Below are 72,089 nucleotides of genomic sequence, written 5' to 3'. Positions count from 1 at the left end.
CTCAAGTCCGCAATAGCGTCCCCGCCATCACTGAAGACTCCCAGATTACGTCACCATGTCCCTCTACCTCGACTTCCACAAGAAGACTACAAGATCGTGTTCCGCCCCGGCGGTGGCCTCGACCTCCGCACCACTACCAATGGGGCCCTCCTGACCTCACTTTGTGCCATCGCCAAAGTTGACTATGCCACCGCCCGTGCCAAGGATCGCGTACGTATCAACCCATACAACAACTCATTCACTGTTAGTTCACCCTCAGACCAACGCACCCGGTTATATGTCCAAACCTCTGAGCTGCGTCTCGCAACCAATTCGTACCCCCTGCGCGCTTATGTTGCCGCTCCTGACAACGCTCTCCGCGGTGTAATCTACAACGCCGTGGACCAACAAAGCCAAGAGGAGATCATAGCAGACCTTCAAGCTATGAACCCCAGCAATACCTACGCCATTGCCGATGCAAGACAGATGGGGCGTACGCGGTCCATCCTGATCACCTTCGTCGGCACAAAAGAACTACCCCGCACCGTGATATTCAACTGCGGCCTTTTTATCTGCCACCCTTTCCGCCGCAAGGCCGAAGCCTGCACCAATTGTTGGAGCTACGGCCATCGCTCCGACGTATGCACCCAGCCCAGATCCGGACGCTGCACTCGCTGCGGAGCCGTGCACGAGATTCGGGAGCCCCCCGACTGCACACCTAAATGCATCTTGTGCCAAGGCACACATGTCACGGGATCCCGCCCGTGTGGACTTCGCTACGCGCGGACCGGTCCCTCTCCAACCAACTCCAGCCTTAAGTCAACGTTATCCACCCCACCGCCATCAAAACCGTCCACCGAAGACTCCCGCCCATCTAGACCCAGCCAGCGGTCCAACTCCGGGACCCGCCAAGGACGCAGCCCCCGCCGCCGCTCCGTCTCTTTTCCGCCACTGCCGAGTCAAGACACCTCATCGACTTCTTCCCAGGTGAGCCGGCCTTTGCAGCCTCCCACCCCCGACCCCGAAAAAGAAGAGCTCAAAGCTCAAGTCGCTGCCCAAAACAGGGAGATTACCCTGCTAAAACAACAGCTGCAGGCGTTGTTGGGGCACCTCCAACTCCCCAGCCCTTCTTCACAATGCCCCCCACCACCTGTCACTCAAAAGCCCCAGCCGCCCCTACCCGCCCCCATGTCCATCTCCTCCAATGCTTCCTCCCGCGCCACCTCCCCTTCCCGCACCCCTCCACAAAAGAGGCGATCCACCAACCAGCCCACATCCATCCCGGAGGTGGAGGCCGTCATCCACCACACAGCCTCGTTTCTTGAAGCCCATGAGCAACGCCTCATGGCCGCAATTTCTACGCTGCGTACCGACACGCAGAAATGGATGGAACAAATTAACGAACGCGTAGCCAGAATTGAGGCCCGCCAGAGTGCCCACGAAGCCGAACTTGCCCAGACGACCCTAATGGTGTCATCCCTCCTCCCCTCCTCCTCATCTCCCAATCCCCCTGCACCAGCAGGGGCACCCAGGCCTCGTGATGGCCAGACACCCCTCACGCCTTAATTTCTGGCAGTGGAACTGCCGTGGTTTCCGCGGAAAGCGGAACGCGCTGCAGCTCCACCTCCAGAACATCCCTCCCTCCGAGCTCCCCGCTTTAATCGCTCTCCAAGAAACTTTCTCCCCAGTTAAGCTGCGCGACTTCACTGCTTTCCATCCTTCTTCCTCATCCCCCCCGAACATTGCCACTCTGGTTCACCGCAACTACACGGCGATAGAGCATCCTCTCGACGTTCCAGAGTGCACGCACCTTTTCCTAGAACTCCTCCCCCGGCGGCGACAGGATGCCAGTCTCTTTGTTCTTAATGTCTACAGCCCTCCTCGCACACCTTCAGCTCCTCTCCTCCTCCTTCTACGCAAAGCCCTTTCTCGCGCACATCGCAACGCGCTCCTCATTCTTGGGGATTTCAATGCACATCACGTCAGCTGGGGTTATCCCGGGAACAGTAGGAAAGGTCTCGCGCTGTGGACATTCATCCAGAACGAACAGTTATCCGTCCTTAATGATTTTTCTGACCCAACCCGCATCGGCTCCAGCGTCCAACGCAACACTAATCCGGACCTTTCCATCTGCAAAAACGTCGTGGATGCAGCGTGGACGAACACCTGGGTCTTTCTCGGCAGCGACCACTATATCCTGTCCATCTCTTTCTCTCTTCCTAGCCTATCCTCCCGCCAGCGTCTGAGCCAGGTAGTCGATTGGGATCGGTTCCGCCACTCACGGCAACATGCCCCCACCTCCATCTCAGACCTTTCTCAATGGACTGCCACCTTGCTCAAAGATGTTTCATCCGCCACCTCTACCGTCCCTACCCCTCCTCACTCCTCCACGGCTGACAGCCGCCTCCTTCACCTATGGGAGGCGCATCATTCCCTGCACCGCCGCTGGCTTTCACAAAAACACAATCGCTCACTACGCCTCCGCCTTGCCCGCCTGGGTATGGAAATTGAGGAGCACTGCTCATACCTCACCAGGCAGCAGTGGGGCCAGACATGCGACCGCATGGCCGGTAATCTCGGGCTGAGGGATACGTGGGCGCTCCTACGTGCCCTCCTTGACCCGTCGCATGTCAAGGCCACGCAACGCAGGGATGTGACGCGCCTCCTGCAATCCTCACCGCTATCCGATTCCGATTTCCTTCTTGCACTCCGAGATCGCTATCTTTGCACTTCCCCTCCGTCCCCCCTCCCTTCTTACTTCGGCACCATTAATTCTGCGCTTGACGCAGATATAACTTTGGGGGAGGTTTGTGCGGCGCTACATAAGCTCCGCACCACTTCCGCACCAGGAGCAGACCAAATTTCTAATAAGGCCCTCCGTAACCTGGACACATCATCCCTAGAGGCCATTACGGACCTCTTTAACAAACATTGGCACGAAGGCACCCTGCCTTCTGAGTGGACCCACGCTAAGGTGACCTTCATCCCCAAGCCCGGCAAACCCATAGACATTCAAAATCTCCGTCCTATTTCCCTCACCTCTTGTCTCGGTAAGCTCTTTGAGCACGTCGTTCTAGACCGCTTACAGAGCTTCCTCGAGGACAACCATCTCTTCCCCGATTCGATGTTCGGCTTTCGCCCATCCCTCTCTACACAGGATGTCATGCTCCAGCTCTCCGAAGAGGTCCTTCACCCTCTTCACGCCAAGCGCACTCGCGCGATCATGGCACTGGACTTGACAAAAGCATTTGATAATGTCTTCCATACTGCCATCCTAGACGCCCTTTCTACCCTTAACGTGGGCTCCCGAATCCATAGTTACATCAAGGCTTTTCTTGCCCATCGCACGGCTGAGATCTCATTCGGCGCCCTCTCCTCTCCTACTTTCCCTCTTGGAAATCGAGGTACCCCCCAGGGTTCTGTTCTCTCTCCCCTTCTCTTCAACATCACCCTTTTTCCGATGGCACGTGCTCTAGCTAGCATTCCTAACCTCTCCCATGCTTTCTACGCTGATGATATCACCCTCTGGGTGACTACCGGCAATCTTGGTGAGATGGAAGCCGCTCTCCAGGCAGGCGCTAAAACGGTCGCCGATTATGCTCGCACGGTCGGGCTAGCTTGTTCCCCGTCCAAGTCGGAGCTCCTGCTCCTCCTGGCTCGAGGCATAGCTCCAACCTCATCTCCTAACCTTAACGTCACTATCGACGGACATCCCATCCCTTCTGTCTCTTGCATCCGTATTCTCGGTCTCTTTCTGCAATCCAATGGCAAACACACTACTGTCCTTTCCCGCCTTACTACCACCGTCCAGCAGACGGTACGGCTGATCCGACGGGTTGCTAACCGACACTACGGCATGCGCGAGCACGACCTCCGTCGTCTTGTTCAGGCCTTTGTGCTAAGCCGCCTCGTCTACTCCCTCCCCTACCTCTTTCTGTCTCGTACCGAGGAAGACAAGGTCAACTGTCTCATCCGCCAAACTTATAAGTCGGCTCTCGGGCTTCCCACTTCCACCCCCACTTCTCGTCTACTGGCGATGGGCGTCCACAATACTCTTTCAGAACTTGTGGATGCCCATCGCGTGGCACAACTCGATCGTTTATCTCGCACCACCCCTGGTAGAGCCCTTCTTACTTCCCTTCGCTTGACCCCTGTCTCCCCTATCTCTGTCACCCATCCCTTGCCCAGCTCCCTCTTCTCCATGCTCACTGTCAAGCCCCTTCCCAAGAACATGCACCCTGAGCATCATGCCGCTCGCCGATCTGCCCGCGCCTCCACCCTCTGGTGCCAGTACGGTACACGGTCTGACGCCGTGTATGTTGATGCGGCACCCTACCTCTCGCATCCCGCCTATGCCCTGGCCACTGTCTCTAATACACGAGCCCCCCTCTCCGTCGCCACTATCCATGCTCTCACTTCCACTGCCGCAGAGGAAGCAGCCATCGCCCTCGCCATTGCCAGCACACCAGCCATTTTCATATTTAGCGACTCTAAGACCGCAGTCCGCAACTTTGCAAAGGGTAGAATCTCTTCCTCTGCGCTCAATATCCTTAAGCACTCCTCCCCCCCTTCCCGATCTATCCAACTATTTTGGGTTCCGGCTCACGCGGGGCACCCTGGAAATGAGGCGGCAAATTCTATCGCTTGCGAAATGACCGACCGAGCTGGCCCCCTCCACCCCGGGATGGACACGCGTGACTCCCTCCTCACCTTCCATGACATCACCCTCCACTACCGCAACTCCCGATTATCCCTCCCTCCCCCTCACAAGTCCCTATCTAAAATCGAACAGAATACGTGGCGCCATTTACAGGCCCACACTTTCCTCTCCCCTGCACGCCTTGCCCTTATTCACCCTGGTGCCTTCTCGCCCCAATGCACGCTTTGCAGCTCTCCCCGAGCAGACTATGCTCATATTCTTTACTCTTGTCCGGCGCACTTTCCCCCCGTCTCCTGGCAAATAAACAGCCCGCAGCTGTGGGAGGCTGCTTTGGCCAGCTCGGAGCCGCATATTCAACAGCGGCTTACGACCTGGGCAGCGGAAGTCGCCGCCAGGCGTGACCTGGAGGCCACGACCAGCAGCCGGAAGGCCACCCACGGAACGGCGGCAACATAATTTTACTTTTTTTTTTAATTTTTTGGCCTTCAATGAATAAAGTTTGTACCACCACCACCGAAGAGGCGACCATGTGCTGTGAGATGTCAGTGCACGTTAAAGATCTCCAGGTGGTCAAACTTACGAAAGACCACTCCACTACGACACCCCTTTCACTCTTTCCACTCTCACTCCCATTTTCTTTCCTTTTTTACTGCGCGGTTAAGGTGTCCACAGAGCAGGTGCGACAAACATTGCGCCTTTCTTTTTTATGAATCGAATATTACTGTTATTGGCTCTAAATAATTAACTAATTAAACCACGTCAACCATTTTATCCCTCGCATACGTTTCCGTGACGCTCTGTGCTATGGTACCATTATTTTTCCGATATGCCAACTAGCTCCTCGTTTACAGCGCCGACAAAGTCATGCGCACCTTTCCTTGATGCTGTATCCTATGGTATCATGGTATGGTATCAGGTGGTCGAAATTTCCGGAGTCCTCCACTACAGCGTCTCTCATAGCCTTAGTCGCTTTGGGACGTTAAACCCCACAAATCAAACCAAACCATTATCTTTAAGGTGAAAGCCTTTATTGCATCATGCGGTGTCCGACGTATGGCGTCCTGTCCCACTATAGCTGTCAATCATCCTGACAGACACGCCAGGCATGTCAGAAACGTCTAGCGTCATATCAGCGCCTTTGCCATTGATACCATCCCTGCTAGTTAGCGGTAGATAGTAATCGATAACGTTAGCTTTTGGTACCCTATTGCAAAAACCAGTGCCACTGGGTGCCAGCGCTCCAGCGCCATACCTGATTATGGTCGCAGTATGACGCTGGAAACTGGGCGCACTGGGACGCGGCATACTGGGACGCTCCGCACTGGCGGCGCTGTTCGCCCGGAGAAAAAAAAAGGCGTGGGAGAAAAATGAAAAAGTAAAAAGTAACGAAACAAGTTAGGTACATAAAAAAAGTTAAAAAAACAAAAAAAAATTTAGTGCACCAAGCGTGCCTCGAACTACGTCCCTAGGTACTTATCAATCACTAGCTCAGCACGCTAACCACGCGGCCACGCCGAGAATTTTTTTTTCTTTATTGCATGGAAAAACTTCCGTAAAAAGGAACAACTCCACTTACTTAAACATGTCCATGTCTAAAGTTACCGGGCTGCTTAATATGAGCCCGTCAAATCCTCAGTCCGACAATGCACAATCATCAGATCATCAAAAGTCTGGGAGACAAACACATGCGTCTAGATACGGCATCCAGTTTGGAGGTTCTTCACGTGCAGCATATACACTTCTCACCAAAGCACATTGCTCCCGAAACACGGATTTGGACGATCTTGTGGCTCTGCATGCCTGTCGTTCATGCGGCTTTTCCAAAGGCTGAACAGTCCCATCGACACAAATAGATCGTAAGGCACGACAGAGTTTTTGTCAGGAGGCAAAAATCTAATTGTATAAGGCGTAATTTCAATGTCCTTTTTAAGAGTTCTTTGTAGTATTGTAGCATGCGTTGACGACAAAGAAGCGCAGAAGTGTGAGAGGAAGAAGTGTGCTAACCTCGAGCCTGAACTCTGACGCTGTTCGTAGAACCTTTGCCACGTCTTGGACCTCGGACGCAACTGTAAAGGTCGCTGTTTACGCGACATCTGGTGGAGGTGCGGGGTACGATTTTCATGAGCCGGACGCCCCCTACAAGCCCAGGACGCACCCCTAAGGTGGAGACCCCAGTACACCAGAGCAGCCGCCGACTGCAAGGTCTGCCTCCCGAGTGTGGTCCTCTCCCTGACCACAGACCAACAAAGAGCGTTTCTCTCAGCGCGATGAATCCCCCGGTATTGACAACTCCTGTCCTGCTCAACCACCAGCGGGATCCACCACATTTCCACGGCCTGCCGCATGAGGATGCTGAAGACTGGCTGGAGCAGTTCGACCGGGTGGCTGCCGTCAACGCCTGGAACGCTGACTCGAAGCTTCGCCATGTCTACTTCGCACTGGAGGATTCTGCGAGGACATGGTTCGAAAATCAAGAAGCCGGACTCCGAACGTGGGATACATTCAAGGCAGAATTCTTGTGTATGTTTACCAACACGCTTCGCAAGGAAAAAGCGCAATTGCTTTTAAATAGCCGTATACAACATCCGAATGAAACTGTTACGGCCTACGCCGAAGAGATGAAGCGACTCTTTCGACGCGCGGACCCAACCATTTCGGAAGAGAAAAAAGTGCGCTTTTTGATGCAAGGTGTTAAAGAGCAGTTATTTGCAGGCCTGGTGCGAAGTCCACCAACAACTGTCGCCGAATTCATAAGTGAGGCGTCTACCATCGAGAAGGCACTTGACATGCGCGCCCGGCAATACCAGCGCACTACAGTGTCTATGAACGCCGCGAGTGCAGGTGAAGCCGTACAGTTTTCGTCAGAATCGCTGCGTGATACGATCCGGGCGATAGTCCGGGAAGAGGTGGCCAAATACCTGCGGATTCCTCCACAGCCACAGGTTGCCACAGTTTCCGATATCATCCGTGAGGAAGTACAACAGGCGCTGGGTGTTCCCGCACCCGTCACCGTGCACGCACCCGTCACTGGGCCCGCACCCGTCGCCGCGCCTGAACCCGTCGTAGCTACACCGCTGCCCCAGACCCTGAGCTACGCCGCGGTCACCAGCCGCTACCTGCCGCCTTCGACAGCATCCTACGAGCCTCGCGCACCGGTCGCCCATGTGTCTTCACGGCCGAGCGTACGCCGCCGAAGGACCGATATCTGGCGAACGCCCGATCACCAACCGTTGTGCTACCATTGCGGCGAAGCTGGACACCTGTGTCGCCGCTGCCCCTACAGGGAACTCGGCCTCCGTGGGTTTTCTTTTGATGCCCGTCGTCCGTTGCCTGGTCAGCAGCCACGCGAAATCGCAGAATACATTTCGCGTTCCAACACAGGCCCAAGCCGCCTCCGATCGCCGTGGCCTCGCCGTTACAGCTCTCCTGGACGCCAGGAGCAACTCCAAAGTCCCCATAGGGGAAACTAGATGCAGCAGCCTCTGGAGGTGCGGCTGCTACAGTGCGAAAATTTCAAGATCCTCCACAGACCCACGACAGTTCTTCACTGCAAACTACAGTTCGTTACATACGGCCACCAGCAGAATCGACGCCGCTACGAAATTCCGCTGATCCTCAACGTAACCACGACGCCGACAGTCGCCCCACCACTCCTTCAGAGCATCGAAGTCGAGACCGAACCCCACGAAGCTGTCGCCGCCCGACACAACAAACTGCCGACCTGCAGATCTCCGTTGATGGCGTAGACGTCAGTGCTCTAGTCGACACTGGCGCTGATTATTCAATTCTAAGCGCACACTTCGCCAAAGCTCTCAGAAAGGTCACAACATCATGGGGTGGCCCGCAAATACGCACAGCTGGCGGACATTTAATTATGCCCACGGGAGTGTGCACGTCGAGGATCACTGTACAAGGGCAAACTTTTCTGGCGACGTTCATCGTATTGGCTCAGTGTTCCCGTGACGTCATCCTCGGTATGGACTTTTTAACCGAAAATGGCGCCATTATCGATCTGCAGAATAAGTCTGTGAGATTTTCAGTTGAGAATGCTATCGAATCCAACAGCCTGCTCCCCGCTGCACTCCACATTATTGATGACCATGTTAGTGTGCCCCCACGTTCAAGCATTATGGTCTCCGTGGGTTCCCTCCCAATCCAAGATACAGAAGGCGTCGTCGAGACAAAACAGAAACTGCTTATTGAAAGAGGCATCGCCGTTGCCAGGGCAGTTGTTTTTGTTGAAAATGGCAAAGTTGATGTTCTTCTCACGAACTTCAGCAATGAACATCAACATCTGAACAGAGGGACAACTGTCGCATATCTCGACGCCATAACTGACACTAGTTATGAATGCAATTTCACCAGCGCTTCAGCAACAGAACCCTCCGACAACACTGAACCTCTGTACGATATAAACCCGGCCTTACCTCGAAAGTATCGAGAGAAACTACGGCACCTCCTCCGTCGCTACTCTAATGCATTTGCCAAATCATCACGCGTCGGTCGAACCCACCTTGCAAAGCACCGCGTCATTACAGACGAAACTGTTCGACCACTCCGCCAGTCGCCTTATCGAGTTTCCCCTAAAGAACGTACTGCCATCCGAGACCAAGTGAAGGAAATGCTCGATAACGATGTCATTCGCCCTTCCCGCAGCCCCTGGGCTGCACCTGTGGTACTTGTGAAGAAAAAAGATGGCACACTTCGTTTCTGCGTAGACTATCGCCGACTGAACAACGTTACGAAAAAAGATGTTTACCCTTTGTCCAGAATAGATGACGCCTTAGATCGTCTGTGCAACACAAGATACTTCTCCTCTATGGATCTCAAGTCTGGATACTGGCAGATAGAGGTCGATGAAAGGGACCGCGAAATGACTGCTTTCATTACACCTGACGGGCTATACGAATTCCAAGTCATGCCCTTCGGCCTTTGCTCCGCGCCCGCAACCTTTCAGAGACTCATGGACAGCGTTCTTGGAGTACTGAAGTGGACGACATGTCTTGTATACTTGGACGACGTAATTGTGTTTGCCCCGAATTTCGAGGAGCACCTCCCTCGCCTAGACGCAGTACTAGACGCCATCCAAACGTCGGGCCTCACTCTGAAAGCCGAAAAATGCTATTTTGCTTATGAAGAGCTGAAGTTTTTGGGAAGTCCCAAAAGAACATAGAAAGAACATAGCCGAGAACTGACTTTTCTTGAAACATTTCTGTATTTTATGTCATGACCCCCATTTATAAGGTTGAAGACCACGTTTCGCAGTCTAAAGGCCATTGCTACCGCTCTAACAATTGCAGCTTCTTGATCATTTTAGCTTGCTGTCTGCTCTCACGACTTGCAAATAATGTTCTGGGTGCCTATGCACCCTATTTTGTGCACTGGAATCATTTTAACATGTGGAGTTTGACATCGCTGTCAATTTTATCAACGCCGGCTCTTGGGTGGTTGGTTGGTTGGTTGGTTCATGGGAAGGGAAAGGCGCAGTATCTGTCACACTTGCTCTGTGGACACCTGAACCGCGCCGTAAGGGAAGGGATAAAGGTGGGAGTGAAAGTGGATAGAGAGAAAGGGGGGCCGTAGTGGAGGGCTACGGAGTAATTTCGACCACCTGGGGATCTTTAACGTGCGCTGACATCGCACAGCACACGGACGCCACTTCGTTTCGCCTCCATCAAAACGCAGCCGCCGAGGCCGGGATTCGATCCCGGGAACTCCGGCACAGTAGTCGGGCGTCTTACCACTGCACCACCCCGGCGGGGCAGGCTCTTGGGTGGTGCTGTGGTGCTCTGCTATCGTGGGAGTAATTTTCGCTGAACACGGAGCTTTAGTAGAAGCCTTCAAGGAAAAAAGTGCGACCGAGCTTCAATACCGGCAAGCGCCGCAGCGATGACCCTAATTGCGTGTAACTAAACCTTATTTGTACGTAAACATTGCGGGAAGCGTTGCGATGACCTAGGGCTCGGCTGCTTAATACGCAGAGTAAGAAGGAGCGCAAAAGCTTGAGAAACACGCCAAATATTATGTATTACAAGCGCTGTATGTTGTTGTTTTTTCTCTCATGGGCCCATCGCTCGGTAAACTGCTCTCTTCCTGGTTTTAGTTTTTCTTTCTGCTGTTATATACTGGGCCGTGGTGCAGGCTACGCTCGTCTGCGATTGAGCCCGTATTGAACATTTTGGCAGTAATCATTGTGTTAGAGTGCCCTTAAGATCAGCTGTGAAGTTGGTTATGCATGGTAGCCCACATTATTCAATCCCAGCTTTAGTTGCGCGTTAATTGCAGGTGTGTCATGAGATCGAGGCGCGGCGGTCGTTGTCTCTCTCGAAACGCTCGAAACGAACTATGGAGACATGGAAACTCTAGAAAAAAGATACTGCCTTTGTTTTCTTACAAATGCGCAACGACTTCGCAGCAAAAAGTGCTTGCTTGAACCATGTTTTTCATATGCCCCCCGATGGTCGATTGAAAGTACGCTGTTGCCCTGTTGGCCCCTGAGGGATGCTACTCCGGCTGACGGCGCAGGCCGCACTGGCTATACTGGGGCACTGGAAGCAGTGCGGCCCCAGCGCACATACAGCGCTTCTCCCAGTGCATCGCGGATGCCAGCGACACACCCAGCGTCAAAAGTCTAATTCCAGCGTTTTTCTCCCATCGCACCAGTGCAGCCAGTGTCTTCCCTTTACTGCTCCAGTGAATATCGCAGACCTCCAGCGTGCCCAGCAGATCCAGTGCAAAACCAGCGCGAAAATCTTACTGCTTTCGCACTGGAGACGCTGGTTTTTGCAATAGGGTAGTTAGTGAGAGTGACAGCTCTGATGATAATCGCAGAGATGACTGACTATGACGTTGTTGTTGTTGTTGTGGCTGTAGGAAGAAGGAAAATAAAATGCACGGGCGGTCCAAAGCTCCGCCTGCCGAAGCTTCGGACCGCGTATTTTTGATCGCGACTGTGCTTCCTATCAAGGCGTGACTTCTTAGATTGTCGAAATGATGCGGAATGCGCATGAACTGTACACACACGGAAGAAATACTGATCACTAAGATCTCTTTCCGTCAAATAGAAAACTCAAGCAAAAGCATTAGTCAAGACGAGTGGCCAAGTAACACACTATTAAAGGCACAATATACTGGCAATAAAGAAAACATATAGACCCAAAAAAGTAAGTAAATGATATAGTACATGTGAGCAATATTTTAATTTTTTGGAGAGTAGTTATAAAGGAGTCTCAATCAAACCGATTAGTTACTTTGTTTGATGGCAAAGCCAAATATGTTTTGGTCGACATGGAAGGTGGATGCAAAATAAACATATTAACGAAAATATTTGATATGATTTCACGATCTCACTGCCTTGTTTTCTCACTGAACTGAATGACATTTTTGTTTTCGCAGGCATTTGAAGGACATGTGAACTGTTGATATAAAATTTTCCTTCGACTCAAGAATTATAGGTACACGGTAAGAAAGCAGGTTGTGGAACAGTGCTGCTTGTGCCCCTAAGCTATAACATTATTCATAGGAAACGTTTCGAGCTGTATCTCTTCAAATAAGTGCTACGCCGCATCATATTCCAGGAATGCTGCCACCAGACACGTTGCTGTTTTGAGCAGATTGCTGCACACTACAATAAAATTATGTATCAAGAAACATGTCGCTTCTATAAATCATTTCAGAAACCGCAAGGAAACAGGCGAATATTTTGGTTTACGTATACACGCCAGATATAGATGCGGCAGAATCTCAAGCGTTCATGAAAAATGCGCTTTCTGTCATTGTCTTCTCGTGTGTTATTTTTTTGTGCAAAGCTATATTATATTACGAATGTCAAAACGAAGAACGGCGTTTTCTAGGGGAGCATCACCTCCTGAAAAAGCCGCATCGTTATCGCATAGGGCGAGAGCCTGTCAACCTGGCTGATCATGCACTGTGCAGCACAGCTACTCCCGTCACGTTAAGACACAGGAGCCGATTGAACTAGAATACGAATCCTGATCTTGCTGTTCAATATTTCCGATGCATGGTACCAATGTTAGCGCCCCTGAGAGCTTTTGCAACTAACATATTGAAAACATTTTTGTTCCCCCCCACTTCATATCACAACCATACTTGTAGGTTAGCATGATTCTAAATACAAAAAATAAACATGACCGAAGTAAAGTTATTATTACACAAGGGTCGCATCAATACCTAGTCATAACGTTTTAGCGCCTTGAAGTCTTTTTTTTTAGTAATCAGAGTATATATTATTGCAGAACTACAATCATGTGGCATCACTCAAGAGTAACCTATTTATCCGCTGCATCTTACCGCTCCTCCTCTATGATGCTGAAATGTGACGAGTAACGAAATAGTTGTTTCTAAACTGACCACAACGCGGAGAGGAAGAAATGAAAAATGGTAGATTAACGTTAACAGATACGAAGCGTGCAGGGTAGGTCAGAGAAATAACTCGAATAATTAGGGTCTAGTGAAACTCAAGACAAAACGGGTGTGAATAGGGTATCTAGTGCAAAGAGAGGATAGCCAGTGGTCCCTTATGGTAACAAATTCGGTACCGAGTTAAGGAAAATGCAGAAAGGGGGAGGGGAGGGGGGCAGGAAATAAAGTAGGCGGATCAATTTAAGAAGCAGGGGTGAAACGGAGGCAGCTTGCACAGGACAGGGTAAATTGGAGTAATATGGGAGAGGCTGTCACCCTGCAGTGGGTATAATCAGCCTGACGATAATTATTATAACAATGCTGATAATGAGGGCGATAAGGGTTAAAGTTTGCAATGATAATGAGGAAAAAGAAAGTGTACACAAATTTTCTGTATACATAATTAAACATCCTTTTTTATAATATTGTGCCATCCTATACGAGAGCTGGACAAGAATGATGCCGTTATGCTACAGCTTAATGTTGAAGCCTGCGTCACAAAGCTGCGCATGAGAGCGACTGCTGAAAATGAGTCTACTATAGGCACATATTAACAAATCAATCAACAAAACTTTGAGTTGCCTACTAAGTCCAATTTCGGCTATTGTAAACCAGTAGATCCACTTAACAAATTTTGAACCTCGGAGAATCATACCTTGTAGCACCAAATGACCTATTGAAATAGGTGACGTAACGTAAAGTCAGTACCTTCGTATCAGTGAGTTACGCTGTGGGAATGCGCAGTTTTCTGCCGACACTTATGATTGCTAAAGAAACAGAGATTCAACTCGAAGCATCAAACGACAATCAAATTGGCATTGCACATTTCCGTCAGCACCACTGGGTACATCATGTTCTTTTTGCAAAGAAACAACTGACTACTGAAATCAGAACGTCAGTAAATCAAGAGCTCGTTTTCAAACAGCATTTCCGCCAAGAAGGAACAAACCTCCGTTGCTTATTGCGGCACTTCACACATGCATCGACGAAGAGCTCGAAGGAGAGAGAAAAAGCACATTAATGGAAGTAAAGGTGGAGAGGTCGGCCTATGGTATGGTGACAGGTAAAATTTTTGTTTGGGCTGGTTGGTACATTTTGATTCAAAAATAATTCCAAAATAAACCTGGTGGTATGGTATCAACAACCTTAGATATGCAGATGATACCACTTTAATGGCAGAAAGTGAAGTGGAACTCAAGAGACTTCTGATCCGCGTACAAAAAGAGAGTGAGAAGTTTGGGCTTAAACTGAACATTAAAAAGACAAAGATGATGGCGTCTTGCCCTATCAAGTCCTGGAGCATCAATGGACAAGAAGTGGAAGCTGTGACAGATTTTCTGTTCTTGGGCTCCAAGATTACCTCGGAAGGAGACTGCAGCCATGAAATTAGGAGACGCCTGCTTCTGGGAAAGAGAGCAATGGTTAGCCTTGACCGCCTAGTAAAGAGCAGAGACATTAGTCTGCCAACCAAGATCCGTATAACTCGTGCTATGGTCTTTCCAGTTGTGATGTATGGATGCGAGAGTTGGACTGTGAAAAAGGCTGACCGGCGAAGAATTGACGCGTTTGAATAGTGGTGCTGGCGAAGACTCTCGAGAGTTCCTTGGACTGCCAGAAGATCAAATCAGTCGATATTGTCGACCATAAACCCTGACTGCTCATTGGAGGGTCAAATTTTAAAGTTAAAGCTCAGCTACTTTGGTCATCTGATGAGAAGAGAGGAGTCGCTGGAGAAAGATTTGATGTTGGCAAAGGTTGAGGGTCGCCGGAAAAGGGGTAGGCAGCGAACGCGTTGGTTAGATGGCATCCTCGAGGCACTGCAGATGAAGTTATGTGATGTTAGGAAGATAGTGAGAGACCGGAAAGCGTGGCGTGACATGGTCCATAGGGTCACGAAGAGTCGGACACGACTGAACGACTAAACTGAACTGATGGTAGCTTGGTCCGTGATTCCTAGCTATGAAAGAAGTGTACAATAATGCCGTGGTGCGGAAACACGGAGCTTTAGTCGGCGCTAAAAAAAAATGAGCCGCCACTTGTACGATAACTGCCAGCAGCGTCAATATTTTTCGTTTGTTATAGTTTTAGAGGCTGTACCAGTCTGCGAAAACAATTTCATCGGCGTAGTAAGATCCCGTTCGCATCAGCGTGAGGTGTTTTGCGCTTTTCTGTCATCTAATTACCGCAATAGTAACGATGTCTGCAGCGAGGTGGCATCCGTCGTTTCGTCTTGCAAGGGAGTAAGTTATGTTGAAACTTGTGGTCTTCTCCGCAACTGCTTAATAAAGACCTTTCGCTCAGCGGAGATCCAGAAATAAACTGGCCTCGGCGTATATCCTGGTGATCTACGCGTGTGCGCAGTGACCACATTTTGCACACCTGTCAGTGCGCATACCAAGCCGGCGACAAGCAAATGGTCGTGCTTCGATGCTAGTACATCTCCCCTGTGCTAAACCTTAAATAGTGCCCCCCGCATGTGTTTACTCCTCAGTGGGTGAAAGCATTGAGAAATGTATATGTTAGTGGCTATATATAGTGGCTGCACAGCCACTATAGTTCTGCATAAAAAGGTAACAAAATTCCCATAAAGAAAGATGTTAGGCAAGGAGACACAATCTCCCCAGTACTATTCACAGCTTGTTTAGAAGAAGTATTCAGAGACTTGGAATGGGAGCGGTTAGGGATAAGGGTAGATGCAGAATACCTCAGTAATCTGCGATTTGCTGATGACATTGCTTTGCTAAGCAACTCGGGGGATGAACTGCAAATAATGATTGATGACCTAGACAGGAAAAGTAGAAAGGTAGGCTTGAAAATCAATATGCAGAAGACTAAGGCAATGTTCAACAGCCTCGGGAAGGAACAGCAGTTTACGTTAGGTAGCGAAGCACTGGAAGTAGTAGGCGAATGTGTCTACTTAGGACAGGTAGTAACCGCAGATCCGGACCATGAAAAGGAAATAACAAGAAGAATAAGATTGGGATGGAGTGCATTTGGCAAGCACTCGCAGATTATGACTAGCAGCTTATCGGTATCACTCAAAAGGAAAGTATACAACAGTTGCATCATACCTGCAATCACCTATGGGGCTGAAACGTGGAGGCTTACGAAAACGGTTCTGCTTAAGTTGAGGACCACGCAGAGGGCTATGGAACGAAAAATGGTAGGCGTAAAATTAAGAGATAAGAAGCGCACAGAGTGGGTCAGAAAAATAGCTCAAGTTACTGACATTCTAGTGGAAATTAAGAAGAAGAAATGGGCATGGGCCGGACATGTAGTGCCAAGAGAGGATAACCTATGGTCGCTATACAAACTGGATTCCAAGGAAAGGAAAGCGTAGCAGGGGACGGCAGAAAGTTAGGTGGATTGATGAGGTTAAGAAGTTTGCAGGGCTGCTGCTGCTGCTGCTGCTGCTGCTGCTGCTGCTGCTGCTGCTGCTGCTGCTGCTGCTGCTGCTGCTGCTGCTGCTGCTGCTGATGATGATGATGATGATGATGATGATGATGATGATGTCATCGGCGGCATATCGACCTTGGTGGGGGCCATGTTAGGAGTTTGTTATAGTTCAGATATACCCCAAAGCCTCCTCACAGATACAGTTTCTAGACAAAGAATAAGTACTACACAGCAGTACGTATGAGTGTTGTGAGTTTCCATACACGTAAATTCAAAATATTTCTCTCTAAACTAAGCATAGGTAATCTCGCTAGCCATTATTCGTCTAATATGACAGATAGTATAATGTTGCTTTACACTTCTGTTTCCATTCGATACTGAAACCTACAGCGCATTACCTCCTTTTTGGGCAGCGTAGAAATCACATGGAGAGCTTTTCCGGCTGAATCAACGCACGTGTTATTACCGATTAATCGGCGCATGTAGAGCGACGTTTGACGTCGACGAGCCAATTGCCAATTTTTATTGAAGTTCGGGAACGTTGCCCACTGAACGATGTCACACAGCATGGTGGGCACAGAACTCACTCTTTCGCAACTCTCTTTTAGCACTCTCCTTGTCCCAAACTATCGAATAGGGTTGAACATAGGGTGTAATATAACGCCGCGTTGGGAGGAATGGGCTTTGTTGATGGTCAGTGTGTTTGTCATGTGCAACGCTGAATCTCTTCATTGTATACGCGGTTTTAAACGCTATGCTTGAACGTCTGCTGTGTGTTTGATGATGAACAAGGCTGAATAATCAGGGCACTGACAATAAAAAAAACTTTCAAATATTATCCTCAAGAATTCAGACAGGTGTTTCAAATGTTTTAGAGCATAGAGCTTTTTGGCGCCCGTTCTTGCGTTTTGCGACGTCGTTGCCATCGGCGTCGCCATTGTCCTTCGTAACCAGCACCGCGCCATTCGCCGCTGTGAGTAACCCCCCCCCCCCCCCCTCCGCCGTAGTTTTTATTATCCGGTTGCTACGCGCCCTCCTGCCACCGCCGTTCGCCCCTGCTTGTAACCTCCCCCTCCTCCTCTTCCTCCGTGGCACCGACGGCGCGTGTTCTCAGACTGCTGCGCGCGCTTCTTCACCCACCGGTATCGCCTTTGCGTGTACCCCCCCCCCCCCCCCCTGCGTGGCGGCGACGGTGTTCTCCTTTGTTCTACGGCTGCCGAAGCGCTGGCTCGACATCAGTGGATCACGGTGCGTCCATCCCAAGCCGAAACGCAGAGCCACGTTGATTTTACTCGCTAGCGGCGTCAGTGGCATCAGTACGTCGCTGCTATCTCTTCGCCGCGCAACGTTCCTATGGGCCCACACGCTGCCTCCCACGACTTCCCGATAACTGAATTGCTCTCTTCGCTCCTCCTCCAATGCCAGCTCTGTGCGGCGGTAATCAGAGCGCCAGGTTGGTGTCGGCGGATCTCCATATGTGCACCGCCCGAGTCGAAACGCATACCTAAATCTACCAAAAAGCTGAAACAGCTTGTTATATGCGCTCAAACATGGCGTTAGGAAGTAACGTGATCGTTGGCAATTTTCTGTTTATCAAATTATCGCTGGCCCCTGGCCTAACATTCTCACACTCTACTATGCATTTATTTCATGCGTGGTGCCGTCGCGTGCAAATTTGTGCGGAAGCCTTCTTTACTACGAGTAGCCCGCCTTCGTTTCAACGTAGAGGAAACGTGGCTAAATATTTTTGGCGGCTCCACCCTTCCTCACATGACATTACCATACATGATGGCTAGGTTTATAGGTGACATGAAATAAAAGCAAGGCACCTTTGAGCGCCTGTTGTGGCATCTGTTCCTATTGAGAAAATATTTTTTTTCTTTGATAACTTTAAGGCTTCTGTATAGATTTGAAGGTCGCTTCGCATTTATCCGCATGGCAGCAGCGGTACGCTCCTCAAGAGTTTCTGCAGCTCTGCGTGGAAGCAAGCAAAGCACTGACCATCTGTCTGAGCAGTTGCCCGAGGTTCTTTGGTGTGCAACCAATGTCGCCATTTCATCATGTTTTAGCGAACCTGCGACACCAAAAAAAAAAAACTTCGGCTGCCCCTCTACGACTGTAGTAAAGTAGGGTACTACTGCAACGCCTACCACAGATTGTTCCCAGTTCTTGGCACACTGCCTGAAATATAAGTGAGCATGCAGGACACCTGACTAACAAGAGATGTTGATTTCTTTGTCATTGGGCAATGCCTGGACACCTAACTGCTGACAATAAACTTTGCTTCGGATCCTATAATATACGAAAATCATCTACGGTCATTTTATGCTGATAGGCCACCTGATCCCCTGGGAAATATTTCCTAAGTCATTTAGGCATGTCACCGACTGTGCCAGGACTACTGTTTTCTGCGCACCAAACACCTATAAAGAGTGATCAGGTTTGAAGCAGTCATCAACTATTACTAAACACGTCATTTTGAAAAGAATGTATTTAGAGAATTGGCTAATGTAGATGTAAGAGACATATTTCGGTTTAAAAAAATAAAGATCGGTTTCAGTTGAGTTTCGCCTCTCAGCGAATCCCTAAGAGAGAATCTTAACAGCAACCTGAATAGACTTCTGTGCAATGATGCAAATGGATAAAGGTTAGTTCTGCGTTGCTAGGCAACCATTAATTTCCAGCTAATACAACATTCAAACTTGACTAAAATATCTACACTAGCACTTGCGCCGCGAGAAAGTAATGACGAACAACCTATAACTTTAATAGCTGAAAGACACAATATTACGATTTGTCATCGCCAACTTCTGAATAAAGTAGTAATGTAAAAAAAATGAGATGCTTGTTAAAGAGTACCTGAAGTCAGCTTTCATCTTCGATAAATACATCAGCGCATTTGCCAAAAGAGACTTTAAAGTAAGATCATTTTTTGTATTGTCACCAAATCTGATTTTCGCACCTACAGCGCTGCCGCCTGTGTCCGATTCTCAGGGCACATCCAGGTGCAAGGCGTTTTCACATATATGAACTCACATTCATCATGAAATCAGTGACGAAAGAAGACTACATCAAAGCTTATTTCTATCAAAACAGACAAGCTAAATACTGAGGCGGAAAACAGACTTGTGGGTTCTTCTTGTTTTATTCTGTGAGGCCCGACTGCTTAGGCACTTCTCAGAAGTCTTCGTATTCTCCAGATTTCCAGTGGTGCGTAAAGGGCGTGAACTGCCACAGGTCAGGCTGGCCCTCGTGTTTGTCCTTCAGGCCCGACGTGCTCCAGCGGAAGGGTGGGACCTGGCCCCAGGTGGGGCCGCCGACAGCCGTGAACTCCAGCTTCGTGAAGAGGCTCAAGTTGGTCAGCTGTTCAGGGGTTGGATAGCAGACATCAAGAGAAACAGAACAATAAATAAGAAATTCAATACCTAGACCAAGACTAGCACATAAAATGAACATTTGATATTGCTTCCATTTGTGTAAGCAATGTCGGCACAAATGGAGTTGCAACTGGCAAAGCTAAATGAGTGAAAAATGAAGAATGAAGGCCTATGGTCCCACAGGTGTACCTAGATTTAAAGATTTTTACCCAAAAATGTAATGAATAAATGCAAAGCATGAAATATTAATTACAAGCACGTGAGAAAGCCTTCGCGACAGATATTATAGAAAAAAAAGTGAAAAGAATGAAGATGCTACTGCGCAAACAAACAGAAGTAATGCGAGGAACAGTGGGGCCTCATTCAGTTATAGAATGGAGACCATAAGGTCAAACGGCCTTAAGCCCATAAGATCATACGACAATAAGGCTGTGGATATCAATAAGGTCTCCATACGAATGCAGACCCTCTTCAGGAAGAAGTGTCAACTAAGATATGTACACTCAGGTATAACCCTCTTGCAGCTTTTATTCATTGCCCCTACAATTAGACTGTCTACAATTGTTTTGTTTTATTTTTCAGATTACTGCAGGCCAATCAATTAAAAATATCCCAGAAAAATATTTCACTTTTCAACCGCCTCACGATTTTCGTTTAAGCCCTGGACTATATTGTACTAGTAGGAAACAGAAGACAGACCCAGAACAGAGCGTACAGAAAAATTGCATAGGCGCCGAAGGTAGAAGAAAAAAAAAAACTTCTGTTTCAGATTATAAACAAATCAGCTTGCTCATATCACCTAACCTTAATACAAAAAACGTTGAATACCATTTAAAAATACCACGGAACAATATGCCGATATTTTTAGATTTTATCACACATCTGCCAAGCATTACATTTCATGAACAAACGGTGGACCGCGCCCTGGCAGGTAACGCGACTTCTAACTGCGCTTCTGCGATAACTTCTTGCGATTAAACCCTGGCAGGCTGGACTACCCTGAACTAGTAGCATTAGTCACGTAATGGAGCACGGATATAGGTGATGTATCCTCCGGTACGACGTATCTTTTTGCCGCGCGAAATTTCCAGGACTCAAAGCTGGCATTCAGTACACGGCTTGTGATACGCTGAAGTAAGCTTAGCTGATGAACAATTAGCTCTTGCTTTACCTTCCACGTTGCCAAGGAAGGATAAGAGATCAACGGCCCTTTAATTTTACTTTGATTCTGAAGTGTTTTGAGGACGTTATTAAACGGCTTAAAGGCGGTGGCTACCTTCAAAGCATCGTTCATTGCTGTTTAATGGTAAAGCTGTGCTCAAGCCACGCCACATACTGTGGGCGGCGTTTGACGTACGCCGTCAGTGACACGTTGATCTTGGGGCCCCGGCACTGGCGTAGCTTCATTTCTTTTTCCCAGCTGCTGATAAGCTTAAGCGATGATATGGTTGCTGTTTGTAACTGTAAATTACATTTCTTTATTTTCAAAAAGGTTGACATACATGGATGCGACTGCACTCCCAACTAACAATACACACCGGATACACTATAGCCGCGGTAGCAATGAGGAACAAAAACAAGAATGAAGGCTAGTATACACAGGATAGCTTAATATATTCCTGAAGCGTAAGTTTCCTTTCAAAAAATTAGTAGAAAATACGCCGAACACTCCTATATTGTATTGTTACGTCAATCACGCTGCGCCGCGCAGTGTTGCGCGTGTCCAAGAGAAGGACAAAGTGAACGGTGGCGCTTGTGAAAGAGGACAACGAAGTGGTGGCGCGTAGACTCGTTCGGGACAAGCTTTGCTGAGACTGTGCCTGAGACTGTACGTAGCTTTCATGCATTCCCCGAATATTCTGTAAATATTAAACCTATTCCCCCATAACAATATGAATTACAAGTGCATTTTTACTCTTTTGTGAGAGTAGAACCGTTTACTGACAGGATATGTATTTTAGCGGCTTATTTAACAAAGCGCTTTTTACATTATGAAACAAGTTAGTCATTGTCTTTCATCGATTTTTCGTAAGAACAGTGTGGTCCTTTGAGCATCAGCAAAAGCGGTTTTTGCAATGCTGCTTTAGGTGGGCAAAGATACGTCATTGATTCGGTTGATTCAGTTTACTGAGCAGTCTACCATTCTAAGTGCTTCCAGGATAACTGAACCATGTTTCATCAAACGACATAAATTTCATAAAATGCACGCTACCTCAGCGTTTGCTGTTCCAACATGCACTAAACATACCCGCTGCACATGAATCCTTTGTCACTGCTTGCAATTCAAGAAAATATCCAGCCCGCGTGACGGAAATGTATCAGTCTTTCTAACTGCGCTCGGAGGATCGTCAGATATTGTTATCAAGACCTAATTCTTATGGTCAAGATCGGTCAAGTAAGGAAGCAAACTGAACACCAATCCGGAGACATTACACAATTGTAAGTGCCGCTGTCTGAAAGCAGTTGGAAATGTAAAATTGTTTGAACAGTTCTCTGCAATATATATTACAGACGTTTCTCGAAAAGATATCACCAATAGAGCAATATCTCTACGCGGTATTTTAAGAGAGACATACACTTTTGAAAGGCAGATGGAGTCTTATATTGATTTCAATATTCGCCTCTTGAATTCTGCGCCGCCTTCTGGCAAACACTTGCAGTCAGTCAAGACAACAACGAATACAAACTGGGATATGTACCGCATAGAAATGTTTTCATCGCTAGGTTCCTGCACGTAGCAAGATATATAAGAACGGCTTAAATGGGCATGACGTTTCTTTTTCAATTACCTACAATGGCGTGTAGTGTATCTTTTTTTTTTTTACTCTGCGCCCCTGTGGACAATTTAGTTGCCACAAGCGGCGCACATATTGCGGGACGTAAATTCCAGTGAATGCCGATTTGATAAAAAGATACATTTTTATAGCAATCATTTCTTTTTTAGTGGAACGGCGATAATCAGCTCAGTTCAGTCGTTCAGTCATGTCCGACTCTTTGTGACCCTATGGACCACGTCACGCCACGCTTTCCGGTTTCTCACTATCTTCCTAACATCACATAACTTCATCTGCAGCGCCTCGAGGATGCCATCTAACCATTGCGTTCGCTGCCTACCCCTTCTCCGGCGACCCTCAACCTTTCCCAACATCAAATCTTTCTCCAGCGACTCCTCTCTTCTCATCAGATGACCAAAGTAGCTGAGCTTTAACTTTAGAATTTGACCCTCCAATGAGCAGTCAGGGTTTATGGTCGACAATATCGACTGATTTGATCTTCTGGCCGTCCAAGGAACTCTCAAGAGTCTCCGCCAGCACCACAATTCAAACGCGTCAATTCTTCGGCGGTCAGCCTTCTTCACACTCCAACTCTCGCATCCATACATCACAACTGGAAAGACCATAGCACGAGTTATACGGATCTTGGTTGGCAGTGTAATGTCTCTGCTCTTAACTAGGCGGTCAAGGCTAGCCATGGCTCTCTTTCCCAGAAGCAGGCGCCTCCTAATTTCATGGCTGCAGTCTCCTTCCGCGGTAATCTTGGAGCCCAAGAAGAGAAAATCTGTCACAGCTTCCACTTCTTGTCCCTTGATGCTCCAGGACTTGATAGGGAAAGACGCCATGATCTTTGTCTTTTTAATGTTCAGTTTAAGCCCAAACTTCTCACTCTCTTCTTGTACGCGTATCAGAAGTCTCTTGAGTTCTACTTCACTTTCAGCCATTTAGGTAGTATCATCCGCATATCTAAGGTTGTTGATACGTTTTTCAGCAATCTTCACTCCAACTGAAGACTCGTCCGGACCGGCCTTCCTCATGATGCACTCTGCATATAGGTTAAATAGGCAGGGTGACAGTATGCAGCCTTGCCTCACTCCTTTCTCAAGCAGAAACCAATCAGTAAGACCATGCCCAGTTCTGACTGTGGCCTCTTGCCCTTCATACAGGTTCCTGAGGAGACAGATAAGGTGAATTGGAACTCCCATCTCTTGGAGAGCTTGCCACAATCTGCTGTGATCTACGCAGTCAAACGCTTTCGCATAATCAATAAAGCAGAAGTAAATGGGTTTTTGGAACTTTCTTGCTTTTTCCACGACCCAGCGAAGGTTGGCAATTTGGTCTCTAGTTCCTCTGCCCTTGCGAAATCCAGCTTGCACGTCCGGAACCTGCCGATCCACATACTCCTGCAGCCTACCTTGGAGGATTTTCAACATCGCCTTGCTAGCATGCGAAATAAGCGCGATAGTGCGGTAGTTGGAACAATCTTTGGCACTGCCTTTCTTTGGAATGGGGATGTAAACTGACCTCCTCCAATCCTGTGGCAACTGCAGGGTTGTCCAAATCTTCTGACATAATGTATCTTGTAATATATCTTGTATAATGTAATGTAACGGCGATGATACACTAGCTGATTGTTGCATAGGCGTATCGATCGCTAATTGGAAATAATACTGGCATAACTATTCTTCTTGTCCCATCACCACTACAATGCAAGGTTATTACTTCTAATCCGATTATTAACCTTCCAATGTGTGTGCATCTTCCCAAAATGACAACATTAGCAAACTGGCCTTGATAACAGAGTATTGTGCATTTAATCCGTGAAGAACACATCTGTGCGGTAAACCTGCTCTAAAGTTTTCTAGCGGCACAAGTGACTGAAATATGCCTTTAATTTCGCTGAATTCTTCAAAATATCTTGTGGAAAAAATACAACAGAAATGAAGGCCCCGCCATGTAGCGCATAATGCAATCCCCGCGTTTCTAATCTCCTCATAAGGTATATAGTTGCCCTTCCTTCTCTAAGGAGAAGAAATACAATGACTCCTAAAGGAGCTCCATTACATTGCTAAAAAACAGGCCCCCTCTGCTGTCAATTATTGACAAAGACTCTACGTCACGTAGTGTCGCCAGAAGCTCTTTCACTATAATGCTCATTCGTAATCTACTGTACCTAATAAAAGTTTAAAGAACCAGTAAATAGAAGCCCTTACCTTCATGTCAGTAGAACCATGTCCCCTGTGGCCTAGCGCAGCAAATGGGTACTTGCCATCGGGAGGATTCAAGTCGCTACGGGCCGAGATGGCATTCTCAGCGCTGTACGGGGGCGTGCAGTTGCAGCGCGACAGTGGATCATTCTCGTAATCATTGTACCTACGGAAGAGACGAGCGAAAATGCACAGCTTGCAATGAATGGAAACTTGTAACTATATGCAAGCATAAGAAATCCATTGGATATCTACAAAGATTATTTAAAGCTTCAATGTTTATACTAAGGAGATTATGTATATGTAGCAAAAGGCTCCAAGCACCAAAACGCTCTCCTGTCGTGCACACATGGCTGTAGTGCCCTTGATGTTCGCAGACAGCCATAGAGGTGTCGCTTGGTGGAACTCGTTTCTCGGCTATGGTGTCCTTGAGGTTCGCAGACTCCCATGGAGGAGTCAAAACTCAGCAACCCGTCTCTGGCTTGGCTTAATTGAGCTTCCGCTCTTTAAACTTTGTTATCTCTGAGTTGAACCTGGCTTATCAGTACACCATAACAGAGGTTTCGCTTGTATAAACGGGCTTAGACGAGCTTCGCCACCCCCATTTTTGTTTAATTTCGTTTTCGGGCAAAGTAATGTGGAATATTTGTCAATTCTGTGTGGACACCTACATTTATATGAGGTACATATGCCGTCTGTTCGAGTTCCTATCATAAAAAGCCATAAAATTGACTAACGATGGATTCTAAATCGGAAGCGATATGGTATCACGGCACCCTGAACGCTGCGCAAAGAACGATTTCATCACTATTTTGACTCGAAATAACGTGCCCGTTTCCTCCTACACCGCGCTTCCTAAATTGGGCTAAGGCGACGGCGACCACTCATCAACCGAACGCGCTGTACACGTTTCACGTAAAAGCCTGACTTCTTTACAAACGTGCCTCAAAAAATGCGCACATGATTTCGTCTGAAAATTCTAACGCAGCCCTTCTCAGCGCATCTTCCAAGGTCATTTCATACCACTTCGTTTCTCACTTAGCACCTATCCGTTGGTGAGATTGGAAGCCAGTTCGTGTAAGGGATTCGAACTGACGGCGTATGGTCCCGTAACTGCAAGTGCGGGTGTCCATCGAATAAAAAAAAACTTTGAGTTCACTGCAGAGATCTGCATGAACAAATGCGAAAGCATGCGCGTTGGCTGCTTTTTAGTAAGCCTTGGAGTGGCATGACTCAGCAATTCTGACAGTCATGAGAAGACACTAGTCAAGATCATGACCTTCACTTACACGAGGCGTGGCGGCCTCCAGTCATGCACACTGGATCGGCAATCTGACTGACTAATGACAAGTGACTGTGACTCATGGCTAAACATAATGACTCACATGACAGAACTAGGATTGAAATGTCATTTATATAGCCCTTGTCATCCTATACACATTCATGACTGCCAGCCTCATCTTAATGTGACGGCATATCAGACGTTAACCTTCGCGAACATAGCCAAGTAAGTAAGAACATAGCCTTAACAATAGATCCTGCGCCTTTTATTCCCCCCAAAACGAAACCAACTGAAGGCGTTTAACACTGCGAAAATGTGCCAGTCTCTCATTGTCACACCTTAAAACAAAACCATGCCGAACAGAGTTTTCGCACTTCTTCGCAGTTAAAACGCGAAAATTTTAGCGCTATAACGCACAAAGCACATTGCACTGAAAAGGTGTCGCTGCTATCAACTGGCATTGCTCCAAGAGTCGCAAATTGTGTAGAAAAACACGCACGCTATCGCGTCAACTCTAAAGCGGTGCCTAAGCTTTTTCCTAGAATTGTTTGTGTAATTTGAACTGCATACCGCCTGCTTGTGACCTTCAAATAGCGCGCCTCGCTACCCACTTGTTCTTCGACTTCCCTTACAATATGTCGACAGCATGCAGTTATGGCAAACGTTAGTAAAGTGAATAAAGTTCCGCAAAGAAGTGAATAGAAAATAAAAAAGATATGTGAATTATGCGCTCGCTAGAACTCGAACCGACATCTTCCCGCGGCCCAGTCGAGTGCGCTGACCACTACTCAACACCAACATTTCCATATCGCACTAATAATATACAGTATTTACACAAGAACCCCCAGTCGTATTTGACTAAAGCAATCTGACTAAATTTCAATGTTTCAATGCGCGGCAGCCAGTCAGGCGCTGGACTCGTAAGTTTGATCATTTCCAATAACTTGCAATTCCTTTCTTAAAGTATTCTCGTACTTACCGTAGGTCCACGATCTGCGTGAAGTACAGGCATCTTACATCTCCATATACTATGCTGGCCCAACACCATTAAACATCATAAGAAATAACATGCTTGTTTCCAATGTGGAGATACCTGATAAAATGAGGGTAAGTGGAAAATATTTCTTTACAGTCCTTTAGAGCACATTTCAGAAGAAAACTGCGTCACCGCAGTCCAAGAAAATAGGCTCAATAGTTTCGTCGTTTCTTATTAGTAGACATTACCGTACTCCCCAAGGCACAAAAGTCATTGCTCTTGCAACCACGCTTTAAAAGTTAAAGAGTTATGAACTTCCTCTCTGGCTGTTGATGTGGAGGAACGAACTCTAGACCGATACCGGAGACAGAGCCCATAATTCTCTTTAGCGTAAGACCACCGGATGGGATGAGGGAAAAGACAGCAGCGTCACTGAGGAGGAGAATGAAATGTCAATGGTGGTAGCACGCTAATGATGCGCTCGCCCGCTTTGTGCATGTCACCGTGCACGTGGGCTCGGAGCTTCTTTCCGCATCACTATGGGTCTCAGTGTAGTGAACTAGAGTAATGGTGAGCTAGATTAATCTAGTTCACTATATAGTTTCGACGCACCAGGTCGGAAGACACTACAGCAGCTCGAAATGGTGCTCTTTGTAATCGCCATTTGGAAACAAATCTGGAAATACGGTCAATGAAGAAACTTTCAGATTTCCAGGAACCATATTGGAAGACATGTGCTGTGGTGATTGAAGCGTGTACTATGGAGGCTTCATAGCCAGGGCATCTAGTCTGTAGTGCGAATAGATGTTAGCCTATGGTCGAAAAGGACAAAAATCTGGATGCCAAGGGAAAGAATGAAAGCAAAGGGCGGCGGAAAGTCAGGCAGGCGGATGAGGTTAGGAAGTTCGCAGGACACAAGTGGCTGCAGCTAGCACAGGACACAGTTAATTAGAGAAAAATGGGAGAGGCATTCTTCCTGCAATCGGGAGAGTAGGGCTGATGGTTTTGTCTATTAGAGTTTCATGCAATAGTCTCTGAATAAAATACTTAAATAATTTAACAAAATGTCCATCTAGGCTTTCACTTTCCATACTTAGAAAGTTATGAGCATCGCCAGTGGTCTTTCCCTTCCAGCACTCCTCACGACAGTGAGGCAAACTGAAAATCAGAGTCGCAAATGTGCAAACTTGAACACTTTGGCAACAACATTTGCCTCTAAGGGATATCTTACAGTAAGGTAGGGAGCAAAATATATTGGCTTCATTAATAAATTTAGAGATAATTTCTGGCTCTCTACCTTGCTTTTTCGCCCCGCCGCGGGGGCGCAGTGGTAAGACGCCCGACTACTGTGCCGGAGTTCCCGGATTCAATTGATTGATTGAAAACATCTTTATTTATTCAGTATTCTCAGAACATGTCGGTGGGCCGCCTAGTCCGGTAGTCCATTGGCTGCTGCTGCTGCGCTGGCCCTCCCCACCAGCCAGTGCTGACGGTCAGGATCATTGCTGAGCAGAATAGCCTCCCACTGCTCCTCCGAGGGGTTGGGAATGGGGTCAACTAAGGGATTAAATTGGCATGCCCACACCATATGGTAGAGGTTAGCTACCTCTCCACAGTGTGGGCACTGCGGAGAGTATAGTGTAGGGTACCACAGGTGTAATTTAGCTGGTGTTGGGTATGTGTTGGTTTGTAGTCTCCTACGGATGTTCTCTTCTAACTTATTGAGGGATTTGTGTGGTGTTGGGTACTCCTTTCTGGCTGTTCTGTATGGCGCGAGATTGTCAGCATACACTGCTAAACCTATCAGGTCACGGCACCCTTCATGGTCATCAGGGGGAGACGCCCGGTATAGAAGAGCTCGGGCATGCCTGTGAGCGGCTTCGTTTCCTCCTGGTAGTTCCAGGTGACCGGGAAACCAGATGATTGATGCTTGGTTTGGTGGGTGCTTAGTTAGCAATGACAACCTTGACTTATGAATTAATCCGTAATTGAAGTTGCGACAGGCGTTCTGGGAATCAGTGAGCACAACGGCGTTGGGGTTAGATGCTACAGCTAATGCACTAGCTGCCTCCTCTGCGTAAGTGGGGTTAGATGTTTTCACCGAGGCGCAGTTCACCATCGACCCCGCAGGCGTTGAGACTACAATAGTCATGACTCCATTCTGTGGCCCTGCCGCGTCCACGTAAAGGGTGTTAGTCTGCTTGTCCCATTTCTTCTGTAGGGCTTCCCCTCTTGCTATCCTCCTCTCGATGTTATATGCGGGATGCATATTCCGCGGAATGGGGTACACGTTGATGCGTCTTCTCACATCGCGTGGGACCTCTTCCCTTTGGTCAATTGTATAGGGCTGATTAACATGGATCTTCTCGAGCAGTTCTCTGCCGGGTGTTGTAAGTGCGAGCCTATTGAGTTGTGAGAGCCATTGTACTTCCCACATCTCTTCGGGGGTATTATGTACTCCTAGAGCCATGAGCTTGGCCGTTGGCGTGGAGTTCGGTGGCCCCAGGGCCGTCTTGTAGGCTTTCCTGATGAGTGTCTCCAACTTTTCAATTTCCGACCTGGAGAGGTTAAGGTATGCCGTCCCGTACATTATCCGCGAGATCACGAAAGCTTGCACTAAGCGGATGGTGTCCCTTTCCTTCATGCCATGGTGTTTATTTCGGATACGATGTATCATCCGGAGGATTTGCTCGGTGGATGTTGTAAGCTTCTTCAATGTGGTGGTGTTCTGTCGCCCCTGCGGGATATACTGCCCTAGGATCTTGATCTCCGTGGGTTTCTGTACTGGGTGGCTCTCTATATACACCGAGATGTTCTGTACTAGGGGTGTCCTCGGGTTCTTCGAACCCGACTACGGCTGCTGAGTTTCGATGGTGGCGAAATGAAGGGGCGTGCGTGGGCTGTGCAATGTCAGCGAACGTTAAAAATTCCCAGGAGGTCGAAATTACTCCGTAGCCCTCCAATACGGCTCCTCTTTCTCTCTATTCACTTTCACTCCCACCTCCCTCCCTTTACTGTGCTGGTCAGGTGTCCGCAGAGCAAGTGTGACAGATACTGCGCTTTCCCTTCCTGTGAACTAATTATTATAATAACTTAGCTTTTCAAGTTGGCTAAAGATTTGCGAAAAGAATTTCTTTTCTGCTAACTTAGCCATTTTTGCGGAAGTCAACAAATATTGACATTCACGTCTACGCCCATCCAGTAACGTTCGCAAATTTTCTGCTCACACCTTTATAAAGTTCTCTTTAACCGAAACGACGTCATGCAAAAACAGATAATTTCACGGAGGTCTGTTGCAACATCGTTCATCCTTTCCTATACTTTTTGAACACACATATATTTTCAAATCTATAATTTCTCTCCATTACTAGGAGAATATATAATAAAGCGAGGTCGCTTATAATGTTAACAAGCCGCTCTTTCAATGATAGCTAATGTCATCTCGTTACTTCCTATAGAGCACACCCCCAGAAAGCTTAATCAAATAACTGAAGCTTCAAGGACACCCTTGCCGGTTTGATTGCTCAAGACGGTACACAAATACCTCCCTAGCAGTATGTAGATCGAGGAATTTTCTGCATATCGCTCAGAACTGGTACCGATAACAAAGCTAACACATGGATGCGGGATCAAGAATTAACCTACTCCCGTCTGGTCTCTGATTAACGACACTATAAATTAACCTTGCATTGGTGTTAAAGCTATCGAAGAGAGGATGAACTTTAACGAACTTTAACGCATTTACGTTGCCTATTTTGAAACGGTATATTCGCTACTACACTTTTCAATCCTCTTTGTTTCTCTCCTACGAGAAGATGCTTCCTCATTATCTTGCCAGACACCCTCTCGGATTATGCAGCTTTTATTTTGCGCGTTTTATATCTATTTTATTCCAGATAAACCGGCCGATAAAGTAATTTAAAACTCGGTCCAAGAAAAGCAACCAAGTTTCTTCGAGAGGATTGGCTGCATATTTAGGATATGCTCACCAGTTCGAAATGAAAGACTGACGGTGGTAGTTAATGCGAATTAGTGCCTGGAATTAAAATTTCAATGCCAAATGAACGAAATCTACAATGATCCTAGCTCTCACCTCATAAGCGCGATCATAGAGTCCATATCGAGCACCTTCCCATGGTCCCGCTTGAAAATGAGCGCACGTGGTGTCTTGTCGTAGGTGAACCAGTCGCCGAACTTCCTCACCTGCTCCGGCGAGCCGCTCATGTTGAAAATGAACTCGGAGGCACTGTACAAACAAAGGCACAGATATTGAAGCAGTGCCCCCAATGTAGCCAACTGTAATTATGCCTATCCTCCTTTTGACCTCTTTTAGTTCATCAAATTATTTAATCCAAATGTACTACGATTACCGCAGTTGCAAAGCGGTAATAAATTACGGCGCACGAAGTTATTCCCGGGAACGAGGAGTAAAATAAATTGCGCTTCATTACTTTCTTTTTCATATAAAGAGACCGACAAAAACAAAGCAAAACCTAATAGAATAATGCAGACGACCAGGGCCATTCTACTAGCCGCCACCAACGCTAGATTAGATGGCGACGGCTTGTCATCATCTGTTTTACTCATAGCATGTGCTAGCCTCACCTGTTTCTTCACCTGTACGTGGCTGCAATATTTGCAGGGACACAACAGTCCGATAGCTACCTTTAAGATATCTCTTCATCTCTTCATCAACAAGTTTATGTAAGCTACGCTTCTGACGCGCCGCCACACATGCATTACTTCCAAAATTGCATCTCGGACATAAGGTTCATCCCGTAAAAGAAGAATGGTACTTTACGGGACGTTGTAGCTTGGCCAGTACGACTGGGTTCGCAGCACGTGTGTGGCATCCGTGATGTTGATGTAGTGGCTGTTGCAGAGAGGAAGAAAAGACACAGTTGAAACTATTTTCGCACAAAGTAAACATGTAGCAGGTGTATCATAGGGTACAACCTTGCTGTGCAGCAAACTTAAGGCACTTTTCACTGCATGATTCACCGAAGCATTGCGGGGTCGTCAGTAATTTTTGGAAATGCCCTCCAACAAATTTCGCCTCTTTACCGTGCTATTCTTACTATGTCAAGTTGTATTACTGCCGTTGAAGATTGAAAAATACATTTCGTGGTGACTCTCCCACTACCGTTATGTCAGGAACGCCAAGCTATTAAGATATCAAACCGATTACATCAGGCAAACTAGTCAAAAATCCAGCTCTATATAAGAAGCTCATGTCAAGCCACGGCAATATATACCAAGCTTGAAGCAAAGCAAAAGCCTGTTACATACTGCATCTAGCCAGCCCATGTGTTTCCATCACTGAGAGCAAATAAAGCCTCAAAGTTTTGACACGAACCTTTCTAAACTAGCACCATGTGGACTAACTTCCTATCAAGTTGCCATCGAAACAGATGAAATTATATTGATAATAATCGTACCAGTGTTATAAGAAAGAATTTAACTAATCCTTGCAGTTTTTCCCCACAAATGAGTGCCAGTCAATCGCAAATGAGTGCCAGTTATCCCCCGCATCGACTGCGTTCAGAAAATACTACCGGCGCTTTTGAACGTGGCCTTAATGATATAAAATTATTGCAATTATCTTTGCAACCTGTCTTTATTCGAAGGTAGGCTTTACAGTTGGGACGAAATAAATGAAAACATGTGCTGCTTTTCTCAATAAATACACACGGGCTTCGTTTTGCCAGCGAGCCCAATGACGTGAGATCTGCTTCCACTGCAGCTGCATACGTTCATTTCTATATCTTTATATTGCTCTTTGAAGCCCAAAAACAATAAAGTAGCACTGATAGCAATTAGATCCCCCCTCCCCCTTCCTTCTTTGTCCCCTTAAATGAAAACTGTGGCGAATCCGCGGCATATAAATCTACTTAACGATCTTTTTTCCTAATGATCAATTTCTTTAATGGTAAGCGATAGCTTATTTGGGAACACTTCGGGGCTTGAATACTTACATTACCTAACATACAAAAGTCCCCTTTGTTTGCAGTGCCTTCGCTATGTTATGTTTCAAGAGCCTCATTGAAGAGCCAAGAACTCCAAGGGCCTTGATGATCCTCTTCAGCCATTTCTCGGTATACATGTAAAGCTAAAGTTGATTTTTAAGTGGTGAAATTGAATAAAAGCTTATTGGGTATTCTCACCATTACTCAACCTACAAAATCTAAATTATTAGTGGAACTGCCAAAATAACTTGGCTTTAAGAAAGCTCATTTTTCCTGAGCATGAACATGATTTGTTCACAATCTTACGGCAGTTGCTCCAGCACGTAAAGAAGACCATCTGGAAGCGGCTGCCCAGGCTTGAATTTCTTGTAGTCGACTACCATCCACTGATTGTTGTACCTTCAGCAAATTTAAGAGTGCAAGTAAGAACGAGTGTAATTGCAAGACATAGCAAATCGATCAAAGATAAAAAATGAAATAAAATGGAGCTCAGAAATAGGTTTTCTTTATACAAGTGTTCTGGGTGCACGTGCAGGGTACAGAATTAAAAAAACCTCCTGGTCAAAAACGTAACGCCGGGTCAAAACAAGGGAGAATGTAATAAAAACACGGAAAAGGATATGCTGAAAGCTCGAAATGTTGTATTTCCGGAAGAACAATACTGTGCATAGTATATCGGAACACTTATTTAGGCTTTCTACAACCACACGAAGATTGGCTGCCGTTTACTACAGTAACAATAAAGGAGAACAGCTAACTGCATTGTCTTGCATCAATGCGAAATATTTACGGCGAGCCCTGCCAGCAGCAGCCTATAGGCGCTTTCCTGCAATTCTATTGTTGCACCTTCGCACTGAAAAGAATAAGCATCTCTATACAAATTTCAAAAATTAGGGTCCTGAGACTCTCCACTCCAAGTTATTCGTTTTGAAAATAGTGTGAGAACTGAACACAAGACTCAGGTGTCTGCTTCTGCCCTCGTTCATTCAGCCTTTAAACTCTTTATAAATTTCACCAATACCGGCAATTACTGCTCCTGACAGGCAATGCAGCATTATTGAGGGCACTCTGCTTTCAGCCTGCCATGACCCATGCCTAATTTCTTGTTCTGAATGGATGCTAAGCACAGTATAAAAGAAACTTGCATGCATGAAAAGTAAAGGGTATCCGAGCTGCACAAAAGACATGTCTATAAGAAGCATCTACATATTAACACGTCGCAGTGTTGTTATACGCGACTGAACTACAATAAGTCGAACTTTTTTACTCCCTTGTTGTCAGTGAGACATCGAAAGAAAAGATCGCCCAGTAAAAAAAAAAGTATTACGCAAGGCTTAAAACGTGTCGAAATCTAGCATTCATGGTGTCGCATTGAGAGCCTTTCCAACAGAACTGTTTCAGAGCATACACTACTCTGCATGCTTGTGACGGACGTGAAGTGGCTGTGCACAAAAAGAAAAGCTGGCGGCAAGAACTTCTCGATATTGTGGCCTGCTCATATGGGCCGTTCACCAATACCGGCATTTACTGCCCCTGGCAGGCAATGCAGCATTATATATTGTACTCTCCTTTCGACCGGTTGTGACCCATACCTAATTTCTTTTTCTGAATGGATGCTAAGTACATTTTAAAAGAAACCTTTATGCATTAATTAGAAGCAAAGGGTATTCGAGCTGCGCAAAACGCATGCCTCTAACAAGGACCTGCATATTACCGTATTGCCAATTTTATCTGGAAATTAATTACAAATTCGCACACTGGTTTATTGTCTGATTACCTGAAAAATGCTCAGTAATTTTAAAATGAAATCGCATCTCGTTACATTCCCTGTTTTTAGAAAGTTCACTTGCTTTCTATTTTAAGATTATTGTCGTTTACGTTAACTACGAACAAAGCCTCCAATAACAAGTTGAATAGGCATTTAAGTACCTTTACTCTTATAGCCAGTCTTGTCTGAAGGTGCAATCTAGCTTTGTTGTTCAGATATCTGCTCTTGAGTAGTCTCCACGCATGTTGTTTTTAAGCTGTGTTCTTATTACATCATGAATTTTAGCCAAATATTACAGCCCGCTAAGTGAGAAGTGAGTGACACCACCAGACACAGAATCTCTGAATCAGTTTTCTCCTTCCCCCTCACAAATACCGTAAACAAATAAGCGTACTTAATGAGGTTGTTACTTAATGCTGGCTCACTCAAAATTTTAGCACCTATAAGCACATAAAACTCTGTGCATCGAAAAAGAAAAAGTTAGTTTGGTCTGGGCCAAATTGTAGCGATTATACGGACAAGGCGAGCAGACACTACTCACGTGCCGCTGTTGTGCTCAGCGAAATAATCTGTCCACTCCTTTGCTGTAGTTGCTAGACGGTTAGCCACGATGTTCCTGACGTACTCCAGATTTGTTTGAGGTGTGATGTACTGGTAGAGGTCAGGATTACCGTTTCCGATGGTCGTTTCCATGGTAGCCTAGACAGTGATATCGCAAGGTCAGAAATACACACACTAGTTATCCACTCGAGGCTGCGTCCAGTTTTCTCAGAAAACAGGATGCTCGACACACCAGAGATATAAGTCAGTGTTTTCCCAGAATGCCAGTTAATCAAAGAAAACAACTACATGCTACCGTTCGATGCGTGTGAATAAAACAGATAATTCAGATATTGCGTAGAATTGATAAAGAAATGGAGCAACCCCAAGCGCCAAGTCCACGCTGACGGTCAATGCCGTTGGGATGTGTGAACAGAAAAAAAAAAAAACATTTTACAGCTATAGCTCCTAGGCGGCACATATCAACTGCTTGTTTTGGTCATTTTGTAATGTTACACTTCCCCACTCCACTCAGGGTGCGAGGGTCGCCGTATCGGAGGGCTCCAAAAAAATCGATCACATCTATGGGTTTCCTTGACGTGGAATAAAATAACAACAATACAGCGGCGCCTTGCGCATCTCCTCCACATAAAATGGGCCTTCTCGACCGGGATTCAAGCAACGTTTTATATCACTGGTCGAGCGCCCAGCCATTCAACCCTCTCCGCGGGTCAGAAGGCAGGGTCCAGTCAGCCGCAGGCTCATTACAAGGTACTCCATATATACAAAAAATGTAAATCGCAATGAAAAATTGTGCCGCTTCAATGCCAAGGACGGCCCTCGTGCTGACCCGCAAGTTGTAATATAGCTGAGACATTGTGTCGGCCAGCTGTTCGTAAGCTTCAAAAACCTATAGTTCTCTTTCCACACGTTTGGTGACGCTGTGGGAACATGACGTGAGCGCACTATTGGTATTGCTTGTGCTCTCACTGTTTTTGATTTTTTCTTCAAGCAACTGTAACGCGCTGCAAAAGCTACAGCCGCAGAAGCAAACAACCTGCAATGTTTCCTCCTACTTTAGACAGTGATTATCGACGGCGACACTCGTACAGCAGTGGCCTCCTTCTATACCATGTTCGCGCACGTCAGCAAATGTGAAGCTTTCTCCAAAAATGAATGTCCGCCTATCACACACTCTATGCAAGCATCCTAGAAATACATTTGCGATGAGCTGGCAGGATATATATTTGCCCCCCTTCAAATGATCGCTGTTTGCCTACAGTGCGCTTCAACTCTTTTTAGGCGATGGCCCAGACGCATTTCAGAACTACTGTGCCAGACATATGCTGATGTTGCAAAAATGTGTACACGAAATTTGGCATTCTATTGCGGAAACTTGATAATTACGACATGAATTTCAATAGTACAACAGTTTGATCACAAGGGGATGTAGCTAATAGTATGCTTTTGTATGCTTTGTGTTAAAGTAACGTTGTTCTCAAAATTTCAAAGAGGGAAAGCCGAGCACAACGCAATTGACCGCCTTGAAATCAGAACATATTGGTGGGTACCATTGCGTTCCATGGGATCAAATTCTGAACTTTAAATATTTGAAGATGTTACCCGTAATATGGGAACGGTGTTAAACCTAACCTATTCCGCATCCTGGTTAAGAAGTGAAAAGTGTTCGTAACGTATCCTCCCAGGCATTTCCTTCTTTCATGTGCCAACTAGACATTTTAGTGATGTGATATTTCATAATGCGCACACGGTACACATTCAAGAGGACACACAGGACATGTCTGCCTGGTGATTCTCACTTGCCCCTAGATAAGGGTGAAAACTATCGATTCACCATTCTTCAGCTATTGAAATTTCATCTTAAACACTAGACGAGGCCATACGCACTGTCTTGATGGACGTCGCATAGAATGGCCCCTCTGCCTACAGATTCCGCATTTAACTTCCTGCTCGGAGCAATACTTGATATTACCAGAGTGAGAAGCTTACCAGGCCAGATGAAATGAGGTAGAAATCATCGCCGGAAAATATTCTGCCTGGAGATGACGAGAACGTAAGTGTGTGGCCCGGGATCAGCTCACCTGCGAAGAATTATTCCAACCTTATAACATCATAAATAAAGTTTGCTATTCCCACCCTTTCAAATCCACTATTACAGTAATGTGAACAGCAATAGAGTAAATGGGTGCTGAGTTCTCGGAATTTTTGGAGGAATAAGACGAAGCTGAAAACTATTAAACATTTCATGATAGCACGAACGTCTTTCCCTTTACGGATGTAGCAGTATTTTCAAGAGAACATAACGAAGGTCACGACACCGCATTGGTTCCTTCAAAATACGTAAGGCACTTTTCGGGCAAGTCAGTTGTGTGGACGCTTTGTTATAAAAGTCATACAGGCTATTTAATAGTATGCAAAGTTTTGGCATCACTAGATAAATTTGGAAGTATGGAAACTAGATCGGGACGACGCTAAATCTTAAAAATGCATGCATAACTTTGTTTAAAAACAAACACCGCCATCTGTCGCATAGAATATTTCAAATTAAAAAAAGGCTGAGTCAGTAAATGATCGTTTCCGACTACATTTAAAATCCACTGAATTTGCCAAGAAATATGGTATATAATGATTCATTACGTCACTGAAAATAACGATCCTACAATGAAAACTATAAAACTGCACATGCTAACTTGCTGATAGCTTTATAGTTTATTTTCTATTTGTTTGAAACACCGTGCAGGTACTTGTGTATAAAGAAATAAGCAAAATGTCGCAGCAAAATTTGGAAATAAATATTTTCTCACGAATTCCACTACCTAAAAATATTACCTTGTTAAAATGTTTCGTACAGAAGTTCTCCTATTTTGCGTTGATGTCTGCAAACTCATCGGTGGGTGGGGTGCCCACCAAAGGCAGCCACCCCTAGGAAGCCAACTCGCTAAAAATTCATTTTCCACCGGTCACGCTCAGATACTCCCATTATAAGCAGCCGCCAATAGAAATGCAACTACCAGCCAAACACCGCCAGCATACAAGGCGAATTCTAAGTGCACTAGGACGCCGGATGCATAAACATGTAGTCGAGTCTAACATATATCTATTATTTCTAAATCAAAAGTCAGCTAATTATCCTTTATGGGTTTACAAAGTCGCAATCATTTAGATTTTGTCCTTTCTGTAGGATCAGAAAACTTGCCTTAAGGCTTTGAAATTGTTTCCTTAATCACTAAAAAGATTCGCCTGTCTTTGCAATCGACAAACTTTTACAGTGTTAGCAGTAGGGCTTCAATACCGCCGAAAATCAGTTTTCAGTGTGTGTACTGTCTATCATGTCATCATCACGATCATTCATCTATCAGGCGGTAGTTGTACAGTGAGAGAACCAGGAACCGTTACGTCGGAAGATTTTATGACGTCACGGGGCCGCATATCAAGGCCAAACTAGCAAGAGCTGGCGAATAGGGAAGCACATTTACGATATTAATCGGATCCACCCGACCTTCTGCCTCGACTCAGACATGATATTCTTAGGATATGCAAGCACTTTCATTCGTCTTCGTCAAAGCGGGGTTTCATATCTCTGTTGGGGTAGTTTCACACAATGCACAGTGGTAGATTACGATTTTATGCTAGTGAATGTGTGTGACCCCAAAGCGATGAGCTAGCGCACACAATTTGCATCTGGCCTGACCACACTGAATTGACAGCCGTATTTTTCCAGTGCCAGTTTTGGCCACAAACGACTTAGACGTAGGTCTTCCGAGCACGACGGCTGAGGAGACTGCCATAGCGGTAGCACTCGCCTTCATACACCACATGGACACATGTTACAGACATCCCACCAGTCCGACATACACAATAATCACAGATTCACAAGCTGCGTGTCGCGCCTTTGCAAAGAATACATTATCTTTCGAGGCTTCACGCGTGCTCTCACCTGTAAACTATGATACCTTTCCCATTGTTAAAATTGTTTGGACTCCTGGTCACTCCTCCCTTCCTGGCAACGAGAGTGCGTATGCGCTCGCCCGAGCAGAAACCTTCCGGGCGCTGTTGTCGACGGAAGCGGAGGGGGAAGTAGACACAGAGGACGCCAGCACAGTTCTACAGTCTTACACCCACATTACACTATATTACCGTACGCAAAGAACTCTGCCACCGCCGCACCCAACACTCACCAAGGCCGAAGCTGTGGCATGGCGACAACTGCAGACTCACAAGTATACAAATTTGTACCACAAACATTTGTTCTTCCCCACCCGCTACCCAGACAAATGCCCCACCTGCCAACAACACCGACCTACACTATATCATTCTGTTTGGGCCTGCCCAAAGCCACCCGGCGGCATTCCACCTGTACCTCACCCCACCCTCTCATCTTGGGAAGATGCCTTGTCCCGCACGGAGCTGACCGAACAACGCCGGCTAATCGAGCGGGCCGAGAGGATTGCCGTGGCCCATGGGCTTATGGACTGATTTGTATTTATTCTTTCTGACACCGTTTTATTCGCAACAACCCGCAAGACCAGCGACAGCTGTTCTGGCGGGCCTGCAGGATTGAGGCGGCACATGGAGCCCTGGACTGAGGGCTCCACTCAGGAAGAAAAGGAACTTTATATAATAAATGTTTTTCCTCCTCCTTGTCCTTCCGGTAAAGTGCACAAGTAAAGCATTACGTCCACCTAATAGGTATTCCTTAAGCACTCCTTTTGCCGGCCCAAGGCGTTTGCGCAGTATTTATTCATTTTGACACCTTAAGAACCCTTTTGTTTGGTTAATTAAGGGAATAGAGCAGGAAGTAATACGGTTGAATAGGGAAGTAAACATGATCGCATAATGGCCACACCGAAACGAAAAACAAAAAATAACGCCATGGAAGCAGACACCCAAACAAAAACAAGCAAGGCCCAGACGGACATTCACAGTTCACATGCGAGCACTTCCAGTTGAATACTGCGCAACAGCAGTATTAAGTGGGAACAGTAACTGAAAAAACGCCATATCTCCGTACATATTATAAATAGCACTCATACAAGATATAAGCATTTATATTCGATACTCACTTAAAAATATTTGTCCTCTCTTTCCGCGAGGCGAATTTGGGGGTGAAACGTTTTGCGTTTAGTTCGTTTTCTATTTTGGATTCATTTCACAGGCACCACACTTTATTGGTTTTTTAATTCGCTCTAAATTACAACTGGTTTGTCGTAATCACTAAATGACAAAATGCCCCGCTACATATATATATTATTATTAGGTTTATCAGCAGGGTAGAGCGCAAGGTTATTGCAAAGTGAACGAGACTGCTGAAACAGCAGTCATCTGCAGCCGCAATTGGTAACGAAATAACATCAATTTTCACGGCATTGCAGAGGAGCACAACCCTCATCATCCCAAATTTTGAAGGGATGGTTTGGAGGCAGTTTACTTTTTCCACCTTCTCAAAGGGCAGGGCAGTTGGACCAAGAATATTGATAAACAAATGCACTGCGACCGGAAGCCGAAAACAACATTTATCTCTATTATCGACATTGACGAAGTCTGCCCTTGTTTCACCATCTGCAATGGCTTCAGAAGCTTTGAAACGTAAAGTGCCACATGCTGAGCGAAGCGACTAGAAACCCAGCCCAAAACGAACACCCTTCTAAAGGACAAGCATCCAAGATAATATAGACAAATGAACACCTGTTTTGAATATATTACCTTTGAAATTCAGTGATGTTTAGACGGTTAAGTGTTCTTTTTATGTAGGGCTAATGGAGGATGCATTCATTACGTCGCTCGGAGTGCACTTCGTATAGCAAACGTTCTCAGCTTGCAATGTGGACCACATAACGAAAACGTAACAGTATAGATCTTATTATCTGCTTGTTTAATTTGTCTCCTCTTATTTCAGCGTGTTATGCGCGAATAAATTTATCAGACGATGCTCAAACAGTTCACGCCTCGACAAGCTCACGAAACTCTGGGCATTGAATATCTGTTCGAAAACATTGGGACACGAGGGGTTCTCTAACGCGAATGGGAAAAATTCAGCAAGAACTGGAGCTAAGACAGAATGGCAAAGCGGGCCAGCTGTAAATATTTCAATCAAAAATGTATTTCTAGAGACTAAAAATAGAGCCAGGAATCCTCATAACAATTTCAGCCAGCTGTTGCTGAACTTAGGAAACAGACAGACGTCCATTTACCATATTATAGAGGCCATCCTTCGGCACTTTCAAGCACTGATCGTCACAAACGTTTGGCATTTGGAGTATTGATGGGATTAGGTAGTAGTACAACGACTTTTTCAAAACCAGTGCCATAATTTGTAATAAAATAGTATTCGCCAATAGATACACGCTCTGCATAAGACCGCCCTTGAAAAATATTTGCAAAACATAACCAAATACGATGGTAAGTGTTAGTTAATGTTATGTCAAAAGTATGCCATTGCCTTTCTTTCAATCGCTTTCGCAATCTCATTGCTTCAAAATGCAACATTTCAAGAACCAAAATACATAATTTGGTTCGCGATTCTACTAGTCAGAAAGAAGTGAACAGACCCCATTTTTATCTTATAACACTGTATATTTAGTTCTTGATAGTGCTGAAGGGATACTATGTTAACACGCGCCCAATTCTTGTGATCCTTGAGGCTACTTGTCGGGAACCTATACGCTCCATTATTTCTTTAGGAAAGAGGTAGCTGTACTTGAACAGAGTACTTGATTTATTCTGCGTCCCTGTGTCGCACTCTCATGTAACAATAGAAGTCATCCACAACAAGCAACTTGGCCGCACTGTTTATTGCGCTAGCTTCTCGGCAATGCGACCCAATCGTACAGCGGTGACGAAGCCTCAGCAACAGTTCGCCACATTCCCATAGTCATATGAAATATGAAGGAACAATTTCATCATAGCTTATAGTTTTGCTATCAACACCATAGTCCGGTTACATTGCATAAGTATGAGAAATACATTGTGTTTTATTACCGTTAAAATTTTCAGATGCTTACAGAATGCTAGAGCACGGGCTTAACGAGAAGCGACTTAGCTAAAGGTTCAGTAGACCCAGACATCAGAACTGCGCGCACAATTCTTACATCCAGATTTGAAAGCAAGAAAACAAGCCATTATTTATGAAATGGCACTATGCAGAAACATCTAGAGTCTATAGAGATATCCATGCAGAGATACAGAGATCGCCAAGCGATATGTACTGTAAACTGTGAAAACCATATCTGTAAGCACAATCCTACTCAATGCAAAAATAATTGCCTAAAGTTCTAAAAATGAAACAGAAAAAATAAACTACAAGACCGTTTACACTAACATCAGTAAATTGTTACGTTAGGGAGCGATAACATATTACGATGTTCTTGCTGATGATAGTGGGGAAAACCTTGCTCTGCACTCACTCGATTCGAAGGTCTTGTGGAAACGCAGCGAATACTTTTTGAGTATCCGCAACATACTGGCGTACGTAGACCACGTGACCTGTGAGAAGTACAGGTCGCGGTTCCCTGGCAGCACCTTGACCAGCGCCGAGCAGGAGCCGTCACCGACGACCTTGCGGCTGACACGGCGCTTGAGAGCACCTTCCAAGTCTTCGAGGTCACCATCCACGTTCAGGAACCTGGCGAAGAATACACGAGATACATGAGTCGTGCGAAAGGCTTGGAAGCTTACGGGAGTACACATACGTAGCCTCTGCTAGAGCAGTTTGTGTTCGTGTTTCCTGTCATTCCCCGCCGGAAACCTTAGTCCGGTGAAATCTACCTCCTCCCTTTCAACAATTTTTACATGTTATCGAAAGTAATTCATGCCTGCGCATTGCGTATTTTACACTGTAGTGTACACTCAGACTGATGAGGAAAGACTACCGAACAGTGCAACATTATTGTGCAGCAAAAAACACCAAATTCAGTCTTTTTACAACAAAAATACTGGGAAATAAATGCACAGCCTTTATGGGATATCACGAAGGGAACCCAGAGCTACCGGAACATAAAAATACATCAAAGAATCTGTCTGTCTCCCTCTGTGTGCGTGTGCGTGTGTGCGTGTGCGTGTGCGTGTGCGCGCGTGTGTGTGTGTGTGTGCGTGTGCGTGTGCGTGTGTGTGTGCGTGTGCGTGTGCGTGTGCGTGTGCGTGTGCGTGTGCGTGTGTGTGTGTGTGTGTGTGTGTGTGTGTGTGTGTGTGTGTGTGTGTGTGTGTGTGTGTGTGTGTGTGTGTGTGTGTGTGTGTGTGTGTGTGTGTGTGTGTGTGTGTGTGTGTGTGTGTGTGTGTGTGTGTGTGTGTGTGTGTGTGTGTGTGTGTGTGTGTGTGTGTGTGTGTGTGTGTGTGTGTGTGTGTGCGCGCATCCTTGAGTTCTGTGCTTGAGGCGCAGAACTCAAGGCCTCATAATTTTGAGTCAGATTTAGCACGACACCAGAGATTAAATCTGATGTCGCGGGTTCAGTACCGCCTATGGCCTGACTTCTCTTCTACTTCCTACTCGGATACTTTTCCGCCATATAAGGATTACAATTAATAAATTAACATTCATCAGTATCTACAAATTGCTTTATGCTTTCCTTGGTTTTGGTGGTTGTTGGCATCCTCCACACGAAATTTATCTTAGCATCTGGTGATGTTACAAAATCAATTTAGTTGTCGAAAGCACTAACCTAATATTTGCTCGTCAGTCAGCTTATTTTCATAATTGTGGAGTTCTGTTAGTGAGTCGAACGGCGCGGGATTGGTGCCCTGCGGTGGATGCGCCATTTTAATAAAGCCGAAGTTAGAAAAATTATAAAGGCACTTAAGCTGCGCCCTAAAGGTATAGTGCATTAGAACCTTTGGCCCTCTTTATTGATGGGCTTACAAATTAGCATAATTCTGCGATACCACCTCACGTGTGAGGCCCCTCAAGGTACATAAAACCCCAATTTTTACTTAGCAGTAAGCATGTCTTGTGTGGACCAGTGGGTAACATCTCTGGTTTCCAAATTAAAAGTCGTGGATTCAATTGTTCCTTGAAATGTCAAATTCTTTGTGTACTCTAAACTCGTCTCTTCGTCACTGTAAATTATTTGAGCTCTGAACTGAACTTCTAAATCACATTACTCTTGTTTTCTTCATTTTCGTTTGACGCATAACTTCAGGTTTTATGTGAGATTTGTGGGGTGTTAGAAGTTCTCTCACGAGGTCGCGTCGCTTTAACCTCATTACACTGTAGCCCAGAGCAGTGATCATTAGAAGTGAGTCAAAGATGGGCACTTGCAAATTGTTGGTATGTCTTACTACTCCATTGTCGAGTCTAGTGAGTAGCATGTGGAAGATCTGCATTCTACGACCGACCTTTTCCTGATTAACACAGACGAGACAATGGCTTTTACATGCTCTAACTGCAGTAGTTCTTATCTTCACATCTTCTTCAAGAGAGAAAAGATGATTCATAAGAAATGACATCAATATGTAACACATAGATAGGGCCCACAAAGATGCATCGACATCATCGTCACCGAATGATCAGTGGTAATAATGAATGATTATCAGCAGCTTCTGTATTATCACCTTTCCCTCCACATGTCACTGTCAAATATGATAGTCCGAGTGCTGGGGAAGGCGGCATGGTTGCCGTAGAGGTGGCTTCGCCGTTCTTTCGAAAAGCGTGCACGGGCAGGGACCATGCAGTTAACGAGCTGTAACGGGTCTGACCAAGTACTAATATACCACGAAGCCAAGGCTTCCGAGGGAACGTGACATTGGTACCAAAGCCGTGTACGCAGTTAATTACTTAGCCCGTGAGCTTTCATAGCACCCTGCAGCTACGGTTACCAAGCGCATGGCCAGGATTTGGTCAATGTTCAAAAATAAAAAGTTAATACAGACGCAAGAAGTCTTGTGGACACTGCGCGTGTGTTGCTCGATATCGTGTACGCACAAGCACTAAGCAATGCCGTAATTGAGTCGGGCGTGCTCAATGTGTAATTAGACACTCTTCAATAACGCCGCGGTCCTGATTCCTATCGTTCAAAGTAGAACTCATGTCAAGTTTTCGTCACATTATTTTACCACGGCGTCAAGGAACATTCTTCCTCGGCGTACCACTGGACATAAGAAGTCTGTGTCTGTAGACTAAGGACGAAGGATGTGCTGCATTGATGCAGCAGTTATTGGCGGCCCTCAGGTATTGGTGGCATACTTTCAATTCCCCTGGATGGCATGTTACTGCGGCAAATAGCGAAATACTAGCGACAACGTTGGAATGTTCTTTCGCATTCGCTCTCCGTCGGTATGATTACGAATAGGGCCGTTCATCACAACACCCTTAATATATTCCACAGTGCGAATGATCGACATGGAACACTTAAATTCTTCGAACAATCTAGCAACGAGCTTTCGCAGTTCACGGTCAAAAGTAGAACTTAACACAGTAAAAGAAATCATATATGCCCGTACTATACACAGTGTCTACCAAGCCGTAGAGCCAGCACTCCCTAACGAGTATTTTATAACGCCATAGAGTTAAAGGCCCTGTCCTCCAAAAAATCCCGCATCGGTATAGTAGGAAGCGTCAATTAAGCTGTGTCGTCATATTCTTAAATGCGCAGTTTAAGTGTCTCTACTTTGAATTCCAGCCCCCTACTGCGGATCGGCAACATTTATTTGAACGGCACAGAACCGCCGTGCCTGCTGCAGCACTGAATTGCCACTGCGCGAGCCAAGAACAGCTCTCCTTTTCGGAGCTCCTCACGGGAAGAAGTCTGTGTGGGGTGAGGGAGAAAGTAGTTCGCAAGGCGTTAGTTTAGCTTGTCGCAAAAATGAAAATGCGAAGATGAACCACAAGCACCTCCAACTGGTTGAAAACTTTTTCCAGCTAACCCCCTTGCCTTTCTCTTTCCCTCTCATTCCACTACTCTGGCACACTAGTGTCGTAACCGCTCCGATCTGAGACAGAAAGCACGACAGCAGACGTTGATTGAACCTAACGTTGCCAGAAGCAACTGGCGAACAGCGCGACACCCCGCCAGTACAATTATCAAACGGCCTATATAGTCACACAAACTGCGCAAACCCGGCTGCCATTGAATTTTATACCAACCTTGTTCAATAAACGTTTTTGTCGTCATACCGGCTGGTTCTTTTCATCGCCTGCATTTTTGTATCTTCTTCCAGAATACGTAACGCCCTTGTTTGTCTTAAAGAGATAAGGAGTAGAAGTAGGCAATGGTAGAAGCGAAGAAACGAGAACGCGACGAGAAGTGGTTTCGATTTGACTGTTACCGCCTTGAAAGTGTAGATCGCGAGAGTTCATTTGCGTCACTTCCGACGGGATAGAACAAGCCCCCAGTCTGTGTCCAAAGGTAACGTATTACATCTTACGCCCCAATATTATCCCTTACCTCCGCGGCTCATTTGTATGGTCAAGAATTGCTTTTCTCGCTTTACGCTCCTCCAGCGCAAGCTTTCGCGCATGTTTGAACAGGTACACCGCTTGATCATTCCGCGGAACTCTGTTGCACTTGATCGTAAACTCCAGCTTGTTAAGTATTCCCGAAAACCAAGAGCGCACTCCGTGCTACTTAAAGACGCAACGCCGCAAACTCAATCGCACGCGCAAACGATTCTACTTACAACAAGTCGGTAGCGTTCACGTACGACCAGCTTGGAAAATACGTGGTGTATCCGTTCCTAGCATCGTCAAGCCCCGCTAGCTGGTTTAAGATCAGATCCACCTGCGATGAAGCGGTCGCATACCATGAGTGCAACCAGGAATACTTCACAAAAAAAGCAACTACACTGGCAAATATTTGACGGCAAACAATCTCACCTCCGAATGCAAATTAAATGCTAGATTCCTCTCTACGAGGCACTTTCATCATTTCCTTAAACGCCTCAAAGTAGTTCCAGTAAACTCTTCCACTTTCAAAGTTTTAAATTCGCAAATGTATTTCATACAATGTCCAGCTATAAACTTTTTATTAGCTTTGTTCTATTGTATACGCGGAACGTCTGCGCAATTTCTAGTAAAAACGCTTCAACACCTAAACAATGACAACAAAGTGACTGCTTTTTACCCTACTGTTAAGTCGTGACCTTGTAAAGCAGTTAATGTACACCGCTCTGTCAATATATAGATATTACCTTCGGTCGTTAGACGAATGTAAAAATGTTATTAGTATTATGGATACAATGAAGTAAAGGAGAAAGCCTAGCGTAATGCACATGTCAGAGCACTTTACATAATAGAAACACACATACCTGGTGCCAGTAGGGGCTGGTCGATCTGTACTGGGCTGCCTGTTCGTTCATGTAGCGCACATTTTCGCTCAAGAAATGGAACAGCTTCTTGCAGTACGCCGTCTCATTTTGGCAGTAATCAGCCCACTGGTTTGCGAAGTGCATTCGGATAAGGTCTTTCGTGAGGTAGCCTTCGAGGAATCCTGCCCCGTAGGCTTGGTACTCGTCCGGTAATTTCTCATTGGTGTAAATTTCCAAGTAGGCGAATCTGTCAGGACGAGAAAAAATGCAATAAAAACGTGAACATCCGAAATACAGTGTAACACATTATTTTACTTTGCTTTAGGGGAAGACGCTTCTCCAGTTGTCTATACTTTTCCTTCAGTGCTTGCAAGTAACTAAGGAAGAATGTGTTAGAATGGAATATTTCTCCTGACAAATACCTACTCTACTTGTGTTGACCAAATTTAGTATGCGAACTTCTAAAAAGAAACTCAGCTTTATAGAAACAATCGTGCTCTTGAGAAGCCTAACGTTCTCTAAAGTATGTTCTCAGTGTATATGTTTTATTATATTCTTGCTTATTTCCTAATAACCTTACGTACTTGGGTTTTTTAGCTGCGCATACAATGCAGCAAGTGATATGCCATATCAGAGCAAGAGGTAAGGTTTACATTAGTTCGCTACAAGAATGCCTCTCCAAGTCTCTCAAATAACTACTCTAGTCTGAACAAATATTTAATCAGTCATAAATGCAGTTCGAAGCGTTTGCATTGCGATTACATTTTCGGTTCTAGGCAAAAATGATAGTGAATGTGCTTTGACGTGAAGTGACCAACTTGTCCAAGGGCTCTACACAATTCGCGTTTTCGTTTCAGTATTGTGTCCTCTTTAATCACTCTGTCAGTATAAAATTGCTATCTAATATACTATAGATCTTAGGCCCGCGTGGGTGATTGTCAGCTCCACAGTCCAGTGAAACGAGATTTATGCAGCCCTTGATGCAGTGCGCCTCTCTTGAGTGAAGTGTATGGGGTTTTAAAAAGCTCCCCAAATTACTTCTTCTTCCAGAGAAAATATCCGTATTTACCTTCATGAGTGAATAAGGGGCGTTAGGCTTCATGAATACTGCTCCTACCTGCTGGGAAAAAGCTAATTTGCAGTACTCTCGCCCATAAAAGTGATCAAGATATGATGTAGCCACGAATCTTTTTCTTTTTTCAGTTTGGTGCTCCCGGACACGTTTCAAATCACAAAGGCTAAAACGTCTCTCATTTTAATTAATTACCTCCACTGCCTGTTTTAAACCAATTTTGAGGTTTAAATATGCTGCCGAGAATGATGTTTTTTTTGTTTTTCACAGTACCCTGTTTCGCTGATGGCGTTCTCAAACGAGCCCCATGCGACAACGTCGTCACTGTCTCGTGGGCGCCCTACAACCACCTCGAAGGCTGCCGGCACTGTACGGAGCTTGACCCAGGCATCGAGACCCAGGGATTCTCGGCATAGCACTGCAATGACTGCAAGCGCCAGCGGTGCCGTGTAACGGCCCATGTTCCTGGTGAAATTTCCTGCAGCAATACAAAAACGCGGGTGTGATCCATCTGATCGCAAGTATTCCATCTTACTTCTTTCGTTTTCACAAAACGTTTATTCACAACAAGTGCGCAACAATACAATGGCCTAATGCACACAAGGAGGCAGTCGCACTCAACTCTGACACGCCGATCACTAATGATCACGGAGCACGGGATAAGTTGGGTGAGTTGGGCGAGTTGGTAAGTATTCATGGTTATTGAGCGCGAAAAAACGAACGCGGCAGAGACGACATTACGACACTAGTCCCTTGTCGACACATGTGTGGCATTGTCTTCTCTGCCGTAATCGTCTTTTCACGCTGTTTACTATGAATGCTCACGGAGAAGAGTGTTAGTGGGAATGTTTACTTTAGACGACATACCAGCAGTAGTAGCGAACCAGGAACGAATCGCTTCACACCTCGCGTGCCTATGTTGCCAAAAAGTTCAAAGAGTCTTTTACGCACTTGCGAGAGCACTGAATGGGATAACTCAAAAGAAATATAAGACATCAGTGGCCTACAATTATTACCTTACTGTAGCTTTCAGAGGTAAACTCATGTTTTTAAATAAAGTAACCGTTAGTTCACTGAATTAATTAATAACACTAGGATTTAGTGGCAGATTTATTGGCACATAAGAAGCGTTTATACATAGATGGCTGTTTTATGCTACTACTTCGAGAGATGCGATAGAGAATATGAGGCTCCCCAAGCAAAACAAAAAATGTAGCTAACCACAAACGATGCGAAGCATCCTATTTGATTAGCAATTTACCGTTTCACATTTCAATTGTACATTGAAGTGGTTGTTGTATTTTGCGAAGCAAAAATCGGACTATGCTACAAGACCTGTAAACACAGTACTGCGCAATGCAATCAGGAGCAATGCAGATAGTGGCAGATACACTATTTGTGTTGCGCAAGATTAGCCAAAGTTTCACTGTTTGGTAAGATGGATTTACTTAGCTTATGGCAACAGTGCACAACGTTGAAGTGAACCCGAGAAGTTATTCCGACACGACCTAACTGCCGTGCCTCTCTTTTCATATTCCCGTCCACGTAGTACGCTCTTGCCATAAATGAAACACCGGCAAGCTCAAGGTGTTTTGCAAGAATTTTTGCATAGTATTGTTTGGTGGTTTGATATTGAAAGAGTTACACCGAGTCCACCAATGTTTTAAACGTCTCTAGTTGTTTTGCGTTTTGGGGGGAAAGGGAAAAAAGGAAAACTATGTAATTTCTTGACGGACACATTCACATACAATTAACGGAATATAGTTGGAACCGCATATGGTTTGAATACCTATCCCAAGCCAGCCTCTGGCATAACTAGCAAACCGATCTCGTATAGAAAGCCAAATGGTATGAAACCACGCCCAACGCTGCACAAATGTTGCGTCATAAATTTGATACGAAGTCACGTGATATTGTTTGCTGGGCATACAAGGATTACAAGATTTTGCTGAGCTCTCAACCGCTTGATGAGCCTTTTGTGCTACAGCAGTATAAGCACTTAATTCGAATTCCATAGACATTCCAAGCGGGTACTCAATGCAGCGAAATACCACAATTCGCGCGTGACTTTTATAATATGTAAAGCTGTACATCATTGTACAGGCAAGGTCGTAAAGAAACCAAACAAGGCTCCAGTGGGAGAGTCAGTCTGCTAGAAAATATTTCGACAGGTGTATTTCTTCATGTCAGGGCGGTGAGTGGCGGGCTCCCGCCCACTCTTCGCTCTGTTTATTTAAACTACACAAGTGATGCCCCTGCTGTCCGAAAAAAAGCTAGACATGTCGCAACGCTCCGTGCTGGACTGATGTCCCCTCTGCACAAATGTTCGGTCTGCTTTCACTTTAGGTAAACATGGATCCTCTAAACCCATCTTTAATGAAATCAGAACTGTTTATGTTACAGAACAGAAAAAAGGACAAAATGAGCCTATTATCAGATGTTTGAATTCAAAAGTGTTCTTTTCTGCCCGTTTTCAATTAGACATAAATTTACAACAATATTTAAAGTTCGCGGCGTACAGTATTCTCCCAGAATAAAAATTTTAAATTCTTGCTCCACAGAATCCAGGCCAAATCAAATAGTTTGCGTACCGGCTCCAGCAGGTAACTTAGGCAACTAAGCGGCCAACTTTCCCGTCCACCCGCCGCCGGACACCCACCGGTATAAGAATGGGTACAAGCGTCCCCCGGTCTGGAACCCGGCTCTCACAGGGGTGTGCGCTTGGAATAGGCTCTGCAAACCCCGCTGCGCTCCTTCTGGGGCAAAATAGTTTCGAACGCTTCAGCCTGCAAAGGTGGTTCGAGTTACGGTGTTTCATGAGGTTCAGAACTTAAAAACGAGTCGTGTACTGCACACGCTTGAGATTAGGTCAATTGATAAGGGCACACCGCAGGCCTGAGTACAGCTATGGACCGGCTCTTCACCAACCACGAAACCACGCTTCATTATTGGGAGCAAAGACTCTATCCTCCACCACACGCTTCCCACTCAAGGAAACAACGAACTACCTGAAAAAAGCTGCAGGTTCGCACATTCCCTTCCTCAGCTTTGTTTGCCCTTATTGATCCAGGCCAATACAAGCCCAAATGCACCCTTTCTGAGGCTCCGTAAGCCAACTTCAGCCCCATTTTATACCTCTGCCGGGAATTCCCACTACCATCTCACTGGAACCTCGCTGACATAGAGAGTTGAGAGATCGCTGTCTTCATTGCCAAATCGACCTCATAAAGATGGCAAGTAGAATAGGCTAGAAATGGTGCCGCACGCCATGGACTGTCGGCCAGCACTCGGAATCAAGAGTCAGACCAACCTATGGATTTGGCACCGTTGCCATGCCTCATCAACATGTGTTTTTTCCTGCCTACCTTCTCTGTTGCACTCAATAACGTGCTCGTAGGCTCGCGCGTTCTTGCAGAATCCGCGTTTGTTGTCTTTGCAGGTGATCTTTCTAACGTTACCAAATATAGCATCCTCGCTTCTTGTGCCTCCTTAGATCGGCCTCCACCTGGAACATGTCACTCAACTGGACAGCAAGAGAAATAAAAAAAAACGAAGTATTGTGCTGGAACGCCGATAACAGACGAATTTTCGGTCTCCTGCACGATAAATGTACTCGTTGCTGCCACGTTCGAGATTGCAAGTCCAAAAGGGCGCCTCGCCTAAGCATGAGATCAGAGCTTTGAAAAGAACGTGTGCATTACTGCAGTGGTTTACTGAAGGGTTTCGACAGCAACATTATTGATTTGATTACTGTGCTTTACGAACACACGGTTTTTTATAAAGCTACGTCTTTCCTTGCAAATGCTACTCGGCATCACATGGAAGTAATCCATGTTGATTTAAAAATAGCTGCTTGATCAGCGTCTTCTCTGTGCTAAATCAAGCCAACGATCAGTACAGTCATAAACTTTATTAGCGTGAACACGGCAAAGCGTACCGCACTGTACAATCAGCGCAGCCTAGCGAGAACTGACAGACAGGTCTCGTGCGATATACGGGCAACTAAGGCTCTTAGATGAGGGAATGCACTCCCTGCCGTCCATGTGGTCTGTTGCATCGTCTAGACGAGCAGTCTGGTGCATTGCTATCTACAACACGTGGCAATAACAGCTACGCTGAAAAATGTTGAGAGAGAAAGAGCAATGGCATTCCTTGAGAAGTCGACACAATTCAATTTACTTACTGTCGTGCGTGTTGAAGAAGCCATATTAAGGACATTATTGGAAACACTTCTATTTTAAAACATCATTTTATTATATTTTTTTGTCGAGCCTGGAAGGTCGACCTGGAATTAACGGCAGCGTAGGCCATTTTTAAAAGCATCTTAGCGGCGATAATATAGTTTATAGTCTGAAAATAACCGTATGCCTTTTTTTCTTCGCCCTTGATTACGAATGAGCGCGCACGACATCCAGGCACTCTTGCCGTATAGGAAGACGTGTTACCTCAGCGGCTGGAAACCGGCGTCAGATTATCGCTTTACGGATGGATGAGAAGGCGAAGAGAAAGCCATGCCGCTGATTGCTCGACTTTTGTTATCAGCGATCTCTTTACGGAAGGGACGGCGAGAGGAAGAAAAGGGGCAGGGAGCGAGTCCGCTTGTCTAGTAGCCTTAGCCGCGCGTATACCTCGCATGCGAAATCATTGCCGGCGGACGCTGGGCTCCGATGATTGTACAGCGCGGTACGCTTCGCTGTGTTCCCACTAATAAATTTTATGACTGTACGTTCGGCCGTTGATATATAGAAGAAGACGTGGTTCGTAGTTTTTGTGGTGCACCATAATGAACAAAAAATGCAAATAACCTGCTGAATATTGTTTTATTACGTGGAAGCGAGGCATTTGATGCTTGCATCACAGTCATCCTGGTATACGACGAATGGCCGCGGTGGTCATTTTCATGCCAAGGTTAAAGTAAAGGTGAAAGGACCTCCTTGCAAATTAGCTACTTTGTATAGAATGCTTCCGTAGCTTTCGGAAAAAAACAGTTTGCGGTATTCAGGCCAGAATTTGCTAGTTAATTTCAATTTTAAAAACAACTCCATGTTAGCTGGTGGCTATACTGACTTTTCCTTGACAGAAAGTAATACATTTACATCTAGGAAAAGAGAAGTGGACGTCGGTCTACAAGGTGTTCCTTTCGGGTAAGAGAGCACCTTTCAGAAAAAAATATGTCAATCTTAAAAAAAACAATTAGTGGTCTACAATAAAGATGACCTCTTTGTTTTGGATTCAGAAAATTGAAATGCACAATTTTATTACTTTTCTTTAAAAAAATACTAACTTATGTCAGCAATGATAACTCATAATTACCTCCTCACAACAAACATTCATTTTGTAGTAATATGTATTAGGATGCAGCTGTTCAATGAAAAATTAACTGCAACATCAATTGTTGCTTTATTGAAATATTCACCAAAACAATGGCTTTAAATAACGAAGGTTATTAAAATGAACGCTGCAATATAAACATTTGTCGTACGATTTTATTTTTGTGGTTATTTGCACAACCCAATAAATGACGAATAAGTGTGCAAAGTTTCATTAAAATAACTATTTCGGGAAAAACGCTATGAATATTCGCGTGAGACGAGGTAGGAAATTGAGTTTTGAGAAAAAAAATATAAACGAGTTCCCACCGTTGCACATGTCGTACAGCATTGTCCAAGAGGGTTCAAGTCGGCTACATTTATAGCCAAGGTCCTCTTAATCTTCTCTTTATTCGATTTTGCCTGTTAAACTGCTCTTTTTGTTTCCTCCCGTTTTTTGTGGCATCGATATAGTGACAGGAGGATTTCTTGGCTCGCTGTTGGTCGTCTGTCAAGCAAGCTTTCAAACGAGCTTTCACCTTTCTCATCTAATTAAAGCCCGAAAACAACAAGGTGAAGAAAGAGAAGTACATGAGTCTCTGAACAGGTAGGCAGCACGTTCAGGGGGGTTCAGTTCGCGCGGGAAAGCTGCAGTGTACACCACCTACGTGGTCAAAACTTTATGCATCTCTTTTGTGAACATTTTTGTTCTTAAATGAAAACAAAATAGAAATTCATGAATGGAAGTAGTGTAATTATAAAACTTAGGGATTAAGAAGCACAAAAATGCAAGCGCACTGAAACAGTGAAATATATTTCGTACGTTAAAACCTAAAATAACAGTTTGGGTTTACGAAAATATTTTCCAACCTTCTCTGCCTTCGGAATGGTTTAATTCGGAAATATAATTTTGCGATTCACTTAAAAATGTATATATGATCTGATTGAGTAAAATTTAAGACCACAAGCAGCCTGCGGGTTCATCAACTTGCAACCTAGAAGGTCAAAATATAATCGGCCCTATTCTGAGCGTTTTAAAGCGAAAGTTTCACTGGGCTAGCTGCGCGCGTTTCGCGTACGCAACAGTTTGTTTCTTTTTTTCGCGATGTTTATTACCTCTGAGCATAAAGGATATAATATGTGGATGAATGGTATGTTAAAATAAATAAACGTTAGCTGATGCAGTGAAGTCCAGGAGTAAATGATCACGCGACGTGAAGCCGATCATAAGCCGCGTGCCTAGTAGCACGCGGCCTGGTATTTTTTTTTCATTGTCTGATCTTGACACATTGCATTTAACGAAAACAAAATTAACAAAATTCGCGCAAATCTTATTTGCATACGCTATTTACATATCACATATGAAAATTCGCGCATACAGAACAAAGGCTCTAGCCTTCAGAGGCTCTCGGAAGGTTCAGCTGCAGCTTTCTGGATTGCCAAAACCTGTCCACGCTCTCCCGTAAATAAATTCTGGCAGGCCATGCATCTTTATCGCGATGGTAAACCCGTTATTCTTGAGCGCCATACACAGTGGAGTCCCATGAGTATAATTAAATCAAATGGTACCCCTTCCTAACTTTTTACGTATAAGTACCGGATGCCATGCTGGTCTAGATAAAAATCTCTCATTATCGTTCTTTGCAGTACATCCCAAAAATATTCTCCTTCCCAAACGTGTAAAAAAGCATGGTCTATTGTTTCTGGCTCTTGCATATTAAAAGTGTGATCCTCAGGGTGTAAGTAATCCCTTTTCCTCCAAACCTGTTTTTACCAGTAAGGTCCTGGTGTGTAATTAAAAAAAGAAGGTTTTTTCTACTGGCATCACCTTTATTCTTTTTTTTTTAACACATCTGCACCTAGGCCGCCATTGTACAAGGCCCTGTACAAAGGCACAGAGAACATAATGTCACATAATGCACGGTTCAATTTCTTTCGTTTTACTGTTGACAAATAATCACTTCAAAACCGCGCAGAAAGGAACCGAACACTTGCTACGACTTCTCTATAAAAGCCTTAATTCCAGAGGAAAAATCTTCAGTTGAAACAACATACTGCGGTAGCAGCTGCCTCAGTCCGACTTGTCATACGGTGCGTAATAAAGGATCAGTTGTGCCTCTAAAAAACTAAAGACAACTGAACAGCTGTCGCAAAAATAGGTTGCCTACTCCTAGGCCACCATCTTTTACTCGTCTGAACAATTTGGTATGGCTGCACCGCTCCCAATCAGACGCCCAAACAAATACGGCGAAATTCCTGTGCAGTTTCTGAACATTTAACGTGAACAGTGCAACACCTGCATTGCATACAAGAGCTTGCTGATAAAGAACAAATTGCAAACTGTTGCCCTAGCAAAAATAGATAGGTTGGTCCCTCTCCACTTTCCAGCTTTGTCCTTTATCTCCTTAGCCTGCCCTCTCCGATACTTTTCACTGTCACGGTACGCCATAAGCGGAACTCTAAAGTATTTATCTGGTATCTGCGTCCAAGGCACACTAGAAGGCCACCTTCCATGCCAAAGTCCGAGGCATTTCGACCAGTTAATTCCACTACCGGCGACGTGATTAAATTAGCGCGCACACTTCACAGCTTGGCATATGCCCCCCACGTCCTCGCTAAAAACAGCGATGTTGTCTGCATACGCTAACAGCTTTACTTCGGCTGCTTGTACATTGAATCCCTGCTCGCCGCCTGCTTCTTCTTCGCACGTGTGGTGCACGGAGCGGGCGGCGCTCCATTCTTATTCTGCGGCTGCTTCACTTCTTCCACATCGCACACCTGCTCCTTTTTCTTCACACACCTGGCAAAAATTATTTGTACCTGTTCATATCGCTGGTCTCCGCGGAGCGCCGCCCGTAATGTCAACAAGTCAACAGCTGTCCCTCACTGCGCATACGCGATGCTCTTAAGCTGCTGCGCCGCTGAGGGGGATATAAGCCATGGAGCAGCCGCTTCCTAGCGAAGGTGTATATATATTGCTGAGAATTGCGGCGAGACTGTAGTGCTGTGTCATGGATGAAGCAACGACGCTTGGTGCAAGCGCTCGCGAGAGTCTACTCATCCTGCCGACATCTCCCACCGTGAAGACGCGGCACGTAGGAGAAATAAGCTCACAGAGCTGAACTAGCGAAGGAAACTCCTAAAGGGCGAGAAGAGAGACTTGTGAAGCGACCACGCGAGGCGGTGGAGAATAAGGTGCGACAAGAACAGCAACAGTGAACCGATTTGGTCTCATCGACGATGGCTACTGCTTTCTTTTTGTATATCGTGGCGTAGCCTAGTTTAGTCACGTTTGCTTTTTTGTTCTTAAATGTGAACCAAAATATACGTACATACTTAGAAACAGTTATTATGATTGGAGATCAAAATATTTGGAAGGAAAAACTGCGACACTGGGAACATATCGAAAAATATTTCGGCATATGGAAACCGAATCTCTTATTGTCGGTTTTGCAAACTGCACAGGGGATGAGATATTTGGTTGTATCCCTGGAACAGATTTCGTCCAGGGAATAGTTCTTTCGGCTAATCATTCAGAAATGGTCGCATAATTTATTAAAATATAATTTGGAGATTCAATTTTTTTTTTTTCAAAAGTACGAAGTTTTAAAACTGAATAATAAAGCAGCCTAATAAATAACGTTGTGGCTAATGATTACAATGCACGAAGAAAAACAGTGATGACCGGTTGGAACAGAACAAAAATTAAATCATTCCGCTTGTTATTTTTGACCCGTCCGGTTTGCGTTCTTCGCCATAAATTTTGAAGGGCCAGTTTTTGATGCAGTTTTCATAAAACCTGAAATCTCCAACAGTGTTTCTGCAAAAATTATCAAGCGATGAAATTTATTAAAGATGCCCGTATGCCAAATCTCCAACTAACGTCAGACGAGCAGCTACTTAGACAAGCGGGTTTTGTATTTTTTTTCTTTTTCATGCGGCGTGGAAAAAGATAAGGCAGCAAGCCAGCACGAAGGTTTGCACATTTGTATATTGCTTTGCTCTGCTTTATTTCGCTGACAAAGAATAAACGTCTTTTTGTTTTTGTTTCTTTTATTTCTTAAATTCCTTAACTGCACACTGAAAGAGGCACGAATACTGTACTCAGCTGCTCTACCAGCCCATGCTGACGTGAGCCTGAAATCATCCCGTTGCGATTTCCGAGGGAAAATGTTTGGGCGTGTTGGTTCATCGTCAATACAGCGAAGCGCTCAAAATCACAAAGGATGAGGAGGGAACAGGACAATAGCGCAAACAGGACTACATCGGCCAAACTGGAAGATGTCTGAACGTTCGGCTGCAAGAGCACTCTAAAAAGGTCGGCAATATTGCCATTGATGGATAGCTAGCTGCGCATTGCAAAAAGTGTGACAGCGAGACGCCTTGCCAGCCTTTGTTCGACAAAACTATTGCTTTGTATCGCCACTGTACCAGCCTAACTAGGGAGATTGTGGAAGCAGCGCAGATAGCACAATCAGGGGATGAATGCGTCTACAAAAAAAGAAAAAAGAAAACAAAAAAAGCGCTATTGTCCTGTTCCCTACTCGTCCTTTGTGATTTTGAGCGCTTCGCTGTATTGACGATTTCCGACACACCGAAACGCCAGTCGGTAAAGGTGGCTCATTAATATTTCAAACACTTTGAACATTATAGCAAACACAAAAGACATTTTGTGCGTTACTTCAAGTCTGCTTGCCGTCTGTTTTCAGAACCTGTTATCTGGACAGCCTAAAATAGGGAAGCAATCTGGTATCCTGAAACAATGATTTTTTCTTGATTTCCTTTATTACAACAGTTTGATGATACATACGGGCCTAGAACCGTAAGCAGAATTCTCAGTCTCTACCGATTACGCGCCACGCATTATATCAATTAATGTATGCGGATAATATTTATGCAGAGAAGAAATGATAAAGAAAGGAAGGGGCATCTGTTGGCAGTGAAACCATGCAAGTGGGTGCCAAACTCAGGCCTTTAGTATTCACTCTATGTGTCGTTGTGTTTGAGTCACTGTGACTGATTGTTTGCGCAAATTTTATTTCTACAAGTGATATAATAGCACTAGGTAGTTTCTCTTGAAAGTGTGATTAGACACTATATTGATTCCCCGGAACAGTGTCTCATTGCTAACGGAACGCGACTGCTGAACCCAGGGGCGCGAATTCAATCTCTGACGCAACGGAGGCTTTTAGATGGAGAGAGGGCACAAGCCCTCGTGCCTACAGCGCCCCGAGGGTTCTACAATTTGTGCTAAAGACAGCTGTTAACGGGGCATGCGTGGCCGTATAAAGAGATGGCCATTGGTCAAGTTCGCTTTTCCCGCTTCGTCCTGCGCTATCCATCGCAAGGGCCATTGCGATGCCATTGCCATTGTCACTTGTGCCATTGTCACTGCCGCTGCAGGCAATGTGAAGTGGCCGGGGCCGCAATATTGTCGCGATAGAATCGGGCTGGCTCGGCGATATAAGCGTGCCTCTTGCCACGAATGTTTAAAGAGCAGCATGTGTATTGGCGAGCCCGCGCTCCATGTTCAAGAACAATAGATTGCATCGCATTTTGTAAACGTACTCACTCGCGAACTTAGTTTCAAGTGCAAGGGGCGCACAGCATGCTGCGGCAGGTATAACAAATTAATCCGATCATGTTTCAACCTGGTATCTAAGAGCCCAACGCGACTGTGAGCAAAACCTTCGAGCAATCAGTTTGCTTCTCAAAGTGAGAAAAAGTACGCTTCGCTTGAACACGAAGCGCACATTATTTTAAACTGGATCCGCAAGAGCAAAATACTCGCCCCTAAAAAAACCATGAGGCAATACCAAAAGAAAAACGCGATGATTGGCAGGATAAAAATATGTTATAAAATGGGAATGGTATGAACCTGTTCCAGCATGCTGGTATTGTTGGCACCGTAATCAGAATCAGTATCTACTAGCTGCTCCATTTTGCACAGTTGTAACACGGTACGTGCGATTTTTAATTCCAGACAGTCTCGAACGACTTGCTGACAAGAGTCCGACGTTTGATTTCCATCGGAAAACCTGGACCCTGCGCCCATCGATACAGCTGCCGGAAAGTAGCCTCGTGCCGGCGGCCATGTTCAGTTATGCTCCGTGAGCATTCCGAATACTTTACGCAATCGGTGAGACGACATCAAGCGTTAAACAATGACACAATCTCCATAGCTGGTCTCTAAGCAGCTGTAAGACTATTGAGTCTTGTTTTCTTCCCTTTCTTGCCTTCAATTTCACTACACACGGACGCGTCCAGAGCCCCGAGCACGGGTTGTTTCTTTTGTTGTCCAGAGGTTCTTCATCTATTTCGCGGTCTTTTCAACGCGCACGCCTGAAGGCATCGCAAGAAAACCGCTATGTACTGCGGTAGCTAGCGCTTATTATAAACACTTTTACAAACGCCTTCTTCTGCTCATTTTGACAAAGCCTGAACCGCAAAAAAAAAAAAAACAGGGACGTAAAAGAGACACCGGACAGCACGCCCTATATTTTCTGCGCTTCAGGCCTCGCCAAAATAAGCAAACTCCACCAAACAGCCCGAGAAACAGCCTTGCTGAACACTGAACAAGGCTCTTGTAAGCACATCGTGAGCAGAAAGGGCGAGCAAACCCTGTCAAACTGAGTACTGTAATACGCTTCGCATTCCAGCATCTCATGCTCCGTTCGCGGAAAGCACAGACTGATTTCAGTATGGGCTATCCATCTTTGATATTACCAGCAAGCCAAAAGATAAATGTGCGTGCGGCATCACTGAGAAAGAGCTACGTCGTGGTGACTGATGGTTGGCATCGACTGCTGAAAGCAAACGATGGAGGTAGCTTGCAAACTCATTTGACCGTTACGCTACTTCCTCTCAGAGCAGAAGCCATAAGCTGGCAACAGGTAATCTGGGGCTGAGAAATGGAATGTACCCACCACAACGCTGCTGCATTGCACGCCCACAGACTTTTAGTTCCGTTCGCGTTGCCGGCCGCTTTGTTATACGCGCGGTAACACGACGATCGCTGTGACATTAACGGCTGACGGACGCAACAGCACCTGATTTAGAAGCAGGAATCGGGCTATTCTATCGCTTCATATCATCAGACCTCTCCGGTATTTTCGCTGCACATGATCAATCGGGATCAATTTATAGCCCGGCGGCCAATTTCATAGGCGCCGCCTTACTCCCCTGTACCCAAGCAGTGTCCTCTAGACAAGGCTGCTCGCCTCTTTACCGTGCGAAGAAAGTGCGCGCTAAGGAACCACTGGGGGTCGAAATTATCCATAGCTCTTGACTACGTTTTTCTCATAGCCCGAGTCTCCGTAATATTTAAAAAGCTGTAAACCAAACAAATTAATGAGAGCAAGACTCCTAAGAGTCCATAAGTTGGTACAGGTACTGTCTAGCATTGTCTGCAGGAGTTCTTTATCACGAAGCAAGGACACATGAGCGTGCCTCCAGTAACCAGCCAAGGAATTTACAAATATTAATTTATCTCTTTAATTACGTGCACCACATCTGCGCATCCAGGTAACTAGAGGAGCACTCCTAGAGATCATATTTTGCGCAGTTATAGTTTTGATGGCAGCAATTAGTAGCACGTTGTAGTATTGTGCTGAATTCTGACCCAACAACAACAATGTCATTTGTCTATACGCAAAAAGATCATCTTGATGCAATCTCCGCATACATTTCAACCTGTTCCTACCACAAAACTAAAGTTGGTGTTCCCTTTTCTAGAACAAACTTTTATGATGCTTAATTGTTTTATTCTTACAACCACCGTTTACTGGCAGGGCCTTACTGTCTTAATCGCTGAAATTTCTGACGTCAGAAACCTAAGAACAGTATATTCTACCATTTTATAAACCCATAAGACTACAACCCATCTTCTTTCTTCGTACAGACCGCTCTGGACAGGAACAATCTACCCGCCAACGCTGTGTACCACTCCGGTCCACATCCTTTCAAGATTACCATCAAAGCTCTTAATTTGAACATTATGTCCACTCTCATGTAATACCGCACACTAGGGGCATTTGAGGAGACAACGAATAAATAACTGTGGACTGCATTTTATTTTATTACTATTTTCTGTATTACCTTCAGGCAGGAAAGTATGTGAAATAACTGAAAAAAAAAATAAAAGATCGGAATGTTTGCTTACCATACCTGAACGCCAGAACATATATTTGTTTAAAACAGTTGCCGAAGGTCTATGATTTGCAGATAGTAGATGTCCGTCGCACGCCGTTTCCCGAGAACAAAAGGAGCAAATTCACTTCTCAAGTTCACAACTAGATGCCTCCTGCCATCTCCAGCACGAATAATAGGGGAATGCTTAACTGCCTAGGGAGTCTAGCCGGTTGCTCTATCTCACAGCCTAATACTTTATTATGCAGCAAACTCATTTCACGGAAAGGGCCTGGAAGGAAGTTAACAGCCTGATATCTATTGGCAGAAGCATAGTTTACCAGTCAGTAATGCAGTGCGCTTCGACTCTAATTGTGACAAATATTTTAATAAATGTCGACACACGTGCTCCCAATGATACCGCGTGGTAAGCTTTAAAAAATGGCGATATACTTCTTACCGGCAAGTCGCGTGATGTAAAGGAGGGCTTTTCTGCTATTTTCCAGAGGTACGCCCACTGGCTGGATGCGGCGCGTCGAGGTTTCGCACGAGGCGCCTTGACCAAGAGCGCTGCTGAGATAGCCGCAGCAAAACTTGTTGGGCGAAATCTGAAACCTGACACCGTTCCTCCCTCGTATCGGCCTCGCCGTGCCGCTTATATCGGGCCGGTCTGCATGGGGAAACCGAGCGTCTGTCGCTTTCACGTGCTGCTTGCTCAGAGATACGCAGCCCACTCGATGAAAACAAAGGAAGCTTCCTTTGCGATTGTTCTTTTTCTTTCGCTGGATCCTTGTTGATTTTATCGAAAGTATGGAATCCTGGGGTCACTATCTTGCGAACAAAGGAAGTGCCGATACCATGTGTAGCGACCTTAGTGAAAGTTGTAAATTTCAGGAGTCACTAATGAAAATATATGTTATCATGCTAACATCGACTTAATATGTTCGACAAATGCAACCAGACCATAAAAAGAAAGACTTATTTCCATAGCGTGTACAGTTTTACGGCGACATTAAGAAAACAAAATGTTGCATGCGTCAACTTGGTTAGTCCTCAACTCGTCTTGTGGCACCGGCATAAAAACAAATGTACGCTATCGTAAAAGGCAGAACGCTATGATAGAAGAGAGGAAGAAAGAACAAAATATCTTATTTGTGTGTTCTGAAACAAAGATACAGTCGAAAGAAAAGTAAAACATCCTCATACAATGTCTAAAGCTCCAAATTGGTGTAGGAATACCATATTTAGATAGACCCGATGTACTTTATTAAACGATGTTTAGAACTGGTACTAACATTAGCACTGTCGAGTATAACGCTATTTATTAATTTAAAAAGTGTCTAAACAAACATTTGCATTCTATATTGTGCGCACGCGTGCATACCATGGCCTGCGATTTCTATTTATTTTATCTTTTTTTTTTGTGAGAAAGGACTCATACCCTCTTCACTACAGACCAACAACAAGAACCAGATAAGAGCGACGGCTCAAACGAGTGCCGTCGCTGTCATTGCCTAAGCTGTTTCATACGATCATAACCAGGTTGCCTGACGTGGGTAATTCATACTAAGTCCGTTAGAGCTGCTTAAAACTGTAAGTTTCCTATACGGGTCTTTCAAGTTCGCCAGCCAACAGAGAGAGTGACGGAGCCTCCAACTGACTATTGATTATCTATAACGTCTTGTAGTGCTTCAATCTAAAAACAAACAGGGCGCATTCAAATTCAGGCATTCTGGTTCAGTGGTCAAAGGCCTTATTCACTTAGCCCCCATGAGGAGGGAGGGGGTGAAACTTTTACTTGTTTTAAACAGATTTAAGAAGGGTGAAAGATCCCCATTAGGCTCGGTTGCTACCATATAGCGTAAGAAGTAAAATTAAGGTAATTGCATCGGCGATACATCGCGTCGTTGTGCCGGAGCTGATCGCGGAGACTACAATTAAACCTCTTTTATTAGAGGTGGTGGTTCTAGGATGGCGCCATATGTACATCGGAATCTGCAGAGCATCAGGCCCATCGCCGCAGAAAATTTGTGGGAGTATCGTGTAAAAAAGCAGTAATTACACATAGTGAAAAAAACGTTACACGAAAGAATGCTGTGCTTTTTCGCTATTATAAATTTAACGGTGAAATACCTGCGCCAATAATTCTGCTAATAAATGTTCGACGACAGCGGCCTAGTTTACTTCGCAGGCATGGAGTTGTCCTCAAATACTCTTATTGCCAAGTTCAGGTACCGAAGCTCTTGGCATGATTTTTGTTTTTAAGAGCGCAAGATCTACTCTTGTTCGCCCATTTCGCGTCCGTCTATCAGTTCGGTACTCGACGTAATCAAACTGCCGCAGCATATTAGTCGAAGTGCTGCCTTTGTAGCCTTCCTCACGTATAATGTTATGACGTCATCACGTAATAGGTGTACAGATATCACGTGAATAGGGTAGTCATAGTGCGACGTCATCACAAGTGTAGCCGCCACGGGTAGCCATATTGTGACGTCATTATGAATAGGTAGTCGCTATAGATAGCTGTATTGTGACTTCGTCACGTAACTAGGTTATGTATATCACATGACCAGGTACCCATGTTGTGACGTCACCATAGGTTTCCACCTCAAGCTCGCGGCCGCCAGGCCAGCAGTTCTCCACTATACTACTACTCATGGGGGCCAAGCCTCGAATCGTACATTCACTTAGCGCTGAGTATTAAAAATGTAATATATTGTGCTAATAAGGTTAACAGCTAGCAAAACCTTAGAAATAATACAGTTTCCAATTATGCGCAGCGCTGAACAAGAGCTCAAATTATACCGTTGTTGCTCTAATGGCAGCATAAGTAGTTAACAGACATGGTAAAGAGTGTTGCGGTGGTATGTTCTTCACTGCCACATGGTGTAAAGTGAGCGAAATTTCAATTATGAATGAATAAATGCGTACTTTTGGTCAGGTCAACCCATTGTGATAAACGATTGGCTTGAAATTAAACAAGGTTGACAACTGGGCAAGTTGGTAAGGGTTCATATTTAACCAGCCAAAGGACGAGACACAGGAAAGAAATTAAACTTTTTTTAATTGTATCATAACGAGCCCCTCATTTCCTCTTCAATTTTCTGCTTAATATTTGGCTTGAGAGGTTTTCTAATATCGCAATGTCATTTGTTGTTATTTATGGAAGTGGTTACGCTGAAAATGTACCCACAAACTCACATCTGTTATGACTTTCAAAATGCGACTTCTCTGAATAAACCTACAATAATGGCTCCACACGTAATCGTTTCAGTCCAGTCGATATATATATATATATATATATATATATATATATATATATATATATATATATATATACATATATGTCAAGGGGGAATGAGGGTGCTCGATATAATACACGAAGGAAAGAAGCCAACAGTCGGCGAGGCCGACAGTCGAGCACCCTCATTCCCCCTTGATTGATCTGCTTGTAGCTTACGGGGGTCTCGGTTCTGGCAGTCTTGAAGCCATACGTAGCGTAAGAGGGTTCTAGCACAGCTTTCGCCCTCGCTCTTGATCACGTTCTACGTGACGCTGGCGGTAGCAAAGGACGTCCCACGTCCGCCGCTATGGCTGAGGGTGGCGCTGGTGAACACTCTCAAGGTTCGTATACAGACAACATAAATACCCAAGAAAGTAGCAGGGGGGACAGCGGCCGATGTAGCTCAGTTGGAAGAGCACCGGACGCGTTATTCGGAGGTCGTGGGCTCGGATCCAACCATCGGCACGTTGTTTTTTCTTCTACTTTGTGTCTAATTATCTTTCCCCTAAATAGATTGCATTACTAATTTCTGTGATTATCCAAGTAAACATTTAAAAAAAAAGACATAAAGTACCATCCCCAACGCTTTCCTTGGCCTCGCCGACTGTTGGCTTCTTTCCTTCGTATATATATATATATATATATATATATATATATATATATATATATATATATATATATATATGTATGTACACATATACACAAGCCTCTACATTTGCAACATAACTCCACGAAACCTAGCGCGCTGACTTTGGGCGACAGGGAAAGTAAACATTCCCTTTCGTCGGCTCCAGAAATAAACTAAGCAATAGGTCGTCGACCTGACATAAATTGGTTCAGGACTTGTGGGGGAGCTCTCACGGTTTTCGTTTGTGTGAGATAACCCTGCAGGCCACCTTCCAGTGGCGCTTGGGCCTAGTTTCCAGGTCGTGAGAATGCACACATGGCTGTGCATGTATGGCTGATCGTACGTTGCACGACCATTTTGTGGCACGCGTGCACTCATGCTCAGTATCGTAACAATAAACTAATACGTTGTTAATTTTTTTATAGCTATATAGATTACTCAAATCAAACATTTCTATTTTCACGCCGTAAAAAGGGGATTAACAGGAGAATCATAAAGGACCGAGAGTAAGTTCGGAATAGCAACGAGTGGCCAGAATTTGCATTTTTTCTGGCTTAGCAGAGAACACATATTACGCTTATGTCAATCACACTCGCGGAATGTTGATAAGTATGTCGCACAGACTAAGAACGTGTGTAAGTTTTGAAAATGAGAGCCTAATATTTCATAATTGCCGCACAGTATATTGCAGATATCCCGTTTAGACTGGATGAAGTATCCACTTCAACGGTAACCCCGGCAACATACGCAGCCCAATTTTACAAACGCCGTATCGCATCAGCAGAAGTTTGGCATATTGCCGCCTCTACAAAACCCACCGTGTTATTGGGGCTTCAATTTTCCGACGCACAAGCTCCACAAGAAATAACTCGAACTAACTACCAGCCATATTAAATGACTCCTGCTTAGAGCACTCATGTTTTGGTGTCCCAACCAAGCTTCATCTATCACCACCAACAAATCATCACAGTCAAGAGGCGAGAAGATGTTACCGCAGTAACAAAGTGGATAGCGCGCCCAACTGCTGAGCGTAAGCGGCCGCATTTCGTTGGCAGACGAATACAAAATACATCCTCATGTAGTGTGTGATGCGAAACCAGGCTCCAATGAGTGTTCAATGGAGTGATCTACAGCTGGTCGAAACCTATTTGGAGGCGTCCACTACAAAGCATCTTTTCTCTTCACTTCCCTTTACCTGAAAAAAGGAATAGTGAAATTAGAACAGAGCAAGCGAGACTCAAAAGAAGGCAGCAGATACGCTTTCACTGCGTCGGTTCCTGAACCTTCATTTGGATTGAGGCACTTAGCTTTGATGATACGAAAAGAATGCCGTGCACTACTTCTGTATGTAAGTTTGCGGAGGAACAAATTCTCACACAAGAAATCCTGAAACTTAATTTATTTGGGCTAAACAGATTCTTTGGCTGCTATTTCTCACTGTCGATACCCATCGATACCGTGATCAGCAAACAGATACTAAGTTAGATACGAGATCAGGGAGAACTAATGACCTCTGCTCAGCAAAGTGACCTAGTACTAAGAACGATGCCGCGAAGCTCGACATTGGTCAGGTGTAGCATCAACGGTCGATGCGCAGACCAGCCACGCTGAAGCCCCTGGATCGATTCCGAAGTGAGACTTTCACGTCGATAAGACCATGGCTTTATGCTGTTTTCTTTTCAATACCTCTGCATGCTATAAATAAATTACAAGAACGACTACAGTTCATGCTTACACATTGGTGCCCAGAGGTACACATCACATTTTAGGGGACGACGGCCGCGTCAGACAAGAGGAGTGTATTTAATTTCGATGTTAAAGATGTGTGAAACTGCTGCTCAGCCATTCGGGGCAAGTCATAGCAAGTACTTCAGTCGTATTTGTTGCGTCCTAGATAGATAGCAGCAAAAACGTATACGCTCAACCGTTTTGCAAGCCGACTTCTCTCTCAAATAAAGAAATAACAATTGGGAGTCCTGGTAGTCCTACTTAGATTCCCCTAAAGGAAAAGTGAAAGCAACTACAACCATTGTTGGCCGAAAACAAAAAACACATTTTGCCTAAGAAAACTTCAGCGCGAACCTCGTAGATCCGGTTAAATATTACACCATGAAGTCATGTTCATACTCAACGTAGGTGCCAAGGTACACAGGTATGTAAACGCCTTCTTGCAAACCGAACAGCCACGCTGCACGTCGACAACATCCCTGCACACATTCCTACACGCTGGCCAGCGTAGAAACAACGCAAAGATCAGTCCTATCTACCTTCCTATTTAATAAAGCGCTTATTTCCCTTGCACATAGACTAGAAGCTATCCCCACCTTTACCACACGCTATATGCTGATAACGTTACTCTCTGAACAACATGTGGGTCCGACGGAAAAACCTAAAAAACCCTACAAATCGCCGCGGACACCATAGCTACTTTCACACATGCCATCGGTCTCGATTGTTCTCCAGAGAGATCGTAAATAAAAGTTGTGCAACCAACCAGTTCAGAGAACTCGGCGCTCCTAATCCTGCCGCCGAAAGTTGAGGTCTACCCCTATTGCAAAAACCAGTGCCACTGGGTGCCAGCGCTCCAGCGCCATACCTGATTATGGTCCCAGTATGACGCTGGAAACTGGGCGCACTGGGACGCGGCATACTGGGACGCTCCGCACTGGCGGCACTGTTCGCCCGGAGAAAAAAAAAAGGCGTGGGATAAAAATTAAAAAGTAAAAAGTAACGAAGCAAGTTAGGTACATAAAAAACCTAAAAAGTTAAAAAAAAAAAAGTACTGAACCACGTGCACGCGCGCCTCGAACTACGTCCTTAGGTACTTATCAATCACTAGCTCAGCACGCTAACCACTCGACTACGCCGAGAATTTTTTTTTTTTCTTTATTGCATGGAAAAACTTCCGTAAAAAGGAACAACTCCACTTACTTAAACATGTCCATGTCTAAAGTTACCGGGCTGCTTAATACGAGCCCGTCGTATCCCCAGCCCGACAATGCACAATCAGAACATCAAAAGTCTGGGAGACATACACATGCGTCTAGATACGGCATCCAGTTTGGAGGTTCTTCACGTGCAGCATATACACTTCTCACCAAAGCACACTGCTCCCGAAACACGGATTTGGACGATCTTGGTGGCTCTGCATGCCTGTCGATCATGCGGCTTTTCCAAAGGCTGAACAGTCCCATCAACACAAATAGATCGTAAGGCACGACAGAGTTTTTGTCAGGAGGCAAAAATCTAATTGTATAAGGCGTAATTTCAATGTCCTTTTTAAGAGTTCTTTGTAGTATGTCCCAAAAGAACATAGCATCACGGCACAGAATAAAGCAATGATCAATTGTCTCAGGCACGTTACAGAGACGACAATTTACCGACCAGGGCACAAACATCTCCTTATTGTGAAGAAATGTCTTGACAGGCAACGTCGCTGTATGTAATTTGAAAAAGAACGTTTTTGCAGCTGCCTGAATGCACATTTGCCTAACACGCTTTAGAACAGTGGTGTCCAAAAACCCCAGATAAGGCTGCCGATACAGCGGTGTAGGGAACAAAGACTCAGTGAGAGCCTGGGTCATCTGCTTTCTCGAGAGGCTATACAGGTAATCTACAGAGAAACGCACAGTGAGAAAATTGAAAGTGTCAGCAACCTCCTTAAGGAATCCCCATAAACGCCCCTCACGAGCCTGCCCAGTTGGTGCGAATAAGTAAGGCAAATGTGGACTAAGACGCCTAATGAGCACAGTTACAAGAAACAGATGGTTTGCCGATTTGAAAAAGAAAAAACGGGAGACAAGTTGATGCACAAACAAGTGAACAAGGCCCACTCCACCAGACTCTAAGGGAAGAAACAAGTTGTCACGCCGCATGGGCTCCCATTGAGAGCGCCACACAAATGTTGCAAATATTCTGTGCATAACTTGTACTTTGCTCCTCGCACAATGCAGGACTTGAAGGACATACGCAAGCTTTGCAAACAAAAATATGTTACAGACCTGTGCCCTAGCAAACACTGAGAGTTCCCTACCCATCCAAGCCTGCGTTTGTCGCCGCATAGGTACGATTTGTGAATCCCAGTAGGCTGCGCTGTTACGAACTTGGTGCAGCGGAACCCCTAGGTACTGAAGAGGACTACAGTCCCAGCATATGCCTCCAAACTGGCTTGGTCTAGTGCCCCAGTGTCCCAACCAAAAACCTTTGGATTTATCTAAATTAAGGGCCGCGCCTGATACATCGCAGAACTGTTCAGTCAAGTGTAAAGCCTCAAGTACGCTCTTTTTGTCAGAACAAAAGAGGGCGATATCGTCCGCGTAAGCTAAAATCTTAACTTCACATTGAGCCAGAGAGAAACCACGGATGGCTGCACTGTTAATTACACTGAGACAGAGGGGTTCCAGATATAAGCCAAACAACAGTGGAGACAGTGGACATCCTTGACGAACAGATGATTCCAGTGGTATTGGTTTCGTGAGCTCCTGATTAACAATTAGTCTTGTATACGAGTTCATATAGCACAGCCTTATGCCTTTGAGCAAAACGTCACCAATGTTTGCATTCTCTAAGACCGCGAACAAGAAATTGTGCCGAACTTTATCAAACGCCTTCGCCAGATCAATTTGAATCAGAGCTACTTGGCCTGTCTCATCTGATACTGTCTCGATTACTGAACGTGAAATATGGATGTGTGTTTGAATACTGCGCCCTCTGATACCACATACCTGATGCGAACCTATCAAGTCCATGATAACCAGCTGCAAACGAGAACAAAGGACCTTGGCAAAAATTTTGTAATCAACATTACAGAGGGAAATTGGACGATATCCTTCAACAGTTTTCAACCGATTAGTATCTTTGCTTTTGGGTATTAATATTGTGTGGCCTGAATAGAAAGTGGGAGGCAGGAAACCCACATCATAAGATGCTTGGAATACTTCCATCAAAACAGGCGTTAGGCAAGGCGAAAATGTTTTATAAAATTCGCTAGTAATACCATCTGGACCAGGAGATTTCTGGTTTTGAAGGTCTGAAATGGCTGATTTAATTTCTTCCAAAGTGATGGGTCCCTCTACTACAGCACACTTCTCATCGTCTAGTCGAGGAAAGTTCTCAAGTAAGGAATTATAATCGAAACCCTGATTTGGATCTTTACAATTGCCGAACAGCTTTCGATAATAATCATAGAAAGCAGCAAGAATACTAGGAGCATCACTATATGTGCAACCACCATACTGAATTTCCAATATTTCCTTCGTAAGAGCATTCTCTCTTTCATCACTGAGGGCCCGACGTGAAGGTTGCTCGTCAAGAAACCTTCGAGTCCTAGATCTTATTAGGGCCCCCTTGTATCTTTCCGTCGCAATTTGTTGAAGCTCTGCCTTTACGTTATTAATTTCTTCAACATAGGCACCCGGGCTAACCCTCTCTAGCTCATGTAGCTCAGTTAGAGTGCGCCCAAGCTCACGAAGGTGGTGTCTCTTTAGGAACGCGATTCTTGCAGAGGCTTCAATTGCTAAGTTTTTGGTTTCCTGTTTGAACAAGTCCCATTTTTGAAAAACTGACAGATCATGGCGTGACCATATGTCTTTCAAACAAGTAGGTACAGCACGCTTAAAGATTTCATCTGAGAGCAGACAGTTATTCATTTTCCACAGTTCCCACCGAGGGTGAAGTATCTGCCGACTGTACCTCCCTACCTGAAGAGACACCATACAATGGTCACTGAAGAAGATGGGCCGCACCCAGTAACCAAACAAATTTGCTAACATGTCTGCAGAAACATAAATTCTGTCAAGGCGGGCATTAGAGGAGAACTGAAAATGAGTGAAATGAATACTGTCGCCTTTTTCCTGCCCCACATCCACAAGGTTGTATTCACAAGCCAAATCGTTAAGTAATGCAGCACTAGGGTCATATCTCTTACATAATGCTGATCGGTCCTCATCCCTACAAACACAATTAAAATCTCCCAACAACATAATTTTTCGATCTGTGCACAAATGATTAACTAATGAAAGAAAAAAATGCCTTCTGTCTCGCTGTTTTACAGGGGCGTAAACACAAATA

At 45.3% G+C, this 72,089-nt stretch overlaps 1 protein-coding gene across 1 annotated transcript; it reads right to left on the bottom strand.

The window, feature by feature from the left end:
* Positions 1–19,582: 19,582 nt before the first annotated feature.
* Positions 19,583–62,748, bottom strand: LOC146188578 (putative phospholipase B-like 2). Its single transcript, XM_084603857.1, has 12 exons — positions 62,570–62,748; positions 48,947–49,151; positions 47,602–47,848; positions 46,975–47,075; positions 42,771–42,988; positions 37,357–37,448; positions 35,348–35,505; positions 33,345–33,437; positions 31,874–31,945; positions 31,166–31,318; positions 24,821–24,980; positions 19,583–19,819 (listed from the first exon to the last, which is right to left on the bottom strand). Exons 2-12 carry the CDS (start codon positions 49,132–49,134, stop codon positions 19,634–19,636), a joined length of 1,668 nt encoding a protein of 555 aa, XP_084459983.1. The 5' UTR covers positions 49,135–49,151; positions 62,570–62,748; the 3' UTR covers positions 19,583–19,633.
* Positions 62,749–72,089: the final 9,341 nt, after the last annotated feature.

Source organism: Amblyomma maculatum, chromosome 5, assembly GCF_055883805.1.
Source record: "Amblyomma maculatum isolate TAMU_Amacu chromosome 5, ASM5588380v1, whole genome shotgun sequence".
Lineage (NCBI taxonomy): Eukaryota > Metazoa > Arthropoda > Arachnida > Ixodida > Ixodidae > Amblyomma > Amblyomma maculatum.
Note: the sequence above shows the minus strand (reverse complement) of the source record. Positions and strands in the feature narration are given on the sequence as shown.

Coding starts and splice junctions, on each gene's coding strand:
- LOC146188578 (XM_084603857.1), bottom strand. CDS start 49,134: ATGGGCCGTTACACGGCACCGCTGGCGCTTGCAGTCATTGCAGTGCTA. Junction 33,438..35,347: donor GCTGAGCACAACAGCGGCAC/GTGAGTAGTGTC, acceptor AATTTGCTGAAG/GTACAACAATCAGTGGATGG. Junction 31,946..33,344: donor TACGTGCTGGAGCAACTGCC/GTAAGATTGTGA, acceptor TCTCTGCAACAG/CCACTACATCAACATCACGG.